General features: G+C 43.7%; 3 protein-coding genes and 1 long non-coding RNA gene across 8 annotated transcripts in view; 2 read left to right on the top strand and 2 right to left on the bottom strand.

The window, feature by feature from the left end:
- The first annotated feature begins 17,017 nt into the window (after window positions 1-17,017).
- LOC142055835 (uncharacterized) lies at window positions 17,018-52,445 on the top strand. The gene is given in 21 exon segments (XM_075089897.1): window positions 17,018-17,693; window positions 19,971-20,117; window positions 20,568-20,813; window positions 22,665-22,760; window positions 23,786-23,927; window positions 25,630-25,738; window positions 26,721-28,143; window positions 29,291-29,432; window positions 33,716-33,881; window positions 36,126-36,341; window positions 38,065-38,226; window positions 44,626-44,784; window positions 45,559-45,670; window positions 46,106-46,212; window positions 46,476-46,485; window positions 46,488-46,630; window positions 47,425-47,523; window positions 50,023-50,163; window positions 50,856-50,940; window positions 51,296-51,416; window positions 52,182-52,445. Coding segments are annotated over 21 exon segments (4,467 nt in total). The 5' UTR covers window positions 17,018-17,242; the 3' UTR covers window positions 52,372-52,445.
- A 3,468-nt stretch (window positions 52,446-55,913) lies between these two features.
- TTLL2 (tubulin tyrosine ligase like 2) lies at window positions 55,914-62,513 on the bottom strand. 5 transcript variants are annotated; one of them, XM_075089627.1, is made up of 3 exons: window positions 62,431-62,513; window positions 61,262-61,482; window positions 55,914-57,841 (listed from the first exon to the last, which is right to left on the bottom strand). In XM_075089627.1, the coding sequence occupies exons 2-3, from the start codon at window positions 61,455-61,457 to the stop codon at window positions 56,169-56,171; spliced, it is 1,869 nt and encodes a 622-aa protein (XP_074945728.1). In that variant the 5' UTR covers window positions 61,458-61,482; window positions 62,431-62,513; the 3' UTR covers window positions 55,914-56,168. The 5 variants fall into 5 exon arrangements, with proteins under 5 accessions (XP_074945728.1, XP_074945727.1, XP_074945729.1 ...); XM_075089626.1 differs by lacking the exon at window positions 62,431-62,513 and adding an exon at window positions 61,874-62,030; XM_075089628.1 differs by lacking the exon at window positions 62,431-62,513 and adding an exon at window positions 61,874-62,029 and having other exon boundaries at window positions 61,258-61,482.
- Window positions 62,164-70,754, top strand: part of LOC142055550 (uncharacterized) — a 98,898-nt gene continuing 90,307 nt past the window's right edge. The window contains exons 1-3 of the long non-coding RNA XR_012659978.1: window positions 62,164-62,356; window positions 63,288-63,366; window positions 69,497-69,617. This is a non-coding gene — a long non-coding RNA (uncharacterized LOC142055550). The remainder of the gene's footprint in view (window positions 62,357-63,287; window positions 63,367-69,496; window positions 69,618-70,754) is intronic.
- UNC93A (unc-93 homolog A) overlaps window positions 64,046-70,754 on the bottom strand; it is a 22,620-nt gene continuing 15,911 nt past the window's right edge. The window contains exon 10 of the mRNA XM_075089631.1: window positions 64,046-64,781. Coding sequence (XP_074945732.1) covers window positions 64,498-64,781 — 284 coding nt within the window. The 3' untranslated portion in view covers window positions 64,046-64,497. The remainder of the gene's footprint in view (window positions 64,782-70,754) is intronic.

The raw sequence follows: 70,754 nt of genomic DNA, 5'->3' as shown, positions 1-70,754 counted from the left end.
GGGAGGGAGGTCCATGGCTGAAGCCCCCTGAGCACTATGGTGGCTCCTGGGCAGAGCCCCGCAAAGCTCGGAAGCACACCCCCAGCCTCCCGCCGGCCCTGCTGCCATGCCTGCCTTGGCCTTCAGCCGCTGAACAACCCAAATGGTGCCCCAGCGGCCGCCTGGGTGGGCCTGGGGGGGTGAGGTGGCAGCCAGGGGGCAGGGGCTGGCCCTGTCACCGTCACCGTCCCGGCTCACAGACCCTGGATGGAGAGGGACGACCTGGGGCAGGGCGAGCGTGCCATTGCGGGGTGGTTCCTGGCTGAAGGAGCATCCTCCCTCGGGGATGAGGCAGGAGGAGGAAGAGGGCAAAGCTCGGTGCCGTGGGCTGGGGCGTTCAGCAGGGAGAACCTGCCAGGCTGCCTTGGGGGTCCCTGGTGAGTTGGAAACGGTGGCGGTGGGACATCTGCCTCACACAGGAGGCAACACAGCCTCCTCCCCTGCTGTCTCGTGGGAGGGAAAAATGTTCGCTGGAAATGATGTTGAAAAGTAGAAAACGTACCCAGCTGTGCCCCGGTTCTCATGGATGAGAAGTGCTGCTAAGGGAAGGGGAACATGGTGCATGTGTGGGACTAAAACAGTGCTTGGGGTATGAATTGTGCTGACGTCGAGGCCTTGCTAAAAATCCCACTTAAGGTACAGCTGAAATCTTGATTGCCGTGAATGATCACCCTGTCTCGGAGAAGCAGGGGTGAGGGGTAGGATGGGCTCTCCAGGGGCTGCTGAGCAGCTCCGACCCATGGGGTGCTGGCTTTCTTACTCAAATTTTGAGGGCAACCACAGAAAGAAGTATGGGTAGTTAAAAATTTAATTTACATGCAATGCCTTCGTACCTTTTTTTTTTTTTTTTTTGGCAAAATCTACTGTAAGGCAAAAGGGCAAGACCAGTTCAGAGTGAAAGCAGAGGAGGAGGAGGAGAACCCCGCGGCTCAACGTCCAGCGGCAGGCGGCCGTGGTGGCAGGTTGGCCAGCGGATGGTGCTCACAGGCCCTCAGAAATTCTGCCTTTCCTTCAGTGGCCGTGTCAGCAGAACTGACAAGTGAGCTGGGGTTGGCGTTGAGTTTGGGGCATGAAAAGAGCGCAGATTTACAGGACTTTTCAGAGCTTGCTATGGATGCTGCTTTTTATTATTATTGCCACGTTGTGCAGTGCACTACATAGCAAATGCAGGGCGAGATTGTGGGTTTTGTTGCATGTATTCCATCTGCTATTTTGGAAGAAAAAAGACTTGTTTCTATATAAGCCCTCATTTCCTATCATATGTCGTACATCGTTCCTATCATGTCGTACACACAGAAGATGCGGCTGATTAGCTCCGAGAAGACAATTCATATCTTCCTGCAGCTGGGGGCTATGGCTGGGTTGTGGTATTGGCTGCACATACAAGGTCTCTGCTTGTTAGTGGGTTTCATTCTGCTTTTGGTGGCTCCATGGCAGCCCTTCTCCACACTTCCCATTCAAGCAGTGCAGCGGAAGGCAGGTCATCAGTGCACAGTGCTAAGTACAGGCATAATATCTCAGTGCCGGCAGCCTACTGCTGAATCCATTTTCTGACACTTATCATCTTGAAAATGGACCTAATTTTTTAACGGGCTGCCCACAAAAAGTGGCAACTTTCTTGCCATGGTATTTATATTTCATGTGCTATCTTTTCTCTTCATATATTAATTTTCTTAGCTGGGGAACCTGCAAGAGCATCACAGTGGACAGAGGAGGTCAATGTCATTTGGGCCTTGCTACTAGCAAGGAAAGGCAGTGGAAAAAGAATGAAAATTATGTGCAGAGATACATAACAGTCGGAGATGATGAGTGGAAACAAGAGAAACAGGAAAAAATAGTCTAAAGAGGAACATTTTTGTGATGGAAGGTTATTAATAAAGATTAGGTACACAACAGGTATAACTGATTTTATAATTTAGACCAAACTGCTTTAGATCTTTGTAGGGCAACCTTGTTGACTAGAATTGTGAAAATTTTGGGGTTTTTTTTTTGCTACAAAAGTAGCACGAAGATTGTACTTGAGGCTTTCAGAATTTGGACTGAATTGGAAAAAATAGTTCTAGATTAAGTGAAAATGATAACGTTTTCAAAATGTCAAAACAGTTTGTCTCATGAAACATCTAAAATGTTTTGACATTTCCGGTTAGTTTTCAGATACTATAAAAAAAGCCAAGGAAATGATTTCACAAAACCACTGAGAGAGGCACAAAATCTGGTTTTTTATGCTGCTGCCAAGCAGTCGGTATTCCCTTCTACCACCTCCTGTAGTAGGAGGTACCACCTCCTGCCACCACCTGTGGGTTAGGGAATCATACTCCCTTTGGAGCGGCCTATGCAAAGTACAGCTCCAAAAAAATTATTAAAAAAAGGAGGATGTTTCACCCTTAAATCGTACTCCACCGATAGCTCGTAATCCTCCTCTGGGCACGTTGTGGTTTAACCCCAGCCAGCAACTAAGCAGCACACAGACGCTTGCTCCCTGCCCCCGCAGTGTGTGGGGGGAGGAGAATCGGAAGAGTAAAAGTGAGAAGGCTTGTGGGTTGAGAGAAAAGCAGTTTAATAATTGAAATAAAATAAAGTAAAGTAGCAGTAGTAGTAGTAGTAATAATAATATTAATGATAAGTATAATAATAATTATATTATTAATAATATTATGACAGAAAGCAAGTGACACATGACACAATGGCTCATCACCTGCCAGCCAATGCCCATCCCATCCCCGAACCGCAGTCACTGCCCCCCAGACAACCCCCCCCCGGCTTATATACTGAGCATGACGCCATGTGGTCTGGAACGTCCCTTTGGGCAGTTGGGGTCAGCTCCCCCAGCTGTGCCCCCTCCCGGCTCCCTGTGCACCCGGCAGAGCGCGGGGAGCTGAAAACTCCCTGACAAGTACAAGCATCCCCTAGCAACAACTAAACCATCAGCGTGTTGTTAGCATTCTTCTCATACGAAATCCAAAACCCAGCACTGCACCAGCTACTAGGAGTAAAATTAACTCCATCCCAGCTGCAACCAGGACAGGGCAGCGTAGCTGCAGGTCCTTCAGGCTGAAGAGGGAATTAAATGGCATCTCCTCTGCTGTGGGTGAATGACAGGAGAGCTGCTGGTAACGACCTGACCACTAAGCAAGGAGTTGTTCTCTGGCAGCTTTGGGCGTAGTTAAGTTCCTCTTATGTCAAGTTCCTTAAAACAAATTCTCCATTTTTGGTTGAATGAACTCCATTATCTAACCTGAGTTGAAAAGCATCTGGGTTTTATTTAGTCAAGAAAACAAAGCCTATTCTTTAAAAAGTGGGGTTTTTTTCACGGTGAAAGTTCTTATCTACCCAGTCAGGATCCCTTTCCCTACCCACTGAAAAACCCATTGCTTGTACAGTTTTCTAGCTGATATCCATAGCCGGTTTTCTTTGGATTGATGGCATTATGTAATCCAACTCTATACCCTGATGCACCGCTCATATTTTTAATGAAATCATCATCATTCATTTCTTTTCACTGCCTTTTTATTAGAAATACATACTGAATTACTGCATTATCAATTTGATTGGTATATATAAAGCTGAGCTAAACCAGGCAAATTAGTATTCTTCTATCAAAGCTTTTTAAAGCCCGTATTTAGTTTTATAATAGCTTTGTCATTCCTAGACATTTATTTTAGTTAATACAAATCAAGGTAATAATGCATATTTAATCTGTAGTAACTGGAATTTATTTATAAACCTGTGATTCACTGGGTATTAGGGGAAGTAGAGAACACTCAGCTCCTTCCGTAAGAAAAACTGGCTGAACACTGAAGTAAGAACTTTTCTTCAAAATGGAAAATATCCGTGATCTTGATTTACCTCAACCATAGTCAGCCCTGATGCTTCAGTGCAAAACACAGTAGTTCTATTTGTGATGAATTTGTGCTAAGTCCTACCTAGTGGTTAGGAATTATAAAGGAACAAAGCTCTCTAATTGCCAGAAAATTGGTGATTTTTTATTTTTATTATTTCTTAGCCTGGGTTGGAGCATCCAGCTACGGTTTTGTAGTGATTTCTGGTCCCATTTCTGAAAAACTGTTACGGGGATATGGAGCCATTAAAGTAGTTACAACTGGAACTCTGCTTGCTATCCTTGATCTTCTTTGTTCAACTTTTGTTAGTATTCAGGTTTTAACCTATGAATTTCTGGTAGGTATCAGATGAAGCTTTGCTTCTAGTCCATGTAATTTGCTGTTATTTTTTGCTAGCATCGAGTATGTTTTTATAAAAACAATTTCTAGGTTCTGTATTCCATTACAAAAATACAGAATGGAAGAGAAAAAGGAATACTAAGAAACAGAAAATGTACTCTCTGTCAGAATGCATGAATTATGTGTATTTAGGGTAGGCAGTTTGATTTCGAAGAGAGACCCATTTACAAAAGTTAAAATAGTCTTATTAATGTATCCGGGGTGAATTATAATGTGTTGTAATCATCGCTCTCAAAAAAATTAATAAAACAATGTAAATACCTTTGTATTTATTTTTCTGATTCAGATTCAAAACAGATTTATCTCATAACAACAGTGGTAAAAATACGACTGTTTTTGGAGGCTTTTTCCATTTTATGGTATTTTCAGACCAGTGGATTTATATGTTGGCTTTACACTTCAGAAGCAACTGCTGGTAGTAAAGGACAGTATCAGCAGGGATGCAAATAGTCAAACAGAGGTTAAAGGTCCTGGTGTACCTTTTAAATTGTAGTTAATTTGGCATGAACACAGTGTTTGTTAATGGAAGTATTATGTACTCTGGGATTTTCATAAAACCAGGGGTTTTTTTAACAGACTTATCAATGTAGGAAACACTTTCTAATTTGTTTTCATTAACCTCTCTTGTTCTTCCCTTAGGCTGCATCTAGCTGGATTCATTACACAATATTTCTAATTGCTGTTGCTCTCAATGGTTTTCTTCACCCTCAGGTTTTCTATAAATACTTGGTTTTTTTGTAATTTAACTTTGAAATACGTTATTGAAGAAAGCCGTACCAATAATGGTTTTGAGATGGCTTTCTTGCTCTTACTAGAGGACAAAATCCCTTCTCACTTTTTCTGTTCTTTGTATTTATTTCCAGAAGGGTACAAATTACTGTTTTGTGGTAATGGTACAACACTGCAGAAACATGTTAAGCTGCATAAACTTGTCACTAACGTTGCAAAATATTAGACATAGAAACTCAGTGATAGCTAATTCCACGGACTTGATTTTTGTGTGAAATACTACCTAAAATGCCTGCTTATTTGAACCTGAACCACATTTAAAATATTCATGCTCAGCGTACCCTAAACTCACTCTCTCTTAAATCTCCATAGGCCTGAAGGCCCCAAGACATGCTTTTAATCACTTCGTTCAGTCTCATAATATATGTTTCTGTGTTCTAACCCTATAGTGACTCATGCACGTGCATTGTAAGCTCGGCCTTGTTGCTCTCCTCAAACCTAAGGTTCGTGGCTGTGCACCACTGCTGCCTGTTGTCTCCACCAGAACACCCCTTCCTAGCGGGTTGTCGCTGCTTCTTGTCAGTGAAGGAGGAAGAAAGTGAAGAACCTGAATTTCTCTGAAAACAGAGTAGTTCTCCTCCTTTCAACCTTTAATAGGTTCGATAACGGTAAGCTTTTACTTTACCAGGAAACATTCACTGGCACCTGGGATTGCAATGTCTGGAGGGGCACCAGCTGCTTTTGTGTAGCACCCAGTGCAGCTCGGCCTCACTGAGCTCAGTAATTATGAAGGGCAAGGCTGTGCGCTTGTTGTGCAATCCCAGCAACAAGTATTTCTGCTGGTTTTGCTTACAAAACACTCAAAAATACGTTGCTCTTCTGGATATTTTTAAAATATGGGATTTCATTTTATCACTTCTGTTTTTCTTTTTTCCATTACAAAGGCATTGAGTTATTTATCCGTTGCCACATTCTCTAAGGGCATTGATGGACAAATATTTCCTGGCAAAACAACTGTGTAAGAAACTTCTTGCCCTGAGTCTTTTTAAAAGTCTCCCATTCTCAGGTAAGGCTTTGTACCTGCCTCTGAGTTCTGCTAACACCTTTTAGCAGTGTTTTATTGATGTGCATGAACAGGGCTTCCAGGTTATTGAAAGTATTGTGACTCAGCTGAGGTGCACCGGTGACCTCCCAAAGGGAGGTAACTTTATAAACTTTAGCAAATATCAAGCTATGCCCCAAAATAATCCCAGAAGGTAGAGCAAAATGTAGGGAAAGAAGAATGTAAACAGCTGGAATAACCCCTGAAGTTTCTTCTCAGTTCTGCACCCCATCTTTACGTTCTGTAGAAAGCTAGTTGAACCTTTTTTGTTGGATTTTCAGCTCGGTGGCAGCACTGCATTATTGCTTTGCAGCAATATGTGCTGGTTGGTTATGATCGCAGTAAGAAAGGCCCTCAGACTCTGTACGGTATCATTTTAAATGCTATTCTATTAGAGCTAACACAATAAGGAGAGAAGAACGACAGAAATAAAATAAGAAATCCCCAGCTGCACACAGAAACAGATCTTTGAAAAATAGCACTGTATTATTAATTATAAAGGTCTCTACTTGGTACGTTTACAGATGAAAACCACGTGTGACTTAGACATTTCAATAGATAGGGCAACATACATTAAGGCACACATTTACCCTTCTCTGAGGAGGAGGATGGACTAGGCAACCTCCAGAGGTCTCAATGATCAACCTTAACCATCTGTTCTATGGCTCTACTGACGAAACAAGCAGGTTGCTTAGCTATAGCCTATGTGGAAAACTACGTAATACAGAGAACACCAGCTGTCTTTACATTAACTGGGCACCAGATTTTTCTTAGTATGTTGGCTCCTTTTTAAGATACTTTCTATTTCTAATGGCTGGTGTTGTTTTAACGTCTGAATGTTGGTTTTACTGTGTGTAACTACACATTTAGATGACTCTTCTCTGCATTATACTAGTTTTATACTGTTACAGTTCTGAAAATCTGTATCAACAGGTTGTCATAGGTACTGATTCACACTTTGTCACTGTCTCGCTTAGAAGCTGACTGAAATCAAAGGGGCTTTTGTCCACTAAATTCAGTCCCTGCTCAGTCTATAGAAGTTAATTTCTGGTCTATATCTGTACATTTTCAATTCGCAAAGCTACATGATTTAATGATACGGGATGGTTTCACAAGGAGGCAAAATAAGCTTGTATAGTGTCACACAAACTCCATTCCTCTTGTCTGAAACTTCTCTCTCTGGCTTCCCGGTTGACTGCATTATAGGCGACTACTGAAGGACAACTTCCTACGCGTTTCAGAGTCTGGCAGCCAGAGCAGGTTGTAACATTCATTAAGAGTGAAAACGCTCAAGAGATTTAAGTGAAGACCAAGTTTTGATACAGCACAGGTAGAATGAAATTATTGGCAGAAAATATTAAAAAGTTCTGTATTTTGCTGTTCTATTATATAGGGTGTGATCTCTGATAAGGTAATGGTTTTTTGGTGGGGAATGCAGTGAATTAAGGTGGGGTTTATTTCTATTTGTTTGGCCTTTAAAAATATATTTTTGTGTAAAAAGTATTCCCAGAAACTGCTTCATTGCAGAAATGTTCACAGCAGTTTTATGTAAATTTTATGCACTCATAACAAAAGCTAAAGTAACTGGTTTTGAAGAAAAAGGTGAAATAAAGGCAGACAAAGGGCCCAATCTGGACTGAAGTATGAAGACCAAGTTACAGACTTTCTTAGAGCTTTGTAAAGGCCCTCACAACAAACCGTAAACCCAACAGCTCTTTGAAGGAATCTGTCTGGACGCTGTGGTTGTAAAGAGCCTATGAACTTTCTGTCACTGCTTTTGATCATCTGACAAAAAGTAGCATTTATTGTTAGGGCTATAAAACCAGGGTTTTAGGAAGCCATCTTGGCTCCAGTTTCTCTGCTGACTTCTACCCCTCAAGAGAACATTCAGGAATGCTGTTATCAGAAACGAATATTCCTCAAAATCTGCTTCCTCCTACAAAGGCAGCTAGCACGCCTACGACATGGGCAAACTGTGGGATACTCCAGCATGCCTGATAACCTCTTGAGTATCTCCAGCAGACAACTGGGGCATACAGGAATCTTGTTAGACATGGACTAGTTCACATCCTTCTTGCCTCAGATAGGAGGCAAAGCATCCAAGCGGCCTGAAAGGATACACGAAAGCTACCACATGACGGTGCAGGTTATGGGATCTGACAGCTACTAACACACTGGGTTATGTTTTTAGCATATGTTTGTGTATGACTTCACATGGACCTTAATACCCTCAAGAACCAGGCATCAGAAAAACCTCCTGGGGAAAAAGCTAAAAGGAAACATCAGCTGTTATAAGATCTGACATCATCTGAGACACACTCATATTTACAGGGTTCTGGTTGCAGGGAGGTTTATGCTCCCAGACGCCCAGATATTGACTGCCACTATCAGCCGCATCTTGTTTGGGTGGGGAAACTTATCCAGAAGACTTGTGGATGAAAGGAACTTAAAACATCTTCACTTAATTAAGAGCCAAAGGCCCAGCTGTCAAAATAAGACTGCTCATGGATATCTGTCTTGCAAAGGAAGTACGGGTTAGTGATAACTGGTAGAAAGTCAGTTTTGTTGGTGTAAGCTGTATCCCCATTATTACTCTTAGAGTCTGTTATAGCCAGCGCAGCTCCACTGGCAAAGTGCCCTTCTTGCGGACTTTGCTTCAGGTGGGCTGGTAATTCCAGCTGGGAAAGTGGATGTCACGGTGTAAACAGACCGAGTCAATTATGTGGTGTCACCTGGTTCAGAACTAGAGCAGTGCTCCAATTTAAACAGTGTCTGCAAATCATTGTTACTGTCTTCTTGACACGAGTGCGGAGGCTTGGGTGTATTTGGAAACTGGGCTTTTCATCAGTCTGAGCTTAGTAGCCAGTAGGGTATACAAAAATGCCACTGCTCATTAGTTATGAATTTTTGAAATATCACATTTAATATCATGACATGTTGTGAGACACTGATACTATCCTAAGAGTCCCTTAAGGTTACTTTAGAGGGCATGCGTTTCTTTTAGCTGTAAAATTATTTTCATTCTTGCATTTTTAAAAATCATCTGCATGCTTTGATTTGGTTTGGTCTGTTCGCTCATTCAGAATAGTGCAAGATTTCCCTCTAGTGGTTAAAACCTGTACCAATGGTCTGAAAGCATAATGCAGTATCTGTACTACCTAGTTTTCTGTAATTTCACACCGCAAAGGATGCGCAGGAATGTCAGACCTTAAATAGATGTTATTACTTTGTAGCTGTAATCAAAGCTTCTCTGCAGCCTGAAGGAACAGGGACATGTTACAGAGCACAATGCAGTCATGCAGTTTGTTGTTTTGTTTTTGTTTTTGTTTTTGTTTTTTCCCAAATCCAGGTCTTTTCTCACGGTTGTGGGCTTGAGTTGTCTTACTGTAATGGAGAATATGTACCCATTTATATCAGTACACTTTACCAATTACTTGAGCTTTCTCTCTCGCATAGGGGGGCATTCTTCAGTTAATAGAAATCTTTTTCTGCTTCATAGCAGATACCAGTGTCTGCAGGGAATTAAACTCTGGCCCTTTTTTACTCTACCTGCAAACTTCCCTTCTTCTAAGACACAGCAACAGATGACACAAGGGGCAAAGCATCACATACCCATTTCAGAATTTCAGGCTCACTTGCTAGGAGATATTTGGTGAATTCCTCTCTGTCTAGGGACTAATTTATAGAACAGAACAACCAGAGAGGAAGTTTGAAATCCATTCTCAAGCTGCTTTTAATTGCAGCTTTAATTTAATCTAATTTAATTTTTAATTTTAGGGTTAAATTATAGTGAGCTGCCTATGCCTACTTGTTTTGTCTTAGGGAGATGCTGGTTTTGCTGCACTTGCCAATAGGTAAATTGATCCTAGTCCCACCCAGAAAATTCCACATATCCTTTATGGCCAGGGACTGAGCAGAACTATTGAAAAGGATTGCGCTGGCCTTGTGGCAGGCCTTTCCAGAGGCAAATGTCTTCATATGTAGAGCTTTCTCTCCAGGTTTAGTTGTACATGGTTCTGATAGCTTCCTCATAAACTCTATGTAACCAAGAAGTATATTTATGTATATATTTGTATACATGTGCTTATATATTATTTATATTTATATATTACGTATATATTTATACACTTATGTAGGGCTTCCTGGTTTGTGAACTTTCAGGTCTCACCTTCATCCAGCTTTTACCTTCTTACAAATGCTCGTCAGAGGTCTTTGTGTCCTAAGTTCTCCTGCTGCTTTGTATTTGCCTACTTCGCAAGTCTTTGCGATCCCTTCCTCTGCTAGACAGCCCGCGACTAACTGTACAGCAGGGCAGACTTCAGGTGGTTTTGGACTGACTTTTGCTCCCCTTATCTTTTCTTCTCGAATAGGAATGTTTCTGGATACAAGAGGGCTGCCAACATCTCACCATGTAAGTCCCATGGATGCTGAGGATGTGGCAGCTCAGTCACAGCTCCACTGTGAGACAGAGTGGTGGTGTTGGAGGCTTGGATAAGAAATGGGCAGTGAGAAACGTGTTACATGAGACCGTAAGAAAAACTGTAGGATACTTTTGCATTTCCAGAGAAACCTTTATTAGGACATACTGACCGCTCTTGTTTAGCTTCATGTAATTTGTGACCTCCTTCCACATTTGGTTTCAATTCCAGCCTAGCCTTTTTGTTGGGGCAGGCGAAAGACACTAAGTGCAGCTGCCTTTCACATCATTGATAGGGAGAAGCTATAGGCAATAGGATTTCTCTTTGGTTCAGCTTCTGCTGCCTATAGCTGTAGTTTTTCAAGTGCTCTTTTCAGTGTGACTGAGGACAAGTCAACAGGAAAGGCAATAAACTGTAGAGTGTGGATCTGTGTGAGGAGGCAGGGGAAGAGGTGACTACACAGAAGGAAACCCAGTAAAAACGACTGAAGTCGAACAATCTAATTTCCATATTGGAAAGACAATTCTTTCTGGAACTATGTTGATTTATTTTTTTACAGATAGGATTCTAGCTTTAGTTGCATGAAACAGGAAAGACAACCTCATCCCTTCCTCCAAACCTCTTATTTGCCAAAATGTAAGGGAGAGAACTGGGTCTAAGTAATATTTGTTCCCCTGTCACCGGTCTCTTCTCTGACATTTTGCCTTTTTTTTCTTTTTTTTCTTTTTTTATCCTTTCCATTCTCTTGCTGTTTGTTTCTTGTTTTGCATCTCTATAGAGCTACCTGAGTTAGCACTTCCTACCTGAGGAGAAACCTAGGAATCTGTAATATAAAGGGAGCTGACCACTCACCGGGTGTCCTTTCTTCAGCAACTTTTACTCCAGCAGCATAGAGCAAGTCAAACAAGATGGCTGTTTCAGTGCTTCTTTCTTTCCTCATCTGATTTATCTCCCACTCCCTCTTCTTGCCCTGAACTCTCTGGGAGGAGCAGTGAGCAGGAAAGCAGGGGTTGCCACTTTGTCTTGGCTGGAAGAGCTGCCCGCCCCATGGCACTGGTGGGCCTTTCTAGTCTGTTCAGGGGCCTTGCAGAGCTTCTGCTGTGTAATTCCCGTCTGTTTAATATCCCAGGGTATCTAAAGAAAAAAGAGGGATAGAAGAATTATGAAGATGCCTTTGAGTTGCATTTTCAGGATGTTGATCATATTTAACAGGTAGCTTAAACCATCCTACATTTACCAGAGGTCTTTTTCTATATGGCATGTGTACAAACAAGAAAGAAAACAAACCCTAAACGAAACTGATTCGGAAGTTTTCAACTGTGACAATAATTCTGCCGTAGTGAAACTTGAATGAGCAATATGCAAGGCAGCAGAAATCTCTCCTGGGGAGTCTTTACAGAGGCCGAGATAAATTACTTGCAATTCAAGCACCCTGGAGTATCCTAAATGGTAGATAATAAATCAGCTGTGCTTAAACGAGAGTAACTTATGTCAACTAGATTATTACACTGAATCGTGGATACTGTAACTAAGTTGCTAGGGATGTACTCTCAAAACCAGTAAACAAATCACACTAACAAGTTCAGGAAGAGCAATCCCTCATGTTAAGCTGTTGCAGCAAGGTTCTGGGAGAAGTCACGAGCTTGGTCTGAAATGCCTATCCAAAAAACTAGGAGTGAATACCAAAAAACTGAACTGGGAGGTTGCACTGCTGCTACATGCTTCCACGCTGCAGCACAGGCTGTTTGGGACAGGCGGCTGCCCACGCTGCCAGCACCTGAGTGAAAAGAAGAGATTTAAACAAATAAAAAGAGAAAAATTAGTCTATGCTCTATATTTTGACTGCTTTTAAAGACTCCAGCTTGCTAGTGAGGCAGCTGGCAGTCTTGGCAGGAGGAGACCTGGCATCTACTTGGAGAAAGAAGGGAAAATGCTAGAAATGATGATGTTAAGGTATGCAGACCATGCAGAAAAATCCTGCTGTGGCAGAGGCAGCAGGCCAGGGTTCAGCTGAGCTGCTGGCAGCAAGAAGCAGTGTCGCTCACTGCACAGGAAGGGCTGCAGTGCTGCTCCTCTTGACTTCAGTGACATGAACAATTGAGACAACATGTGCGGAACTGGCCATAGATTAGAAATAATTTGCCACTGTTTGATGTTAGTGATCGCTGTAATGAGTTTTATCAGTCATCAAATAGTAGCTCTCAAATGCACCAGCCGTTGTGGTCACATGGAACAAGTAACAACTTAATACAAATAAATGGCTATGTTCCTCACCTTAAATGTATGATTTCCTGTTACATCATCAAACAATTGCATACTGCATAAGAAGAATAAATCTCAAAGTATAATGAAAAATAAACAAATATAAACATATCACATACCCATTAACAACTTAAAATACCATGATGACCCAATACACTTTCTAAATGTATTTGTCAGCACATCTCTTAAAACAAAAGATTTGAATATTATAATCAAATCCTAAATATCACTAGGAACTATCTGGAAACTCCATGTTTCTTCCCTTGATACCAGTCTTGCCTTTCTCTTGAATCACTCTTAAGGTGTGAGGAGTTAGTTAGATATTGCTCTGGTATTACGGATAGCTGTTTTCCCCTATAAAATTCATTGGCTAGCTAAGTATCTTTGGAAATTACTCAGTACTTTTAAAGGAAAAAATTTAATGGATTTTTTGTGTTGATATTTTTCATTGTATCAGTTTAGACATGTCCCAAAACATTCAGAAGTAAAAGGCAATTAATGGACAAACTTCATCCTTTTTATGCTATTATTGTTTTTTATATTGTGTGTTCATGTTTACAGAACCCAAAAACAACCCATGAAGCAGCCGCATACTTGCATAAGCAGATTATAAAATAAATTGTCATTTTGTTATGGGCTTGTACCATTCCCAGCAGAGAAGGATCACGATCTGTGGCTGGGATTGTTAGGTACCAGAGCAGTGCAGATATAGAATAATAAAAAATTCATCAGATTTTGAGGAATGCAGTGAGTGCAGGATAAGTCCAGCACTTAGGTGCTTGTTGAATACTTTATATTCTGTGCTGCTTAAAAGAGATTTATCACCACTGATTTATGTCTCCTGTTTACCTATATGCATCGAGTTTATGGCAGTTGCTCCACTCTTAATACTACGATTTAAAAAAGCAAAAGGAAAATTTACAAAGAGTAGCTTCTGATTGCTATCTCCAGTAGGGAGACACTTGGGGAACGGCTCCAGGCTTTAGGAAAATTCTTCTCCCAAAAGTCTTTCAGCCGGTGCTACAGGGAGTGGGCTGACAGCTCTCACAGGGCTGCGGGCCTGCCTCTGAGGCTTCGCCCGAGGCCTGCAGGCCCGAGCGCCTGTGGGTAACTTCCGAAGGCTGCTTTGGGGCACCTTATTAAAACTGTCAGGGCTTTCACTTAGAGTTCTGCTTATTTCAGGGGAATTTGTGAGGATTTAGCAGTGTTGAAGATCAGGTCATGTATGCATAGGCACACTGACTTTATGCAAGTAGTTAGCAGAGCGCTTTAAAATTACATGGGTTGAAGGCTCTGTGAAAGTGCAAAGTATTTTACTTGTTTATTTCGCCTAATATTTATTAGGAGACTACCGGAGATAAAACATCAGTCTTTATAATAGTTTTTAAATGAAAAAAAATCTGCTACAACAGAGAATCCCCGCAAACACTTCCCAGGACAATCGTCGGCCTGCACCGCCCTTCCTTGTTTGCTCCCGCCGGCTGCCAAGGAGCTCCATGCAAAGGTGTTTTTACCTCACAGGGAGTGGTTTTGACTGCTTTGGCCATATTTACTGAGGAACTGCTGTGTTGCCCGGAGAGAGGGAGGCTTCGTGTGGCTTTGACTGCGTGGTGCAGTCCAGGCAGCGCCACAGGGATCAGGGCTGTGGGTGAGAGCTTCTGTTCACTAATTCCATGGCAATCCACAATGGTGAGAAAGCAAACATTGGAAAGGTTCATGACAGAGCAAGTTTTAGTGTTCAGTTCCTTATCCAAACTGAAGTCACCTATCAGCCTAGGCAGTGTTAGTTTTTGTAAACAAATTCTTTCTTACCTATGAAACTTCATACGTTAAGAACATCTCCCCCCCTCCATTTCTGAGATCACAATATATTAAACTGATGATGAAGATCAACTACGAGGGACAGTTATTGGAACTTCTTTTTATTTTTAATGGGATAAAAGCTGACACTGGCAAGTTAGTCCCTCAGAGACATCCTTATCAGTGTCAAGGTTGGAACATCTTTTCCTTTCTGGTGACGTCAGGGAGTTTTTCTCACAAACTTCGGTTCTTCCTAATTGCTTACCTGCTGTGTGGTGGCCATGGTACCTAAAGCAAAGTATGTGTTTGGAGAGACTCTTGGCAAATGCCACCTGTTTCCAGATCCCAGCATTCTTAGTCATCAGATTATGCTTCCTTCATTTGTATTTTTGAGAAAGCATGACCAGGACATGGAGTCTCTGTGCACCTGGTGCAAAAGGTGATGGCTGTGGGACAGGGCACTGACAGCCTTTGTATTGCCCCTTACTGCTGAGAGGAACCTTCATGCTGGCAGCTGATAACTGCTCAGCATTTGAACTTTGTACCCTATGAATAACTGAGTGATTTTTGTGGGTATGTGTTGTTTCCCAGGTTTTAAAAAAAAAAAAGTCAAACAAAAAAAGAAACCCCAACCTACTTCCATATAGCATGACACTCAGAAAAATCACTGGCAGGCTGCTGGAACTTTCAGCTCCACTTGAGTTCAACCTGAAGTGGGGATCTGTAGGAGAAGCAAATTATCACATACTGTACAATACCAAGATACAACCAATACTGCCGTTGACAGCAGAGGAGCAGGGAGACTCATTGGGTGTTCCCTCTTAGGCTTTGGAGGGTATTGCAATATAGGGCTATGCGCTCTACTCTTTTCTTTAAATCATAGAATCTTAGAATCAGTAAGGTTGGAAAAAAACCTCCAGGATCATCAAGTCCAACTGTCACTCAACACCACCATGGCTCCTAAACCATGCCCTAAAGTGCCGCATCTACATTTCTTTTAAATACCCCACAGGGATGGTGACTCCCCCACCTCTCTGGGCAGCCTGTGCCAATGCCTGACCACTCTTTCAGTGCAGACATTTTCCCTAATCTCCAGTCTAAACCTCCCTTGACGCAGCCTGAGGCCGCTCCCTCTCGTCCCGTCACTGGTGACTTGGGAGCAGAGACCAACCCCCTCCTCACTCCAGCCCCTCTCAGGCAGCTGCAGAGAGCGAGAAGGGCTCCCCTCAGCCCCCTCTTCTCCAGGCTAAACCCCCCCAGCCCCCTCAGCCGCTCCCCAGCACACTTGTGCTCCAGACCCTGCCCCAGCCCCGCTGCCCTTCTCTGGACACACTCCAGCCCCTCCAGGTCCTTCTTGTCCCGAGGGGCCCAAACCTGAGCCCAGCATTCGAGGTGTGGCCTTGGATATTCAATGTGATTTCTGATCTGTCCTTGTCCAGTCCTCTGCCTTCACTACACCTGCTTCCTTTTGTTTCTACCCCTATTGAAGATCCATTCTGCAGGGTTCTTATTTCAGTGTACAAGCACCTGCCCAGACAGCCTGGACTTCTGTATTAGATTTGTAGAGTTCCAAAATGTTTCCAGTAGAACTGTAGATTACTCCAGAGGGCGTTTAAGCCTGCAGACAACATAATGTTTCCTAGCTACACATGAGGGACCTGTCAAAGCAGGTATCCAACCTGGCAGGGTGTGTATGTATCTTACGCAAACCGCTTACATTAAAGTAGGAAGAAAGCATTAAATCATTTTCTTGCAAGCAAATGAAGTTCTTGGAGACTCTGCATTTCTCAAAGAGTGCAAATAAACTACCAGAGCAGACAAGATGGGGGACCTCACTAGCTTCAGCTGCTGAAATATAGCCCCCCATCCCAATTTTTTAAGGTAAGTAGCAAATGTCTGGCCCCTGCCTGGGAAGGACCGGAGCCAAGTGCCTAAAGAGGGGAAGCAGAATGTTTGTGTTGTGCAGCTGTGTCAGCCATACCATTCTCAGGGAGACAGGACACAAGCTGTAGCAGTGTTATTCTATCTTTTTGAAATAAACATTCTTCTGAGCTACTTAAACATCAGGTGGTTTTCCAATGATTTGTTTGTTTGTTTTTTTCACATGCAATTTGTTTTCTCCTGTTTCCTCCTGCCACCTCCATTCCCTGCTTTCTGCAGTCATCTTTGGACATTAAGCACTTTCTCTGAATTTAAAGGTTGAAGATTTAGCTGAAAGACAAGGTCAGGACACTTGGCAAATGCTTCTAGTGGTGAATGGGTTTTGGTTTTTATTGTAATAGAGTCTTACATCTGTTCCTGTTTGTCTGAGAATTTAGGATTTAATAGTGAGAAAGGAGGCAGTGCATCTAAGCCATTTCAGCTGGCAGAAATATTGTGATTTTATAGGTTTCCTGTATTGCATGTATTTTAAAAGTATTTTTATATATACTTATATAGATATGAAAATATATAATATATATATTTATAAATCTAAAACTGTAAAACTGTATGCTTTACAGTTTCTGAAGTTAGAAGATACTCTACGTTCAGCTTGGGCTACAAAAAAATAATCTCTTGAATGAAAAGAAAAAAAAAAAAAAGACGACAAACCACAGGATTTACTACCAGTGTGACACACTTGTTCATGGTAGTTTTTACTGCACATCCCTAACATGGATTTCGGAAAGCAGGGTATGGAAGCAGATGCTTTTAAGCAGGAAGACGGTATGTCACAGCAGACTGCCAGCGATCTGGCAAGCATGGTACTAGCTTCCAATATAATAACTGAGAAGGTCGTGCCTTCTTTATCCCCGAGTTGGGTTGACAATATGAGTGAGCCCTCCAGCAAGCAGTGTCCACTTCTATCCAGCTCAGAAGCCAGCGGTATGATGGGCAACAGTAATGTCTCAACAGATAACTCGGGCCACAACCAAGCTTTTCAGCATGCAAGGCAATTATATTATTTGGCCAGCTCTGGTTTTTTTCATCAAAAATTGGCTTCCAGTGTAATCCAGGCTGGAATTCATGATGCAGGTGACACCTTGGAAACATTCTTTCCTCCTTTCCTCCCTGCCTCAGAGCCCGGGATGAACCATTGTGCTCCCACCTACAAAAACATGGAACAGGTTAGTTTGCTTTAAATAGTCACTGAATTTATAACTGCATATGGTATATTTCTGATAGTTACACAGCCTCTTCAGGAAGAAAGGGCTGGTGAGTTTTGTGTCTGTCTATAGGTAGGAAGCTTTACTGGCAGCACTGGGAAGTGCATCATAACCCTGTGTCTGATGCTGTTTCTCTAACGCATCCATGTGATAAAGCACTTTTCCCAAGGCAAAGTTAATAATTTTTCTCATGTTCCTCTTGTTTCATAGTTATCGCTGTTTCTCTCCCTCTGGCAAAAAAGATTGCATGTTCTGGCTCCACGTTCTCATGTGTGTAATGCTTGCAGGGCGTGTTTCCATATGTCTTACTATCAGTCCTCTTCTCATGCTCCACCTCCTTTTTTTATTATTTTCCCATTTCTGACTTTTTCCTCTTTTTCTTAGCTTTGACAAAGTAATGGACAGGAGTAACTCCACAGTATCTCTTCCACTGAGTGCTCTATATGCTTCTTACAAGATAGTAAACAATACGGTGCCTTAGTTGCATATTTTAAAGAAACTCTAATGTTCCAATACAATTGAATTTATTCTTTAGGATGTGTCTATGCTGGCAGGTCTCAACACTTTCTTCACTGGAAGTCTGTTATCATGTTAACATTTTTGATGCTGTCAAAACCAAAAGTACATGTGCTAACAAAGCTGCGTTGTCTGCCTCTTGCCCTGAGCCCACCTCACCTCGGGCCTTCTTTTCTTGAACCTGTTGGTACCACCTCTGCACAATGGAGAGGAGCTGGGAAAACTGTTGTTCTTCAGTCATATGTCAGGAGGTTGGCAGCTGGGCTGCGCCAGTGCTGTGGCTCCTTGACCATCTAGATTTCCTGTGGCTGAGGACTGCCACAGGTGGGGTGTTGCAGCTGCCCTGGGATCCAGCTCTCCACTGCCTTTCTCAAGGGGATACTTAAGAGCCAGTCAGGAGTTCTCACCACCTTGAGCTCTCAGCCTAATGAAGATTTTAGTACTTTAATAGAGAGGCAGGAAACTTGTTATTCCTTGGTTGTTGGAAAAACATTAATGTATGTAAGGCTGCAGCTGAAGATAACTTCCTATGAGTCCCCGGAGTTGTCTACTTCTTTTCTTGGATGACATAAACCAGGTCATTAAGTTTAATGACCAGAATGTATCCTGTGATATGCTAAACTGTCAACAGCTGGTCATAAAATCGGATACTGGGCATTTTGTGTTCCTTGGTGGCTTCTGGCATTTGACTATGTGTATCACTTGAAATGTTCTCAAAGATTCTGGAAAAGAAAAAGTGAACTTGGAGTTTGCTTTTCTACATGGTGCTTCTCAAGCGATACCAGGCAGAGAGGCAGTAGAGTGTAAATAATGCTTCCAGGCAGATTGCTTGGAAACTCCACACACAGCAACAACAGGAGGGTGTCTTTATGCTGTAAGTTTTAGTTCTGGAACAGATCTGGTACTTCACAATAAATAAATAAAAAAGTAAGATTAAAAAAGACCCATCTCTTGCACTGCTGATCTCTGGTAGTTCTTCCCAGTGGACAGGACAGAGAAACAGAGGAGTGGCAGGAGGCAAATGAAGTTAAACTGTGAAACTCAGAAGGCCGAGGCAAGTTGGACAGGTGTGTACCTGCAGGGAGGCAAGGGGGAGTGGCTGGCCTGCAGAAGGCCTGAGGAACCAGTGGAAGCAATTTAGTCAGAGACAGAGCCAGTCCCTTCTCGTGTTAGTGAAGATTTCTGTGGAGGCAAAGACTGGACTTATTTTTCTATCCTTTTGTCCCTAATTTCAGACCATGCTCATATTTCCTCCTAATGGCATCTGTGCTCTGTGGATATTGGCTTTTGAAAGCTGCTTTTCACCAATGGTACTGGTAATTTCCATTTATCAAATGGTTCAACAAACAATGAAAAGCTGGACCCTGGCATATTTTGAAGTTTTACAGTGAAGTCTGACCAGAGCGTATCTGCTCTGATGCTTTTCTAACACCTTCTTGGTGTGAAACATGGATGGACACTTCTCTCTCTTTTGTGTATCAGCTTCTGTGGGAAGGAAACCCAGCACATAGACCAGAAGATGATGCTGGCTGATGTGAAGCTAAGTAGCAAAACCTGGCAAGGCACAAACTGCCGGCACAGCGTCAGCATACCCTTTGAGTTGTAAAATGGCAAAAGAGTTTTAAACACAAATGTCAACATTCCTTATTAAAAGTAATACACACTTTAAGAAATATCTACCCACAAAATCCAGATATACTGATTCTTTCTTTCTGATTAAAAAAACACCCGGAAACATAGTTTGACACTACATCTCCATGATATTTTCAGACTCTAGGGCAACAGGACCAGGTGATGAGGCAGCAGATGGAGCAGCTGCAAAGGCTGGTGACTGAACAGCAGAAAATCGTTGCACTTTACAACCCAGGTACTCAGGGAATCCCTCCTGATGCTGCGCACCCTCACCTGCTGATGCTTACACTCCAGCAGTGAAATGTGGCAATTCCTTAAAGAGAAGGTTAGATAGTTTTTTTCTGGGGGCAATACTTAACTTTTACCTGCTCAGGGACTTCAGGAGTCCTAGGAGAAATGTGTGTTTTATGTGCTCAGGCGTACTTTGTAAAGTCTCTTTAACTCAGCATCCCTGTAGCGTACGATGAGTTTGTTACAACCGATGGTTGCAGCAAGCACGTTTTACAATTTAAATAAAATAACAAAAGCAGAACTTGATAATTTCACTCTGAACATGCAAACCAGAAGGGAACGTGAAAGCAACATTGTTTTTGTGCAATACCAGTTTAGCAAGAGATTTTCTAGTGTGGTGCAAAATATTTGTCTTTAGCTTCTCTAATTTTTCTTCTCTGGTAATTATTTTTAGGCTTTTCTGTTTCTCCTGGGATACCTTCCCACCTAGTAGTCACAATGCCACCCCTCCCGTGCTTTCCAGCTACTTTCATTCCTGTCCAGTTCCCACCAGAAAATTCTTCCCAAGCTGAGACCCCGGAGTGCTCACAGGCCTCTCCCTTGGCCATGCGCTCTGCTTGGCAAAGCAGATCCCCACCGCTCATGCCAAACGAAAGCAGTTCAGAAATCTCAGCAGAGCACATGCGGCTTTCAGATTCAGGTGGGTAAAAAGCACCAGAAATCTAAAGCTAAGGCTATTGTGCAAATCCTGTGATTTCCTAGTGATTGCTACTGACTTTATTGCAGGTCAGGGGAAGGTGCTTTGTTTTTCTGGTGGCTTGTTATAAAAGCTTTTGAAGCATTTTAAACCTGATTTTTTAAAATTTTTGAATCACAGTCGTCCTGCCTCTTGTACCAACAGAGAAATTGGGCGTTGTAGGTATAAATGGAGCAGAAAGTCATTAAATTGGAAAAGCTAAGTTATATGAAGTAGGGAGTATATTATGTTTAGGGGGAGAAGCATAAAAAGTAGGAAGTGGATATAGCCTCCGAAGGTGAGAGAACATGTTTCTTTAGCTAAGAAGGCCTGCTCTTTGTCAGCAATCTTGGTGTTTCTCATATTGATATGGAATCACATTGTTTGGAGGAAAAACAACGTAAGCTGTTACTCAGCATCTTCTCTTTGCTACACTTTGCCAGCCTTGTCTTCTGTGGGAAGATACCAAAGGGCGAGAAAGAAGAAAGAGCGATTTAGAAGAAATCAAAAGTTGATTTCAAAACTGTGGGAGAAGAAACAAAAAGAAGTGGGAATGAAACCACTTAAAGGGGAAGAGGATGTAAATCAGATCTGCATCTGGATTCCTTTGAACTTTTATAGCAAGACCAGACTGTGATGCTGTGAGACAGCCCAACAGTGCAACTGAAACTTTAATTTCATATTCTTCAAGTTAGATCAGAACCAGTACTGAAAAAGTCCTGTTTCCTTCTTGTACCTGGCACTATTATTTTCTTGCTGGCTTAAGATCAACCTGGGTCAGTTGCCCAGTGAAGTTTATCAGAGAGCTTCAGAAATACTTCTGTCAGCACAAATGGGGGTAGGGGGTGGATGTGGACAGCAGGAACCTGAGAGCAAGAACACATTAGGACAGGGGGAGGTATGACATGAGCATGAGCCAGAAGCGTGCCCAGGTGGCCAAGGAGGCCACCAGCCCCTGAGCTTGTGTTAGCACTGGTGTGGCCAGCAGGGGCCGGGCAGGGATGGGGCCCCTGTGCTCGGCCCTGGGGAGGCCCCACCTCGAATGCTGGGCTCAGGTTTGGGCCCCTCGGGACAAGAAGGGCCTTGAGGGGCCGGAGCGTGTCCAGAGACGGGCAGCGGGGCTGGGGCAGGGTCTGGAGCACAAGTGTGCTGGGGGGCGGCTGAGGGGGCTGGGGGGGTTTAGCCTGGAGAAGAGGGGGCTGAGGGGAGCCCTTCTCGCTCTCTGCAGCTGCCTGAGAGGGGCTGGAGTGAGGGGGGGGCTGGTCTCTGCTCCCAAGTCACCAGTGACAGGACGAGAGGGAACGGCCTCAGGCTGCATCAGGGGAGGTTTAGACTGGAGATTAGGGAAAATGTCTGCACTGAAAGAGTGGTCAGGCGCTGGCACAGGCTGCCCAGAGAGGTGGGGGAGTCACCATCCCTGTGGGGTATTTAAAAGAAATGTAGATGCGGCACTTCAGGGCATGGTTTAGGAGCCATGGTGGTGTTGGGTGACAGTTGGACTTGATGATCCTGGAGGTCTTTTCCAACCTTTATGATTCTATGACTGCTTTTTGACAGCAGCGCTGACTTAGACCTGCTTTGTGTGTATAAAACTAAGGCTTGAAGGTGCAGAGGCCTTACTACATCAGGTTAACTCCTGACTGGAAGCTGATCACTGCAGATGCCTTTGAAATATGCTTCAGCTGAATGTGTGCTTGAGGACTACGCTGAATTGAGGCCTTCCTTACTGTTGTGACGAGGGTGGGTTTCTACTGCTGGAAACATAAACATGAGTGTACCAACAGCTTGTATAACACTTCACATTCTTATTTAAAGGGATAAGCACCGAGCCACTGCTTCAGTGTACTGAGCGCCCCACAAAAAAACTCTCCAGACAAGATGCTCAAGAAGAGAACAGACAACAAAACAAAGGTGAATTGGACAGCTGCTTGCACATGGTATTCTTGCCTTGCACTGGGAAGCACTAGTTGAAAATTACAGTGCTGGGGCACCTCTCCTATTAGAGGATTTGGGAGACAGCACAGCCCCACACATGAGACTGTGGGGAGGGACACATGGGTTCTGCAGCCCTTGTGCCTGCCAACCTGCTGTGTCACCTCTGCTCCCACAGATGTATTCTTGTGCAAGGCAGGTGAGAAGGTTGCAGAAACAGCTCTGCTTGTCTGCCATCAGACGAGAGTTTTGGTGTGCAGCTGGGAAAGGCTGAGGGAAGGATGCAAAACTTTTGTATTCCTGCTGTTGGACCAGAAGTCCTTTCAGTATGTTGCACAGGGCTTCAGTAGCTCTGGGTGTATGAATGTGACCAAGTGAGCTATACAGTTCCTGGCTACAGCAACAGCGTGTAGTATGAATGAGTCAGTGAAGGCCTTTTGCTCCAGCTGACAGGCGTAACTTGAGCTAAATGAGCAAGTCTCTAAGCTGACACTTAGAAAAAAGATTAATTGAAGCGGGAGCCTTCTTGTTGTGGTGAACATAGACAGGAAGCTCCAATAGGAAGATGTACAAATCTGCACTTTTGTGAAATAGAATAGAAAATCCCCAGTTAGAAAGTCTCACGTGTACAAATACTGTTCAACGAACTGGCTTGCAGGTCTCAAAATTACAGACACATGAGTATTTCAGCACTGTCTAGCAAAGTGCCTCCACTGCAGTGTTCTGCTGTTAACCAAGCATTACAAATCTCTACAGGCAAGAAGCATAAATCATGCCATTAGCCCTTTCCTTATTTCCAGCAACTAGACTTGATGATCAGGAGCCTCTTTTTTTTCATGGGTTGCATCCTTCCACCTACTTAATTCAAATCTATTCTATGAAGTATTTTCAAAAATCAAAATCTGGCAAAATTTGTTTTAAATATAAAAATTTCTAATTTATGCTATGATTCTATATCATTCTATAAAGGCTTTGTTTTCATTGACCTTATTCCTACTGCTTAGATAACAGTCAATTAAAAGAAAGGAGTTTCCCTGAAACTTTTTCTGCTGTCAAAGAAGAACAAAGAGAACAAGTAAAGGAGGAGATTCCTTCATCTCCTTTTGGCATGGAGGGGAAGATGAAGACTGGAAACATAGAAGACAGGTGAGTAAAGATCTTAGTCCATCAGTCAACCTAGAGAAGCTTGTTTTCCTTGATTGTACACGTACTGTATGTGTTATATTTGCAACACAACAGGTCCTTCCTTCGCTTGAGAGTGGCAGGTATGCATGGGCAGAGATTGGACAGGCCTAGGGACCACCAGTTGATCTACTTCTGTATAATAGGATGCTGGTGTAGCCTGTTAAAATGAACCGGTTTTGCAACTATGATCTTCAAAGGATAGAATTAAGGCAAAAGTTGGCAGGGAGAGATATAATTTATTACGCCATCATTTCTTCTGCAGTGGCCATCAGTTCGTGATAGCAGTATCAGTCTGAGTAGCTTATTCATTCTGGGCCTTGCTCTGCCTCTTCAGCCTTGCAAGACCAATTTTTATGTGCCTATGTAGTGAACAGGTCAGCAAAGTAATCCTTCTTAAAATTATCTGGAGAGAGGAGAAATGTAACTTTTACCTTAGATCAGTTCTCTGAACTGGTTCATCACTGCATTGCAAAAGTAGTTGTACCAGCACACCGAGGGGATGCTCGTGGCTGGGCAGGAATGGTTAGGTTGGCATTAGCAATGGAAGAAATCCTCGTAGAGTTGTTACCTTTCCTCAGCTGATGCTGAGAGAAGCAGCAGCTTTTTGGCGCACCGAGTCTTCCATCACATATAAAAGAGAAGCAGCAAACTTCTAGGCAAGTACAGACTGAGAGTAATTGCCATGAGTGTGTTTTAGTGCCTTAACCATGTGGGAGTTGGGCAGAGAAGGAAGACGGGGACCTCCAGAGCAGAAGACTGGGAAGAGGTGTCAGGACCATAAGCACCTCTGGGCAAGTGGGCCTGTCCACATATGCTTTTTGGATCAGCAGTGAGCTTCTGAAGTCTGTCTCCCAGTCACCCCCACTTGCTGTGCTTTGGTTCACATTGTGGTCTTAGCATGACCTGGATGAAATTGAAGCATGGAACGTACTCCAGACCTTTGTGACATTTTCACTATGGGACCACGTGGTAGTTGGTTTGAAGTAAACTTCCCTGAAATGTGTATTGTCTAATGCTGAGTCCTCAGCAACAACGGTTTTGCTCTACAAATCTTATCCTATTAGGCCATGCTGCGTGCTAATAGACAGAGCCAGACTGGCAAACGAAAAGATTATCCATGGAACAGTGGTGTTAGCTGGAGGTGGGGTATAGAAAGACCAGTAATGTGCTGTGTAACCAGCACATCCATTAACGCCAGGATTTAAGCAGATATGTTAAGGTATGCTGTATTATGCTTCACTTTGAGTAAGCGTTCAATTTGTCCTTCCATACCATTATACACATTTTTTTTCTCCTCTATCATTCTTCACCAGCTAATTCAAACCATTCTGTCAGAGAGATAAGGGAGTTCTTTATGACTGTAACCAGCTCTAGTCTGGAGAAATGTTTTTCCTTTTGACTATTTTCTATTTTTAAGGAGAGACCAATCCCAGCAAAAAAATGTTACTTGCTAAAAGCATAATTAATGTTCAGCCTAGACATGATGTTTTAAAGTGAGACTTAGGTGTCACACAATAGTGGGCTTTTCACTAACATGCTTCACATTTTTAAAAAACTGGAGGGAATGGTTCAGTTCTAAACTCGACATCAGCTCCATGAGAATTACCGAAAGAAAATTAGGGGGAGAAGCTTACAAATAAGTTTCTTCCTGTTCCTTGCCTAGGCCAATCACACCAGCAATTAGGATTAGACAGAAGCCTTCTGAAGAATTTGTTGAAGGACAACTGGAAGTAGACAATCATCTCATAGCAAAACAGCAGAAGGAGCAGCAGGTACCGTGCCATTGGTGCATTCACTTTGCTTTGACAAGTTCTCACGGACTTGGGTACTGTGTGGGCTCTGTTTTGGTTCGTTGCATGGCAGAACATTTTTCCACTCTTCTTTTGTGTGATATTGGAAGATTTTTCCCGAAAGTAAAAAAACACATATTACTCAGTCACAGCCATATTCCCCAATGTTTCCCACTGGATTCTTCTCTTTCCGCATACTTCCTGGGTCATAGTTTGTGCCGGAGTCTCAATGTACTTAGCTAAATTAAACCTCAAGGTTGGTGCTGTTAGTTTATTTCATAATAAATGGTCTGTGCCATCTCATGTGCCTCTAAGGCGAGAATGGGGGCATTTCCGAATACAGTTCTTGTGCAAGGGCCAGGTATAGTAATACTGTTCTGCTTTTTGCCTTATGTGCAGTTTGAGATGAGTTTATATCTGACACCTCTAGGTGTCAGACTCAGCATTTTGTTAGGCTTGACTTGGAAGATGCACATTTCATCACTCAGGAATTTTCTCTATGTCTCTCCGGCAAAATAACATCTCAAACTGATGCATCTTGGCAGTGATAGGTTAGCGGTTGGACTCGATGATCTTAAGGGTCTTTTCCAACCTTAATGATTCTATAATTCTGTGATTCTATGATTTACATATTTGTGTCACATTGTACAAAAACACTCAAACTTCCTTTAAAAACAAAGAAAGACAGAACTTGTCTCATCTTCTATTATATAAACACTTAGCATTATCTTAAGCATCTGACTCTACTAATGAATTAATGGAGGTGTCACATAGTGACTGCTTCTAAAAGTTGTTGTACCTTCCCTGTAGTCTCGGGGCTGTTACTTACGAACTCAGTTATCCATAGCCTTAGTCCTGAAGACTTCTGGTGTTTCAGCATTTTCAATTTTCATAAATATCTTCCCTTCTGGAGAATGATTCCCAGACTGTGACTGTCACGATTTTTGATGTTTTTTTTTTTCAGAGCAAGGCAAAAGCAACACCTTGGAAGGCTTTTCTGAAACGAAAAGAAGGTATGGCAAGGCTCAAAAAAAAAAACCAGAAGCCTTTAAAAGAAGACAGCAAGCATTCCAGAGGAGCTGGTTTGGACTGCTGGGGTCATTCCTCCCAGCCTGGCCAAATGGATGCAGGCAAACTGCAGCCAGGGGAATGCTCTCAGCTAAACCTGCAGGTCAGTGGCTCCATGCAGATGGGTACACATGAAAAAAAGGCAGACTGTGCTTTAGCTGAGTGGGAGATAAAGGCTCAGACTGGCTGTGAAGCAAAAGTAGTTGAGCAAAGTACAGAAGAAAAAGAAGTGATTGGGAGAGATGAAGACGCAAAGGAAAATCCTACTGACTCACAAAAGAGAAGGTGGCCTGAAATCCTGCAACCATGTCCTGAAACAGAAACAGAAATGAACCTACGAATACGTGAGGAAAGGGAAACTTATCACATGGTCTCTCTAGGGCAAGCAGCTACAACTGATGGAACACCTGTGGAAGGTAACCTGCAGAAGGATCTAGGTAGGGTAGATCAGCCTCTGAAGGGTCATCTCACAGATGGAACAAAACCCGCCTTGGAAGCCCTGCAAAAGCATCCTCCGCTTCAGGATTTAGAAACAGATCGCATCAAGGAGGCAGAGTGGAGTGCAGGCGCTGCATGCACACAGGGTCAGAAGAGGGTTCAGGTATGCCCACAGGAACTTGTTTCAGGGAGCCAGAGCTCAGAAAGCAAAAGGCAAATCCATACTGGGTTTAAGACCGTCAATGATAAGATTGTAAAGATTACGCATAGCTCACCTGAGGCTGTGGAGAAGGGAAGCTCATCCTCAGCCTTGCAGCAGGAGTGGCAAAGGAAGGGGACAGTTGCCTCCACGTGGCATGTTGCATCTTTGTCCCATGAGTCAAGCTGCTTATCCTCCAACAGTGATGATGACGCCAAATCTCACCATGCCCAGTATCCCTCTCAGCATGGGCCCTGGGGAGCAGATCACGCTGACGGACATTTGGATCTCTCTGATGGTGATTATGCTAGTGATGAGCCCAGTGGAACTGAAAAAATGTCTGTTGAAAAGCACAGCAGATCACTCCCAAGGGAACAAGATATTCAGGTGATCTCAAGACAACAAGGCCTGTCCTGCAGCACAAGCAGCAGCGATTCCAGTACTGGGGCTGTCAGGCTGAAAGGGAGTAAGGCTCACTCTTCTCTTCAGCAGTCCCTATTTCAACTCACAGGATCGAAAAGGAAAGAGCATGAGTCTGAACCAAAGAATGAGAATAGGGCCTGGGATGTTAAAAGCCTGTGTCTACCATCCTCAGCAGTGGTGGGTGAGATTCCTGCTTTCAAGGTTAAAGAAACACCTGCAGTGGAGGAACGACAGAAAAAACTGTTTGCAGACACATTAGGTAAGAGCTATCCAAGTTTTGATTTACATTTACTTTCCACAGGGGACAAAAATTTCTCGTGGATTTATGACTCATTTTGTGTGTGCTCCCTACATATATGCCCACCTCTGTCAGTATTTCTCAGTACTAAACTGGAAAAAAAAGAGAAGAAGGGAGAGATGTACCTGCAAGCCCCTTGATACGCTTGGCTCTCCATCTTCACTAGCCATTCTTCCTATGTCTGTTGCTTGAGGTGCACTTTCAGGTACAGGTTTTTGAAGCCGTGAGACAGGCGAGAGGTTCAGCAAGTCTCTGGAGTCAGTGCTAGAGTTCCCTGTAGCTTAGGTCTGTTCCTCCCACTGACCCCTCGACAGTGAGATGTTCACATTTTCTATTTACCCTCCCCAGGGATAATGTGACTTTAAAAAAGGTGGGCAAAATAATTTCTTAAATTTGCATTTTTTTTTCCTAAGACACAGAGAGCCTCACGTCAGTGGAAAATGATGATTTCCTAAGAACATCTTCACTCAGTTTGTCCTGAATGCGGCCCTAGTCCTTCGGTCAATGAATCTTTCTAGCCTTTTCACCCACTGACCTTATTCTGGCAATGAAATAGTACCCTGCTTGAGGAGGATTTAGTCCTTTTTATTAAACTGGTTCTCGACCCTTCTTCTCTCTTCAGTGTAAGGACTTGCCTTACATTGACTCCTCATCCCGAACCCTTTGGCTGTCTCTTTATGTAGGACCAGTCAAAATCAGTTGTCCTATCTGCAGTATCTGCCGGGGCAGAAATACTAGCTTCTGATGGCTCTCAATTGCTCTGTCACAACTTGCTAAGCATACTCTACTCCATGTCAGGCTGCTCTTAATAAAGGGTTCCTGAAGCCTCTTTGAAAGTTCCATTCAAAATAGGTTGAACTCTTACATGGCATTCACATTCCTGAAAAGGAACGTAGCTACTGACACTGATATATCCCCAAATCCGTTTCACTTATCGTGATTTGTAGGGCTGGGATTGCCCTACTAAGAGCTATGCTGGGAATGGAATACTTGCATAATTAGGCAAAGATATGTTAGTTCTGTTTGATAGATTAAGCAATAAAGCTTACTGCACGTCTGCAGTCTGTGGTTCTAAATGCATAGAGAGGGATCATAAATATTCACAAAGTTCTGTGTACTAACATGGATGTCTTTACAGAAGAAACCCAGAACAGCCTCACCAGAGGATTAGAAACTGGTGTATATCATGGACGAACCCCTTCACTGACGAGGGTGAAAGAAGAACAAGAGAAAGCAAAGCATTTTCACAGGTAAATCTGTGCATACCCCGGAAAGTGATCTGCATGTGCACTAAGGCCGATATTTCCCTTATGATCCTTAAAATCAGGCTGCTAAATTCGTACTTATTAGCTAGCTTCTCTTCAACTGTGGCTATGTTGTTTCAGAACTGAAACGCTTGTTTAGCTGTCTAGATAAAAGGTAAAGTGCCTGGCTGAAGGGGGCCAACTCTTAAAACACTGGTGCATTTTGGATCTTCAAGCTGAGTAACACCAAATGCGCTTAACAGGTTGCTGAACATCTTCGCATTACACTGAAATCAGTAAGAACTCAGGGTAATTTATTTTATGAGATCAGGCTTCTGATGGAGTAAAGGATAAACTGCTCATATTACATTGACATCAGGGTAGCCCACATTTCCAAAGTTAACAGAAAGTGCATAGCGTAGGTCACTGCTGACAGCATTGTTATTTCAGAAATACCTTTCTTCAGACTAGACTGAGGATGTGTTTGGTACCATATAGATGAAGAACTTGAAAATTCAAGAGAGTTGCTCTTGTAATTTGTAATTATTAAATGCTGAAAATTATTTTGGCTTTGTTTTGTTTTACATCTTCATAGATGTGAAAGAATTCCTTACCACAAATGCCCTGCAAGAAATAAGTTTTGAAGCTATGGGGTTTGGAGTGGAAGTGCCATCACACTGTAACTAATTACAGGTTATACAAATACTTCTAATGAAAATATAGCATGCTTACAATCAAACCAAATGTATACTTTTTAATGCGATAAAATCTGTTAGAAATTACAAGGTACCATCTACTGTAAACACAGGAGAGATTCTTTTCCTTTTTATATTTCAAGCCTAGTTCTTAACTTGTGCCAAATAAGCATAATTTATTGGTTTGGATTTTCAATATATAATGCAAACCAAGACATTATTTTTCGCATCTGCTTGTCCATTCCTTTCGATTACAGAGGCCATGGGATTAGTGCCAAAGGCTATTTCTGAACTGCATTTATCAGTTTGTATGTTTCCTCCTATAGCTTGTCCTTTAGCAAAATACTTTCAATGTCCTCAGAATAAATGGTTTCATTAAAGATCCTTCTTGTTTGTGACCTTGCAAACATATTGGAAGATGATCATCAGTTGACCATGAGAGGTGTTCCAGATGTGAATATTTGCAGAATTTGCCAGTTAATAAAGCTACTAATGAAATTAGATGCTGCTTTTACTTTTACCAGTGTAAATTTTGGCTGTGGAGGGACATACTGGTGAAGAATTACTGCAGTGCACTCTCTGCCAGCACTGCAATCTCTGTCTGCTGGCAGTGCTGCCTCACAGATGACATAGCTTGCTTTCATATTAGTGAAGGTTTTTAGAAGAACTTTCTGTGGGTTTATTCATGGCGTTAGCCATAGCAGCCCTGAGCATCTCCACGCAGATATTTATCCAAAAATACCTTCCTAGTACAATCAGTTCTTTTCATTCACTTTTTGTAATTTATGAGCTAAAACTAATTGAGAAAGGCAGCTTGTCCTCCTTGACTGTCTTGGCCCTGTGCTGATTTATGCGATCTGAGAATCTGCTTCGTATTTTTAAAGCAGTAAGCCTATTAGGAACACAAGACAGCCACTACATCGACAGCATTTCACTTATGCCATGCTGACAACTTCTGCTCGCTGGAAGCAATGAAAATCCTTTTAAGAGCAGCACGGCATGCCTGGACGTGCCCAGCCTATCCATTCTATTGTTGCCAAGCACTTTGGTTTTAGACCTTTTCAGGCACAAACAATATAGGCAAGAGGGTGGAAACAGTTGGGATGTAGTGTGTTCTGTGTATCTGGTGCCTAACAGAGGCCGGGGGGTGCTCAAGGCAGCAGCCTGTGGCTCCACCCTTGCAGCGCTGAGGTAGTTGCTCTTGACATGAGTCAGAGGACTCAGTGACAGTCATTTCGTTGTTTCTTCAACATGGACAAATAATTTGCCATTTTAAAATCACAGTTTCCTTGTAGTATTGAATCTGCACTCCTTCTGCACCAACAGCAGTAGGGAGTGGGTTTGGTTTTTTCCCAGCTGCATGTTGTGGTTCAGCCCTGGGCAGCAACTAAACACCCTGCAGCCGCTCGCTCACTCCCCCCACTCCTGTGGGATGGGGGAGAGCATCGGAAGAGCAAAAGCAAGAAAACTCATGAGTTGAGATAAGAACAGTTTAATAATTAAAATAAAATAATAATGATAATAGTCATGATTATGATAATAACAATAATAATGTTCACATAATAATAAGGAAAAGAAAACCCCACAAACAATACAACCACTCACCACCCGCCAACCAACGCTGCCCGTCCCCGAGCTGTGATTGCGGCCTCCCTCCCCCAGCCAGCCCCTCCCAGTTAACATACTGGGCATGATGTTACATGGTATGGAATATCCCTTTGGCCAGTTTGAATCCGCTCTCGTGGCTGTGCCCCCTCCCCTCCCGGCTCCTTGTGCCCCCGGCAGAGCACGGGAGGCTGGAAAAGCCCCTGACTAGTACAAGCTCTGCCCAGCAACAACCAAACCATCGGTGTGTTATCAGCATTGTTTCCATACTAAGTCCAAAACACAGCGCTGCACCAGCTGCAGTGAAGAAAAGCAACTCTATCCCAGCTAAAACCATGCCACTGCATTTCACTAAAAGGCTTTTTCTTAGAAAAAGACCTTTGCTTCATGTACGTTTTTGCCTCACAGCCAGCCTGCTGCAATGTGCCTCGTGCGGAGGTATGCCTGGGACCCGTGCACGAATTGGAGTTACACAAAGTACTTAGCCTTTTTTTCTATATTTTGTATCTGTGATGTGCACCTAGCTCCTGTTTGCAACTTATAGCTAGGGGATGAACTGATTGCCTGAGACTCCAAATAAGTATTGTGTGTGCTCCTGGTGTCCTTGGTTATTACATTTCCTCGGGCCAGGGTCTGTTTCCTAGCCTCGAGGCAAAGAGGCACAGCATAACACCTCCATGTGACTGTCCTCTCTTACCCTGCAGACCAGGGCAGCTGCATCCAAGCTGTCTGCTGGGTGTGATGCCTGGCCTGCACTAACCTCCAAACCTTGCCCAACCTAGGGCAGTGCTGGATGGCTGATGCCAAGACCAGAGCTCATGCACGCAATATGGCACTCTGGGCAACAGCATGCTGGGCGTCATGCTCCAGCTCCGATTAGTTTCTTTGTACAGATGTAACTCTTGCGCAGTTCCGAAGAGGTTGATATCAGCTGAGGAGAGTTATTAATGTGAGGAGAATTAATACTTATGTTGACTATTGATGAGCCTTTTTTTAGCATGCCTTTAACCAGAATATTAGATAGGCTTATTTAGGATAGAAAACAACAACAATGAAAAAAAATTAGGTAATTAATTTTAAAGAGCAGCAGGATATGGGGAGCTTGTTTATCTCTCACTGTCTTTGAGAACTTTCATATTTTGTTGCTGAAGTGCTAAACTCCATTACGGAGAGGAAAACATGAGGTAATGGCTGCCTCCCGTAGCTTTTGTTGCTTTTTGAGTAATAGCAATGGCCAGATGGTTGCTGTAGGTCATGAAGTGAGCTGAAGCAGGAAGCTAACAAATAATTTAATATCATATTAAAAATGAACTAAGCAGCTGGATCATAGTCATACAAATATACTCTGTTTGAGGATATGTGAAGATTTATACTCTTCCCCTCTTGCTGAGTTTTTAAATGCACTTCCAGACCACTCACGCCTTGAGACATAGACTTCAAAGGCAAAATCTCTTTTGGGTGCTGAGCTCCCATATTTAACCCTTGGAGTACATTTACCTATGGAAAGTAAAGTACTTTATCCCTTTTCATTCAGGTCCATGGCTGTTCTCACCTCTAGAAATGACTGGGTTGCTGGAAATACAGCTCAGCCCCCAGCTTTGCATGATGAAGCACTTCATAGGTGCAATGCCAGGGAACAAACTGTGCCTTCTGCGGTCTGCCCTAATTTAGCTATCTCTCTGAACAGAAAATCTGTTTTAAAGCCTCTAAATTAATGGTCATTACATTGTCAGAAAATTTCAATGAGAATTGTTCCATCTGCTCAATAGAATAAATTATACAGCTGAACGCATGCATGACAGTGTTCCAGTGAGGAAGGCCCTCAATCTTCACAAGTGCTGATGACTTGCTGCCTCTCCCATCTGTATCAGCATATGTGGGACATGTCCAAGACCTCCAAAAATCATGCCCAATAAAGGCACATCTAAAGACAGTCCTTTGTTACAGTCTTGATGCCAATTTCATACTCTTTGTTTACCTTCTGAACAGAAGGCGAATGGACCAGCTCAAGACTGTCAGGAGCCAAGAGCTTTCTCACCCTTTGGACTACAATACAGACCAAATTCACCCACGGCAGAAAGGAAAAATTGCCCGTAGCAAGTTCAAAGGAGCAGCTAGCGTCACTGGAGAAAATGTGAACTCAGAAGAAATACAAGTAAGCTGTCTTCGGTAGAATAAATACACAGTTCCCAGCAGTTACTATCCTTCCATGCAGGCATCTTATGGTAGTACCCAAATCCTTCTGTTTGCCACAGACAGACAATTATTCATGCTACTTCTTGAGGACAGCTGTGTGTACAGTGAAGATTGTTCATGTCAATAGGACATTGCTTTAGTTTGTGTTTTAAATGTACAACCCACCTTCTTTATATATGAAAAAAATTGGTTGTGCCTTCTATTTTGTAAGGAAGGTTGGGAGGGTCCCATGTTCCTTGTACTTCCTTGTGCTGGTTTTCCCAGATCTGAGCTGGCTTTTGGAAGATTTCCAGGCCCTGCCATAGTGGGCTTTACATCTTTTTGATATAAAAAGCCATTGTGCCAGTTGGCCAGTTATTTGCCATCGATGATTCTCTATTCTCATCCCTAAGCTGGGAGTTTGTTGATTTTTTTCTTTAAACTGTTCTGACCTTTGGCTTTGATGTATTTTGATGATATCTAGCTGTGTATCTAACAACCTAACCAGCCTAATAACATCCCTGAGACATTTATGGTAGTTTCTTCTAAGTTCCTTTAGGGGACTCTATCTGTTTTAATCCCCCATTTCAGCCTCCTTAATGATAAAGTAATCTCTGAATATCTGTGGCTATTATCCCCATTAAAAATAGCTGGATTTAATATGACTAAGTAATTTTCTAGAAGAGTCACTGATAAAGAGAAGAAAAACATGGTGAGCCATGTGAGACAGTGATAAAGAGAGTGACAAAGAGATAAAGAGGGGGGCAGCTAAAAGCTATGTTTTTATAGGATAAAAGAGTAGGCAATGGTAATGCTCAGAAATGTTCTGCTGCAAAAGGAAGTCTAAACCAAACTGATAGGTTTGACAGCAAACTGACAATTTCAATGATTTTCTTGACCAGAAAAGTTTCAGAGCAAATGAAACCGGCAAGATAGTAAGTACTTTGTTCAAACTCCCTATTCTTGCTTTATTTTTCATTTGTACATTCTTGAAAACATGTTTTTGTACCATACACATAGTGAATGTTTTCTCTGCTCATGATTCATATTTCTCTAGAGGTAACATTTACAACAGGAAATTATTAACTGTTTCAGTGAGGTTATTTTAGTATTTTGAGTAAAAATATTTTAAATATCCCCTCTACAAAATATTTTTTAACATCTGCTTTATTTCCACCTGGAATTTAAAAAAAGAATTGTTAGAATTTCTGCCAGGAAATAGTTGTGTTTCCTGGCTAGGTCTAGCCATACAGATGAAGTTTTATACAATTGTTTTAATCTTTTGTTCCCACCTGATAACATAATAAGTGCAGGTTCAAAAAGTTAGTTTTCCACAAAACAATTAGAAAACACTTTTTGGGGCAGTTATCTGTGTGATTCCCAAGTTCAGAAGCCTGCTTCTTCTTGAAAATGGCCAATGGATGTGCCAAATTCTGACTAGGCAGCTCACAGCAAAGAAAGGATGGTGATAAGGACACGAGTGGGCAGATACACAAGTGAAGGGAAAGTAGGAAAGGGTTGCATGTGACGATGGATTGACTGCAGAGCAAACCGCACATTTCTAGCTTAAGTCCACCAACGCTGCATTTGCAGTACCCAGCATGAGCGCTCTGAGGGAAAAGGACTGAGCGTTGGCATCAGCACAGGTGAGGGAAGGAGGAGGAGTCAGGGAGAAATAATGGAGACGCACGTATATGGAAAAGTTCTCTCCAAAATGCACCAAATTTCTCTACTTTCATTTTCCTGAACTCTGTTGAAAACTGTCTTTGTGATCCCCTGATATTTGTAAGGACCGTTTAACTAATCACGTGCCCTTGCCGCTGTGTAAAGATCTGATGAACTGACATTTTTGCCATTAAAACACACCTTGTATCCTTGCCTTTTTTTTAAAAACATCCACATTTAATGTTTGTTTGCATGATTAGTTTGCATTTCCTGATTTTCCTTCACACAGCAAGGACTTCTCTCTGCTCACTTTGTAACAATTGCTTTGTTTTAAAAATAGCAGGTTTGCAGGATAGTGGGGTTTTTGTTTGGTCGGTTTGTTGTTTGTTTTTTTTTTTTAAATAATCCATGTCAAATGTGTTCTTTTTATATTGCAGACATTTATACTGTAGACCTTTAAGTAGAATAAAAGACTCCATGCTGCCTTCTGGGTGTATGAGGTGGGCATGCCTAGTCCAGAGCAGGCAATGTCACGGCACACTTCTTTTTCTACTGGTAGATATTAAAACAGCAGATTGCGGGACTGCAGAAGGAGTTCAAGAGAAATGAGTCCTGCTGGCATGTTGCCTACAGCAAGCTGAGAGACCAGGTTGAGATGCTGACCAGGCAGAACATGGAGCTTCGAGATGAGCTCAGAGTTTCAGAACATCAGAGATGGAAAGCAGAAAAAAACCCAGAAGCTGTGAATTTCATGGACGGAAAATCAGAGACCCCGGTACTGGAAGATATTATCTATTTAATAGTGTCTGAAAAAATCAGGTGTAGTTTGTCTTTGGAGTCGGCATGTGTGAATACTGTTCCTCCATCCTGCCATGCTTAGCCCGAAGGGGGGAATGTTAAAATATGCTCTTTGTGTGATTCTCTTCCACTTAGCCTTAGTTATCCATGAGGTGGGTACCTCTACAAGGTGATTCAGCTAACCTGTCTTAGACACTTATACCAGGGCAGATGCCTCCCTCCAACACCTAGGGAGGGTGTCTAGATAACTAGTTTACATTCAGTGCCTAAATTAGACAACTAAAGTCTCCTGAAATGAATTCTAGTATTTTCGTATATAATGCCATTTACCTCTTTAATAAAACAGCTCCTCAGCCAGATGCAGGCTGGTTTCTGGCAATAGATACAGTGGGACCTTTTATTAAATCTCATTTCAGTTCTTATTTTGTGCTGGAAACTTTCTGGGAAGAAAACACTATCAGTGGCCTGCCTTACAAAGGCACAAGTTGGACTCCTGAATGGCAGTTACACTGGGGTGGAGCAGGAAGGACAACCAGGGTAGGAAATACAGCTGTCTGGCGTAAATGTTTCTGGTGATCTCCTGAAGTCAAAGAGTTTTAACCATAGGTTAAAAGATTCTATTGCCCGTTCTCATTCAGTATCCCATTTGTTTAATAAACTTGTAGGGTTACTTGCTACCTTACTGTTTAACCGAGTAACTTCATTTAAGGGAGTTAAAGGAAGGGAGAAAAATGCTGTTACCCACTTCTTACACAGGAGATGGTAAGTCTTGGTGAAATTAAATTGTTCAGACTAGAATTCAAAAGACTGAAATCTGGTTTGAGTGGGTCATTTCATCTCCCTGTGTATTCAGGGGAGAAAAATATGTGCCTTTAAAGGGGATCAATTCCATCCTACGTGCATCAAGGCAACTAGAACAGACGATTATCTTCTAGATGGTGTGGTCGGGTGAGATGAATCCTACCCTTCCACAGAGTGGCTGAACCTACGAGAAAATAAAATCGAGCCATTTACTCCAAAGTATTTAGCTAATTTGCAAGTCTAATTTCTAGTAATGTGTCTTTAAAAGGTGTTAGAACCACCAATTAACCTGTCCTTTGCTTTATGGAGTGAAGAAGTTTTGGTCTCTCTTTTTATTCGATTTTAATGTACTCGTTAATGAGGTTTTTCACCTAACAGTATTAAGCTCCATTGAAAATGTCATTTCAAGTTACATTTCACTTTATTTTTAATTTTCCCAAACCTACCTGTTCATGCGACTCATCCTTTATAGATTGTAAAGGTCAGAAAAAAAGATTAGAATCACATGCACAGAATGAAAAGATATAAAAATTCCAGTAAAAGCAAGGATAAGAAAGAGCTAATTGACTTCTGTTGTACGCCAGATTTCTGTGTTATTCCTACTGCATTGGGACATTTGGTGATGTAGAGCTACTGCTCAAGCCACTGAAGACTTTTGTTGTGTGAGAGTGATATTAGGATGCTGTATATGAAGATGCTAGGATGCCATTACAAAGATTTTTGTGTCTGATACCGGGGAGTTTCAGCCCCTACCAGGACACGATGTGGAATTCCATTCATTGCATTTAAATATCATCATTTTTATTACAACAGAAAACCAGATGGCTTTGCAGGTTGTTTGATTCTACTAGCTGTGACTTGAACTTAAAAAGATATATTTATAACAAATTCTCCATTAGGTTGCAGAAGCTATTCTGCGAGAGACAACATCTTCATCCAAACCAGAAGAAAGATCACGGCGAGATAATCACAAGACCCACAGCATCTCTCATGTGGGGTCAAAGCCATCTTTGCAGAACCACTTCTTCAGCGATCACAGAACCACAGATGTGAAGAGCAAAGTATGCATTCCTATTCCCAGTAGACACTTTTCCACAGTTTCAAATATTTATGTAAGAGAATGTTCTTTGGAATCAAACTCTGTGCAAATGAAAGTCTCTGTATAAGCACGGTCATGTTTTCTTGCAGTGGGCTTGTGCTGTGATTCAGCGTAACTTTGCTCGTAGTTCGTCTTCAGGTTTTGCAGTAGCAGGAGACAAAACATTTTTTCCTTTTCCAGACCTAACTGAATTGCCTGCTGTTCACAGATATGCTCCGAATTCGTTGTACCTGCTACTTCACAGAATGGTTTTACAGGGAAACTCTATACCTTGCTCCAGCAAACCATAAATCCAGCATTTTGCCATTTGAGTCCTTACTTGCCAATAAGCACTAGTGGCCTTCTGCCTGATAAAGTCAGAGGGAAAACCACTTAGCTTTTTACAAGCTGTGGCGAATTAACTCGGTATGTCAAGTAAGATGCTTTTTTCTGACTGGTATCTCTGTGACTGCTCCTCCACGGCCAGCTTAGCACGTTTCTTACACATCTCACTGTTTAGAATACACAGATATCTAAACACCTCGTTGTGCTATTCTCTCTCTTGGCTTTCTACTCCTTGCTTCTTATTATGAGCATCTTGATTATTACAAATCCCCTTCCTTCCTTTTCCTCGGATTTAGCTGAAAACTGCTTTGTTCAAGTGATGAGTCTCTCTGATACTCCTATCTACTGGAAACTAATCTCCTGACTCCACTGGCTAAAGCAAAACATAGCTCCCATCAGCCAACACATGCTCTCTCTGCCTCTTTAGAGACTGAAATACAATGTAAAACATGTCAGAAGAGAAAGGAGGCAACTATTCCACTCCAGTGATCATGGCAGTGTGTGGCTTGAAAGTCACTGGACAGTGGCTTTAGCGAATCCTGCATGGTCCCATATACGAAAAGAGATAATGATAAGTACGACTCTAAACTGTATATGCTTAAAGGAGCAGAATCACTCCTGTGTGAAATAGTAGCTTCAAAGAGGAGGCAGATATTATGTGCCTGCCTTCAAGACTGGCTATATTTCAAAGCAATATGTGATGTTTATAAGTCAGACGGTGGAGGGTTTAACTGCAGGAAATTTTTTAATTTATTCTATACTGATGTTGGATGTCCCCAGTCCCTTCCACAGCTGGGATCTCTCCATTCCTCTGTGCTGTGGTGGACAGAATTACAAGCCAGGCAAGTAATGTGGGATACACTATCTGGAGTTAATGTGGCCAGTAAAGTCAAAAAGCTATTTTGGTAGCTTAGCCTGGAAATTTTCAAGGTATGAAATAACTTGTTTCATCTGAACAGCTCGAGCACTCTTGCAAAATGAGGAAAAAACAGAAACATTTATTCTACATAGATAATCCCTGACACCCATTGAGTTCATTTTCTTCCTGTGGCATGCAGCCATGCGCAAAAAAAATCGTGGCTTCAGCCAACAGTTCTGAGAAGGGGGAAGCTGAGGACAGCAGACTTTTGGGCTCACCATTATCTGAGCTTTCACCATCCAGCCAGCATTGGATCCAATCCAACCGGAATCCAGTATGAGCGTGAGTTAGACTGGTGGGCCTTGTGCCCAGATGTCCTGCGTGAACTCTGAAATCCTTGACAGAGACACATATTCTGTACCTGATCTGATGGCAGAAGAAGGCCTTGCAGTGAACAGAGTGGCTGCCAATTATCTGAATCTAGAATTGAAGGCTCAGGTAAATGGAATGTTAAACAGAAGCCCCAAACCTGTGCTGTAGCAATAGATCTGAAAATGGTGACTCGCTTGTGTTTCCTTTGTATTTGAGCCCTCTTGCTAGCAGGTGAATGCTTTCCCTAAAAGATTCTGTGAATCTGGACAATTCTAAATTTTGGATATAGATAAAGCAAGCTTTCATGCTGTTTCTGTCCAGAATTGAGAATCTGTGCATGGGAAGACATCAAAGGGAATAGGGTAACCTCGAGTAACCAAAGCAGAGGTGCACGCTGCAGGGACATGCGTGCACCTGTATAAGCTATTTAAATTAAAGTTAGCTAGGACTGGTGAGTTTCGCCAGCTGTGATCAAGAAGGCAAAACAACACTTAGCATCTGACAAAGCTATTAGGTTTTGAGGATATGTACAAAAACAATTGCGGAGCAAGTCTGAATAATGATCAGTACAGGTTAAAACCACAGAGTTTTGGAAGATGTGATTTTATGAAAAAAACCCACGTTCGAGAGATGTTCTGCATCTCTGGAAAAGACATATTCTGGTTGCCTACGCTTCCACTAATGATGATTTCTGTTTGTACTGTAACACGACCCAGTTGGTGAGGAAGTTGCTACTTCAAGCTGTGCTTTAGTGAGACAAGATAAATGTCCATATTAACTGCATATCGTTAGTGATTCTTTGAGAATATGCCTGAAAGATGTACAGATTGGCCAAAATGGTTAATACTTACTAATTACTGATATTCATTGATATGAATTCTCTCCAAACGAGCTGATTTCTGAACGCAACACCTTACACATTTGGCAGGAACGAGTTGCCAGTTTCCTGCCAGACGTACAACTGTGGATAGATGTTAGTGATTTCTACAAGAAAAAGACACATTCGTTTGCAGGGGGGGGAGTGTTCTGCCGAAAGGTATACTGATAACGTTTCGTCATGGCTTTGTTGGAAAAGTTTCAACCAAGGTCAAATGTGTTTACTTCCAATCTTGTTAGATGGATCCTGCTGTCTTAATCTTGCAAGGGATTTTGACGACCTTGAAGCATGTTATTTCCTCGTCTATGAATGTTCTTCCTGACCATTTACTAACGCTGAAGCAGGAAAGTATGAGTTCTGGGAACATGTAGGCAGACTTCTGTAGCATTTGAATTTTCACTGCTTTATCCATGAGTATTTGTTGCTTTTTCTCAGCTTTTTGAACTTTTAGTAGGAATGCAAATTATACGTGACACAAACTGTGGTATTTGGAGGTTATAAGGGGTACTTATTTATGGGAATTGACAAATGACCAATTTCCAGAACAATTTGATTTGTATCAGAATGATGAAGAACAGTAGGCGTTAACATCTGGGAGGAAAAACTCATTAGAACATTTAAAGGATTACTGTTGAGCATGAGGATCAAGGAGAACATCATATTTTTAAAGTTTCTCTGGTCTGTGTGGGCCCTGAGTGACAACACCTCCTCCTGCTATCCACTGCCTGCCTGACAGCAAAGATCTGTAGGACTGGAGGAACCTTGAGAGGTCACCTGGTTCCTCCTTTTGCCAAGAGCAGGTCAGCGTCACTGACAGTTATTCAATCTCTGCCTTGCTGGCTCCCATGAGAAAGATCCAAAATGAGCTGGCATCTTCTGCTGCTTATCTATTCTTTTAGTTATGAAGCCCTACTTCATAACTAAACTCCATCTCTCTTGTTGTCACCAGTTAATCAGCTGATTAATTTTTGTTCTGTTTTCAGTAAAGATGGGAAACGATCTACCTTAATTTGATGACTCTGTATATGAAAGTGATGGAATTGAGAGAATCTTTATCAAGAACCCCATCATGTGTAATTAACCCAAATCTGAGTACTTGGGTCTCTAAAAAAGTGTAGAGCTAAATTGCAGTGGTTGCCTGGGATACAGTGATTGCTATGATTTGTGAAACAATCTCTTAGAATAACATCCGTATCTGTACGAAAACAGAGACCACAAGTAATTCACTAGGCTTGTCTTGATTCCTCTGACATTATTGCCTTAAAATTAGGTATGCTAGTGTATAATTGTAAAATGTATAATCTATGTGATGTATAAAAAAAATGAAATCAGCAGCTTTTACAATGGTATATGCTGCAAGCTGGAGTACCTTTACTAACACCGCTCCGCACGGAGGCTCCCTCAGCTGGATTGTTGTTCGTTAGATACATAGTGAACAAACCTCACCACATTCATGGAAACACCTCTTCTTTCTCTCTGGCTTCACCTTGCTCCTTCACTTTTGCAGTCCAATACATCCTACTTCATGACCTCATTAGTTCTTTAAGTTAAAAAGAATGAACGTGTGCCTCTTCTTATCCTAATTTAAGGCCTATACAGGCCTGTGTCCCTTGGTTAAGGCATCACCCATTGCATTGCATCAGTAAATGTTGACTTCTGGACATCCTTTCAAAGGCGGCTTTTAGGCAGGTCATGAGGCCTCCTTTTCTAAAACAGTCTTTCTAGGCAGCCCTGTGTTAAAACTTCTGCCATGAAGTATTTTCTATTTAGAAGTCCTATGTAGGCAGTCCTTTAAAAGCTTTAATTGCAATGCTCTTTCTATAATACATCACAGCGAAAAAAAAATGCTGCTATACGTTGGTGCCTGGCTGAAGCTGAGGAATATTTGAGCTGCTGTGGCCCTGGTGGCGCTTCCTGGTGATGGTGAGCTGGCTCAGAACTAACCTGGCAGGAAAAAAGCAGTTCATTTTTGCCTGATTCTACTCATTGATCCAGGTCAATCTCCCTCTGTGGTTGCTGGTGCCATGTAAAGGAGGGGCTGGAAACATGTGGCCGGGGACAGAGGAAGAGGAGCGGGACTCCAGCAATCTGGGCTGAGATTGGCTTGAGCTGCTGTGAAATTGCACCAATGGCTTTTCCAGTTCTCTTAAATCACTTGGTAGTTTCGGTCTTGAGATCTTTAGCAATAAAATGATGGCTTAGGAGCAATTTCTTCCTATCAGTCTGCAATTCCTGAGATAATATCTCTTGATCAAAAATAGTTTTAAAGGTCTTCAGTATTATACCACTTGTCTCAAGCTGAAGTCCCAGGCATATTTTCACAGGTTGCCTACTCACTTCTATTTGAAATCATGATTATATTTGGAGAGCTCAGGCATATTCACAGAATCTGCCTGCAGAAAACATCTCCAAATTTAAAATAGAAATGACATTCCTTCAACAATGAATTCTATTAGTTTCTGTACCTTTTAGTGTCCTTGTCTGCAAGAGCAGATCCATTGCCTACCTCCTGCTCAGAACTATTTTATGATTGGAGGAAAAGATTTAGCCTTTTAAAATGCTACAACTTTCTGGTGTTGCAATAGGGTTTCTTTCTTGGCTCCTTCCTTGTAAGCACATCCATTAATTTGTAATGTCATTTACTAATATAAATAAGATATTACTGTCCACAACAACAACAGATCCCCCAAGTTTCATTGATCAAATGGAGGCAATTTTACAGCTGTCAAAACATAGCCATAGTGACTGTTGTCAGAGAAGGAATTGTGCAGCCTTCCCATGTTTGTGCTTTGCTAGTCCCACGTCCCTTGAGCAACAGCTCATGGACTTGGCCAAATGAGCTGACCGCAAATATATTCTTTGCGTGGACTGCTTACACCCACCTTCCCAAGCAGCCACCCTCCAGTGTGCGAGACGTTTTGAAATCAGAGTGCCTGGTACCATTGGACATGAGGGACATTTTTCACAGTGAGGACAGTCACCACTGGAATAATCTCCCCAGGGAAGGGGTTGGCTCGGCCACGTTGGGCACCTTCAAGAGTCGGCTGGACAGGGTGCTGGGTTGTCTTGTCTGGACTGTGCTCTTCCTAGAAAGGTTGGCCTAGATGATCCCTGAGGTCCCTTCCAGCCTGGGATTCTGTGATCTCTACATTAGGTTCAGTACCTTCAAAGTTTTGGCTAGGCAAGAGTGCAACCTCAGTCTTCCTGCCATACCCCCGCAATGTTTCCTTGCAGCTGCCAACCCCTGGGAGTCATTGTGTAAATCCCGCAAATCCCATGTATCTCATGGTGGTCATGCAGGAATATTGTATGTTGCTTCTGTGCTTTGATCTAAGGTCTCCAAGAAAAATTGTGGAAGTCTTTTTGTGCAACTGTGATCTTTCCAGTCAAAATAGCTGCTATAGTTTGTTTGAAACTACTCACATCTCATTTCCCTTCTGTGGCTTACATCTGTCTTAGGGTCCTACAAGGCATGTGTCAGCCTCGACGGACGGAGAGGTATGAGGGTGAAATGTAAAAAGGGTGGACATCTGGCAAGTAAAAATGAACTGTCACACAATCTATTTTACTGGGGTCAGCCCAGCTGTGGTATCCCAGGGAGGGATATCTTTCCTGTTGCTGGCAGGGTGGTTGGCCTGAGGGATAAGAGCCTGAGACCAGCTGTTGGCCTCGCATTGTGTGCCTACGAATGCCCTTGACTTGCATCGTTGTCCACGTAGAGAGAAATGTGGCAAGCAAAATAAGACCCCAAGCAGAGAATTATGTATAAAATATGTGTGTGTGTTTGCATGTGTGTGTATGCCCACCTACAAAAATAAATATTTTCTTTAAAGTTTTAAACACTAATGACGCACCTGTTATAGAAGGATTTTTAATGCTATTTGAAGATGTTTATATCAACTTAATACGAATGTATTAAAACCTTTTAGGCAGCAAAAAGCTCTGTGCAAAGGGCTGATCCATTGAGGTCAGTGTCAAAGGAACATGAAGAAAAGAAACCACCCAACTGCTCCCTTGGCAGAAGCACAACACCGACTGACAGGAGAACACCTCACCAGGGAAGACTGACACCTTTTGCACCAGAAAAAGTAAGCCAGTAACAAGGTCTATTTAGACTGCCTTTATTTTCTTTTTGCAGTGTTGTTCAGAAGTTGGATCGGGATCATGATCCCCACATAGCTGCTGCTTGGTCTTCTTTCCCTGGTACGGCAGGGTTTTTGCCAGAAATTATCTTAGAGACCATTCGTACATGGAGCCATTTGGGCATCTGCAGGCCAGACATGGGAGAACGATTTGAAACTTGCCCCCCCACCCTCAGAAGAAGTTCAGAGGTGATCATATGCACCAAGAATCCCACAGGCTAGTGGCTTCCTGGGGTCCAGGGGCTGGGAGCACTGGGGGCTCCCCAGGGGGCCCAGCAGGAGAGAAGGGCAGGCTGGGGATAGGAGTCATGGTCAGGCTGCAATCCCAATCACCGAAGCCCATAGTGATGGGTCTGGGGTTACACCGGGATTCAGTCCGTGGGTCAGGGCTGGGGTTTGGATCAACGAGGTGCAAGGCCAGGCACAGGCACGGCTGCGATGCAACCCAACAAGGACCAGGCGAGAGCCACAGCTGAAATGCAGCTCCCAAGAAAACGAGGCAGGGGGGACTGTCTCAGGCTTCTTCCAGTTCTTTCACCCACATGTCTCTTCACAACAGTCTGAACCATGATTAGGCACCTGCACCATATCAGTGAGTTGGGCGTGCGCAGAGGCAGCTAAACGCCTAGGAAGGGGAAGAGCATTCCAGCCACGCCGCTGATAGCTCCCATGTTATAGTAAAGCATGTCTGTATGTCAGGGCCTCTCCATTTTGCTTCAGGTTGTACATCAATCCTCTCCTACTGGGAGGAGAACAGATGATAGGAAATCACCTGGAGCTGTCTTGCACCTGAGTGGTTTTAAGGAGCCTAAGTCATCTTCTTATGTAAAAGGTAAGTTTTGTGGGAACTTTCTGCCTGCTTAGGGTGGTCTGCAATGACTTGGAAACACTGGTCCCCAGCTCTTGGCTCACAGGCAATGTGTTGTCACTAAAACTCTCCTATGATTCTTAGAAGAATTATAAAATTTATCATTTACAAGAGAGGGAGAACAGACTGTGCTATTGCCTGCAATTTACCCATTGAGTTTGCTGTCCTGGAAGCCCAGAAGGTGGAGAACGGATGTGGTCTGCACTTTTCTCTGGTCCAGGACAAAGCACCTTAGGGAGGATGGGCAAGCTGTTAGCAAACATCATCAGTATAAGAAGCAAGGTACAAGAATCTCAGAGCTAGCATCTTTAAAAACCTTCTGAGAGAGGTACAGAAACGTGTGATTCAGCAATTTTCATATGCTTTCAATGACCCCTTTTACTTTGCTTTTTCTCACAGGCAGGTCTTTGCCCATTTCGGATAGCTCAGAAGACATGCCCCTCTCACATAACCACAGCAACAACACTTGCAGCTTCGCACTCTGCAGCAGCAATGAAGAATCAGAGGTATTTCACCATGTAACTCTATAAAATAATTCACTCTATCTGTGATCTTCGTTTTCACATACAGCATGCTAACTCCCAGTTAGCTGGGATCAGTACTCTCCTGGCTTTCTATTCCTGCCTCTACTCATGGTAAATACACCCTTTAAAACAATATTGCAATGGCTTACAAAGAGCACAGTAGATTTCTTTATCAAGATATTCCTGCACAGCAGTTGGACATTACTAGATTTGTGTTGCTACTTAACATTTTAATTTTGGCTCAGGAAGAAGAGACTCTAATCTTAAAAAGACAGAAAAATCACTAAAACCTCAGAATAAAGTAGCTTTTGTGACCACACACAGGAGAAGTAGCATAACTACATACGACAACAAAGTACCCACAGACAGTTCTCCTGCTTTTCTGGATGCTGAAGCAAATGTTTGAGCAATTTCTGGCTCTTATATGATCAGCAACTGTCTCCTTTCCATTTGTGAAGTGAAATAAAACACACCAAGGAAAAGAAAATCTCCCATTTCCTACACTATGCAGCAGACACAGAGCTTTACCGGTGGATCTATCAACCTCAAACACTGTGTTTACAGCTTTTTACTGGAGCATGTCATTGCCCTGAGGGGAGCAGTACTCTGTTCCTTTGGATCCCACTATTCAAAATACATCACATCTTCAAACTGTAATTAACTTTAGTTAGCAACTGTTTTGGATGCTACGCGCCAGATGTCAATTAACTTAAGGCTCCTTTACGCTGCCAGACGGTGCAGGGAGCACTCACTGTAACGGTAAATCGGATGTGTAACACCCTGAGTAGCCCTTAGTTACAGAGTTAGCGTTACCTACAGCTGAGAGCCATGTAGTTTGTTCTGGAAGAGTGGATCTGGCTAATACAGGTACCTTTCTTTGCAAATCAGTAACCCAATATTTGGACATAGTTCTGTTCTTTGTTCCCCTGCTTATCCTCACCATTCCCATTTTTGGGCTTTCTCAATGCCACCTTTTGCTTTGCAAACTGAAGTTAATTGGAGTTAATGTGCAACATTTTGAGTTATGACTAAAAGATCAACATTCATTACAAATGCAAGGCAATACCAGAAAGAAGGGCAGCTTTCCTCTGCATGTGTAAAAGTAAATACTTTTTTGCACAGTTGATTAAAATTAATGAAAAAGTAAGAAAACCATTTCTGTTTATATAACTCTGTGATGTTTTCATAATATAGCCTCCAAAATCAATATTATCTAGAAGATCCGTGTTACATCAAGAAAGAAGAAAAAGTGAGGAAGAGGTACAGAAAAAAATAGAGTATCGTGATGGAAAGGTGAGATAAAATAGGATGCAAACATACTTGAAGAGATCACCAATAGGACTGCAGTGTAGATGGGAATCACTGCTTCAAGCAGCCAGAGACAATTATGTCTCCAATTAAGTGTCTGTTCCTTAAAGGAGAACTGAAATGCAAAGCTCCCACCACGAATGGTAGGAAATGCCTATAGCTGATGGGCTGCAAATCAAGCAACCGATTTATTTCCTTGCCTCCTACATGGATTTGCTCTATGACTTTCACCAGGTCCTTTTTGTTTCAGCTACCTCACCTGTGGGCTGGGAGGAATGATATGCTTACCGTTAGAAACGAAAACGTGCTAGTGGGGTAGTGGCGGTGTTTTGTAGTGCGAGATTAAAGGCTATGTTTTCCTTTCCTTGGAAGTGAATCTGATGGCAGGGAGCTGTGCCAGCTGGACACCACCTGTGGGAGAAGTCGTCTGTTACACCTAGCTGGCCACACTTGGAGCAGCATCAGCAGAGTTGTGCTCGCTGCAGCCGCTCCAGTTTGCTCAGGCCACCTGTCAAAACCCCCAGCGATCCCCCAGTTGCATCCCGAGATCGCTTCCAGCTTCCCCCTTGTCCTGAGGCCCAGGCAGCTGGTTTTGCCCCTTTTCCAGAAATCACTGTCTTCCAGGAGGGGATGAGCGGGCAATTCTTGCTCGCTTCCTGTGGTGTGCCTGCACTCCTTGCCACCAAACTGGATAATTCATTCCTGAGGGGCCACGTCGCCTTTCCTGCACAGCGCCTCAGGAATGACCTTGAAAGGCTGATTCTGTAAATGAGTCTATGCATCGGAAATTTGGTGCACTGCTGCCGGGAGAGGTTGCCAGCAGGGTGACCTGGTGAGCTGGAGCTAGTTTCACTGCTAATAGACAAGCACTCTTTCCAGCGCTGTCGCTGCTCATCTGGGCCAGCTCTGGACTCAGTCCCAGATGTCTCTTCAATTACACTACTCCGAGCAGGCTCATCCTGTTAAAACACTCCCTTGGTATTGACTGAGAGTAATCTATGCCCAATTACAGCTGTCAGTTCTGGGTAAGGTTTTGCCTAGATAAAGTTAAGAGAGTAATTCAGTTTCTGTGTCTGTTCAGTTCTGGGCTTCTCTTCTCATGCTGCCAATGCAGGCGTTGATTAATGATACCTTCCAGCGAGCAGTCACGGAAATGGCTTTTGCAATATAACAGTTGTTCAGGGAGTACTGGTTTGAGATGCCAATTCTTCTATAGCTAATGCTGAGATGGCTTTGTGAAAGCTTCTACCACTTCTTGTAGAAGTAGAAAATACAATATCTGTTGTTTTGATCCTCAGAAGAAAAATAATTGCATAAAAAGTTCACTCTGACATTTCTACCAGTGGATTTTATTCATAAAATTGAGTGATGGGCTGGGCTTTCTTGTACAACTAGAGAGAGGTCAAAATGGGAAGTGATGCCTTTAGAAAATATTAACTCTCATTTAAACTATGTGGAGCTTCTTGTAGCAATGTCTTTTGTCATAAGTAGGTGTAAGAACATCTTTCCGTTACTAACTAGTAATTTTTAAATAAAATCTTTTTCTAAAAACCTAAAATCTTGCCCTCAGTAATCATTACAATGCCTGTTTGGGAAATACAACATTTCTCTTCCCCCAAGTGTTTGTGTGTATATATATATACACACCTCTCTATTTATTTATTTATTTATTTATTTGTTGGGAAGTATTCCCTTTTTGTGCAGAGTCTGATAAAACTGGAACCATATGGCAAAGCTATAGTGCACCTTCTGGTTGCCTCCTTCCTTGGACTTCATCAAATTCATTATATTATGGGATTTGATGTATACTGAACAGAACTAGCTGCCGTAGTAATTCCAGGAAAAGTGATTAACCAGAGGGTATGCTAGGTATGAAGTCTTCTTTGACCACTGCATTGCCTGCAGAAGAACACACCGATTACGGTATTGCCCCCTGTTAAGGAGTCTTCAGCAATTTTGCAGATCTCTGCATGCAGCCACATTCAATTCTGTAGTGCTGACCGTCCGTACGGGCTGACATTACTTGGAATAAGATGACAGCAGTCTGTGTTAATACATCAAGTTCAACTATTTTGGTTTACATGATCCAGAACTGGGGTCTCTTGAGTGACTTGTGTGGGATATGTACCAGCATATACGAAACTAGTACAGACAGTGACCCACTGAATTTGGTCGAGGAAAAACCCGAATGGCTTCCCAAATGCCGCAGGGCTGTGTGCCTTACCTCCCCTAAGAGAAAAGCAAGTTGGTGGGGTGGGAACGTGCGCTGAGTGCCAGAAATGAGTGCCATTTTGTCAAAAGAAAATGACTTTTGGTCTCTTTTACAAACAAATGAGGCAAAAATAATGTACCTGTGGCGCAGAGAGATTTTTTGAAATACAAAGGCCTAGCGTGACTTACTTCAAGCTCCAGTTTAACTGCAAGGCAGTGCAATGTTATTCATTTCCTTCATTCACTTACGTTGGGTGATCTGTGCGTTTGAAGGTAGAAGAGGTGCTTACTGATGGACGTCGAATCATCACTTTCCGCAACGGTACTAAAAAAGAGATCAGTGCTGATAAAAGGACGACTACGATTACCTTTTTCAATGGAGATGTAAAGAAGATCACGCCAGATCAGAGAGTGGTGTGTAATTTTTTTTTTTTTTTTTTTTAAGGAAAATTAAATGATTAAGTGATTTTCCAACAAGGTCCCATAATTTGTCTTGGTCTATCAATACTGGGAGAAATTGTTGAGGAAGGGGGTGGGTTTAACAACCCTGAGTGGTCAGACTGCTTCATCTACAAGGACAAAAGGGGAAAGCGATGAAGGTTACAGTCAAAGGAACAAATGGGTGGTTGGCCAAGCAGACTGAAGAAGGCTAAAAGAAGGCAAAGGGCTGGGGCAGCTGTCTGAAGCACGGGTAGGTAGCACAGGGGGTTCTTCCCTCTTGGCATTATGTAAATATAAATAGTTAATAGTAATGTGAGCTAGAGTGGAAATAAATGAGGCCTCGGCAGAAGTGGGACTATTTTAAATTAATAGTGCATGGGTGGGATCCAAAGCAAAGAGACGGGAAGATGACTTTCATGTGTGCACTGTTGTCTTGTATGCTACAGAGGCAAAGGTAGCAACATCCAGACACAGCCATGAGAAGGGGGGAGAATGAGAGGAAGGAACAGAAATGCAAACATAGCTATTTTTATGGATGGCAGATACAGAAAATGACCTTGAAATGACTTTTTTTAGGATGGTTTATTTTAAATCGTAATTGTTATGGTTGAATCTGCTTATGTAAATATTATGAACGTGCTGCAGACACTCCACTGTCCTTCCAGATTTATTATTATGCAGATGCCCAGACAACCCACACTACTTATCCCGATGGCCTGGAGCTGCTGCAGTTCCCTAATAATCAGATAGGTATGCAAGAGCTCATAAATATGAACTACATGTGCAGGAAGGTTTCTATTATGAAAGTGTCATCTAGTTTTGACTCTAACAGACTAGGCTTTTTCTTCTTAATTTGCATTGTCTTTGCATTTGACTTCCAGTATGTTCCATCACTTTACTGCTCAGTTTCCTCTTACAAAGCAAAAATAATAAGTGCATCTCTTCTAATTTTGATTATCTGATTATTTGATTCTTTAATTTCTTTAGCAGTAAGCTGGATATCGTTTCCATCTTCACTACAATGTCTGAAAAAAATCGGATCTAGCTCTGTGTAAAGCAACATGGAAGGATACTACACAGACTTTTAACATCTTCTTTTCCACAGAAAAACATTATCCTGACGGCACACAAGAAATTGTGTTCCCAGATCACACAGTGAAACGCTTCTACAGTGACGGATTCAAGGAAACTTTTTTCCCAGATGGTACAGTGGTAAAAGTAGAAAAGTAAGTCTCATGTTAACGGCAGGAAGCGGGCATTGAGCGCAGGTGCAGTGATATTGCCATCTGAAACTGTGGCTGGCTTCTGCACGGCTGGGAAAATTCCAGATGAAAGCTGAAAAGATGTGTAAGATAACGAGGGTTTTGCTGCAATGAGGCACTGAAAATTGTTCACTTCCACCTTGGATGATGGACGACCATTTATCAGTGGCAAAGTGGCTGTGGAATATCCCTCATTTAGTTCCACGTAACTTTACACCGGCCAGAGTTGCTGGGAAAGCACCCACAATGTGGGTGCTAAAGAACTCAGGGTGAGGACTCCTGAGCTCTATTGCTAGCTTTTTGGCTCCCTTTCTGATCTTGGGCAAGGCATTTCATGTATCATGTCTCCATTCCTCCCTGTAACATGAGGAACAATAACAACAGGATTTTCTTACATATGCTGCTTCTGGGTTTAAGGAGGATGCTGTCGTAAAACAGATTTCCTGCTTGCAAAGCGTCTTGAGACCCCTGAATGAAGTCACGTACAATGCAGATCCCACCATCCATTAGGTATTATACTATGTACTGAAGTACCTTTGTGTTGAAATCTTACCGTGAGATCAGCTCTCTAAAGCTGTCCCGTGTAAATTCCGAGGTGAATTATAACCTGAGGAAGTTGTCGTTTGACATTAGTTTCCACTTCCATTGTGCCACATTAGACAGCTCCGTGAGACAGGTTAATAACAGATAGTGCCTTCTCATCACCCCATTTATTGCTATGTCTTCCAGGAATGGAGATAAAATAGTGGTATTCAGCAATGGCCAGAAGGAGGTTCACACTGCGCAGTTCAAGAGGCGGGAGTACCCAGATGGCACTGTAAAAACTGTGTACTGCAACGGCAGACAGGAAACCAAGTACTCCACTGGGCAAGTTCTAATCAAAGATGTGGAGGGTAACATCATCCTAGACAAGAAGTGATTCCTACCCTCAAAGGGCTGCACTGTACGTAAGTAGCTCAACCCATTCTCTTGGCGCGTCAGAACTGTTGGGAAGGTTTAAGCCTTGTGAAAATAAATCTGTAGGGCTGAAATTTGGTTTGGTGACAGGTGCTCAGTTTGGAATAACCTGAGCTGAATGAAATGTCTCGGATGAGGCCTGAAGGAAACGCAGGCATGCCCCCTTTTTGTATGCAAACTTAAAATAAATGCCCATAGGACTTCTCATCAAAGTGTTTGTTTCATGATAGTGATCACACTTTCCCTTGTTCTTCTGCTAGTTACTTCCAAAAGTGACTACAATTAAGCAGCACGGCATAAGAACCTCAAATCTACAAAGCTTTTTGAGTTTCAGTTCAGTGCTGCCTTATGCTGACCGAAACACATCTACTGTTTGTTTCGGGTTGTTTTGTTTAATTTTTTTTCTCAGTTAACCATCACAAAGATGTGGAAATGATTAACGTTTTCAGTTTGGTTGGGTTCTTCAGAGCATGCATCAGGCCTTACTGTGAGCTGTGCTTCAGACCAAAACCTGAGCAGGAGTTCAGTGAACAGTCACACCTCTGCCTGTCTCTTCCAACGTAAATTATTCAATAATTATATGATCATCATCTAAGAACTCTGTCTCACACATTTGAAGACAAAATGTAATGCCTGTTCCACCCTGGTCATTATCCTGCATGAAACAGGCCTTTGTTTTCCCTCCAGCGGTCTTCCCTCAGACATCCTCTATGATGCTCTGGTTTTGAATTACCCTCTCCCACTTCTGCCTTTATTCTTCCAGTAGTGGAAAAATATTTCTGGCCAGTGAATCTCTCCAGCTTCAAGGCTCTTAGACTGCACTGCATACCTAGGGGGATTAATCACTTCTCAGATGCTGCTTTCATCTGCCTTTCCCATAGACTGCCTGTCCATCATCTGTCCTGAATTCTTCCACAGCACTGAAGCGTTTCCCCTGCAGAGCTCAGCTCATTACCTGCCCATTGACTGAGAAGGCCAATTGTCTCCTCACGCCCTTCAAATTCCCATAGCAACAAACACACTTTCATAGCAGGCTGCTTTAGCATTTTCTCACACCTAAGTACAAAATAATTGCAAGATTATGGAATTGCTCTTTCCTCTCTTCAGTTTCTAGTGGGCCAGACTGTCAACAAATCACCATTCAAATTCCAGAGCATCTTTGGAAGAAGTAGATTGGATAGATCAAGAATCCCAGAATCCCAGAATCCCAGAATCCCAGGCTGGAAGGGACCTCAGGGATCATCTAGCCCAACCTTTCTGGGAAGAGCCCAGTCTAGACAAGACGGCCCAGCACCCTGTCCAGCCGACTCTTGAAGGTGCCCAACGTGGCCGAGCCAACCCCTTCCCTGGGGAGATTATTCCAGTGGTGACTGTCCTCACTGTGAAAAATGTCCCTCCCAGAAGCATTCCTAGTGTTGATCATACACATGCTGCAGTTTATGAATTTAATTATGATGCCTGGAAGATCCACACAGTTTGATACTAGCCGGTGTGATAATAAAACTGCGTTGTCCTTCCTTTACTCCTGTATAACGAAGAACAGTTTATAAACCTGTGATTTTCACTACTGAAATATTTAATATATTTTATGTGCTTTGTAAATGAAATTCTAATTAAAAGAAATCCAAGAGGCCACTCTTTCCCACATGTTTCACGAAGAATTTCAGTTCAGTGTTGCCTTATGCTAAAACAAATCTATGGTTGTTTTTTTTCCTTAATTAAGCAGCACAAAAAAAGAATGTGATTAATGTTTTCAGTTTGGCTGGGAAACTGGATGTGATACTAATGTTTTGTAAACGACCACTGTTTTTATTCCCAGGCATTCCTTTTAACAAAAGGTCCCTGTTCTCCAGTTAATATGCTGACATTCTCTTTGTTTCTGTCGTAATCCAGAAAACAGGCTTTGTCTGCAGCTTGCAGCCTTAAATCACCGTTTGCCATTCAATAACCTGCGCATATAATCCCTTCTAGTTGTAAATTAAATAAGGAACGATTTTGTTTGTATGCTGCTTGCTCCTCGCTCCATTAAGCACCCTCTACTGTGCTTGCAGGAAGCATTCCGATTCTGGAATAATTAGGCCTGCGAAGCTGCGCAGGGGTAACACACACGGGGGGATACGTGCAAGACAGCCTTAACTGTGCGTGTGCAAACACCCTGCTGGTGTGCGCATTCACCTTGCCAGCTCCTGCGTCCAGGGAGGCTGTAATGCTACCTAAGCATGGGCCTGTTTCTGCTTCCTGGCAAATCGACGGCAAAACTTCCACCGTCGAAATTAACGGGCGAGGCTACTGAGGATTGCACAGTGCTTTTGTCTACCAGTGTGTGGCCACTGTTTCTACCAAGACATGTTTATCAGGTGGTATTTTATAGTGTAATAGCAAAGGGGTTATTGAAAAAAGGGCCACAGATTTGGTTTGAAAAGGAGGAAACAGAAAATCACCTATGTGAATGGCAAGCTCTGTCAGGTACGTGATACCTGGGAGTCCTTCACAGCCCACGTACGACACATGCCACATTAGCTTTCTCAGGCTGATTCTCACACCCTGTCTCCTCTACCTTCCCCTTCCATTAGCTAACCAGAAGCAGTAACGGCTCTACCAGCTACAGTTCATCACTGTAGGAACAGAAATAATCCAATTTAAGTGTGACTGCATAGGTATTTAAACTGTAGCAATACAGATATCGACTTTATTGTGTTTTTTGTCCTAGCGGGCTTATAGCGAACAAAATTTTATGAATCCTTCAGGGAAATGGAACACAGTTGGGGAATCCCACTTCTCATCTTTCCATGGGTTTTCTGGCATTAGCGGAAGCATGTTACAGCCAGTACTTGGCCTCAATTTTGATTCCTATTTAGAATATGCTGTGATTTCTGACTGGAGTTACTTCTACTCAAACAGCTTCCAACAAAGATATACGAGGGAAGATGATTTTGACCATCATCTCAAATGCTTCAGTTCAATGTGCATATTTTTCCATGCGCAGCTGATCACCAAAGTTTTACTGCAAGCCAAAGCAAGCCGCCTAAGCGCTGTACCCACCAGGTGGCTAATGCCGAGGCTGCGTGAGGGACCAGTCTTCTGAACGTGATATCTGCAGTTTATTTTCTGCCCTCTGTTACCTTGGGAAGCACCGCTATTTCTTTATTAAGAGTTTATCCGAAACAAAACACTGGAGCAGATTTTTTTTTTTTTAAATTGCAGATTTTTTAAAAACTACTTTCCATAAGAATTTCTACAGAATCCTTCTGGTCATAAAACGGAAGTTATCCCATACTGTTGTTTCATACAATGCAAAATTAACTTCTGGAAATGAGTGTTGGGAAGCTCACTGGGTTCTTCAGAAACATGGTAGTTTTGTGTCATTCACGTTACCTGCACCTTTGTAAACCGAGTGCATGTTGAACGCTCCCCCGTGCAAAGTGACCAGCTTTCCAAGTCATAAAGCCCCCTTAGGAAAAGAAGCAAAGATCGCTGAGAAAAATAATAAAACAAAGACTGTAATTTCTGAGGAAGTTTTGAGAAATGCAATTCTCCATTTTTATTCTGGGATTACTTTAATATTGCAAAAATTACTTAAAAGATTAGTCAGTACTTTAATTGTAAAAAAAAATCTCTCATGGAAATTGCCAAACTACAATTTTTAGATTGTGTATTGTTTGAGAGATCTCTCTTTCTAATACAATTTCAGTGTACATCTACCTCCTTCAACCTAAAGTTGTCATTTATGATATGTCTGTATAACCTAACACCATGAAGTTACACAGAAGTTAAATAGCCTCCCCTTTTCTTTGCGTTCTGCTGTTTTGACAGTAACTGTTTGCTCCCTAATTTGTTCATTTCCTTTATGATGCTTTTTACGTCTGTCCCATCCCTGGAAGCCTGAAGTGCAGCTTCATTGAAAGGAAAAATAAGGACAAAATCTCCTACCCGGGGGATAGGCCTCTGGTCTTTGTCGGAGAGGAAATAGGGGCGCGTGGTTAACTCGTAGGTGCAGAAGTCAGGTGTAGGTAACCAGTGGCTGAGTTGGGCAGACTTGTGTGGAGAACGGCCAGCTCCTGGGATTTGTTTATTTTTAGCTTCAGCTTTTACTTGGGAGGGTATTTTTGGCATGTTCATCCTTTCCCGCAGCTGGGAAGTCAGTGTTTTTCTCGGATATGCCCTGGCAGATTTCTCGGCCAGGGTAGCCACTCTACAAATTGATCCTTTTGCAGCCTGCAGGGCAGGTCGTACAGAAGAAGCAGACGCACAGTTAGCCGCTTTTCGGCAAGTGAGTAAGCCAGGAGCCTCCCCGGTGGCACTCTCGCCAGCTGTGCCCCAGGGAACCCGCCTTCTGCCAGCCTTCGTCCCGGGCACTTGGTTTCGCCTGAAGGTGTCAACCTGTTTGTAGTTCAGCAGTTCAACAATATCGTGAAGAAGTTTTCTTTTCACGGTGTCATCAATGGAACAGTCTACACACAAGGCTGGATTGCAGTTGACTTCTAAAAGCCATGGCTTGAGTTTGTCATCAATCAGGATGTCAAAGCCAAAGAGCTCAAAGCAATTGGAAGCCACTGGCAAGGGGGTTACCGCAAGCAGGGTGAGAATCACTATGTTATTGATCTTCTGCCAGAGGAGCACGTCATCAACCCCAAAGATTCGAAGGTAAGAACGAAATTTGCTGAATGTCCATTTGCAGCCACAGCCAATCCCTTCTTTGTATTTGTCATATGAAGCTCCATATTTGTTGATGCTGGTGTTTGTTAGGTGGGCATAGATGTTGTCCAGAGAACCAAGGTCAAACTTTTCAGTGGCAAACCTCACCAGTCCTTCTTCATAAGTGTAAATGGTGAGGGGGGAAAAACTGGTGACACACACATAGAGGCGCAGATCCTGTTTATACCCCGAAATGAGCAAGGGGTTGCTAATGTACCTCTGCACAATGACTGTACAGTCGTATACTAAGTCTTTTATGTCTTGAAAAATGAGTATGCCCCTTCCACGGGAAAGATCCACAGGCTTGCAAATCCAGTAGCTGTGTCTTCTGCCTACTGACTGTCTCTCCTTGCTATATTCTGCTACAAATTTGACGTAGTCATTGGGCATGATGTATGCCACTGGACTGAATTCATACAGAGCTGATCCATACGCCCCTTTCATACGTTTCAGATGCCTTGCCAAATAGTCTTTTCTGGTGATACGGACAGCTTCTGGGTAGTGGTTGAGCCTCTGCCATGGTTTAATGCTGTGGTGGTCTGTCATACGGAAAGGTGAGTTCCGCCAGTACAGGTTCCAGTCTGCATCATCTTGCTCCTTTTTGTCAAATTCAGTCCAGCCGCGTTCCAGTAAAACCTCACGGACTATTGCAGGGACGTTCTCATGGAGACGGAACACTAAAGGCCTCAAGATATCTCTTGTATCGTAGTCATCTGCCATCATTTCCGTCTTACTAACTGAAAAAAAACAGAATTGCCAGGAAGGAAACAATGAAATTAATGCTGCAGATTGTGCTAGCTGTCATCACCCTCACTGTATTCTTAATGCCTGCCACGCTCAAAGTATTCGCAAAGCATGACGCCCCTGTGTGTTTCTATGGCCCATGACTGTGAAGCTGAAGGCTATGCTTAAGCTGAAAGATCTGTAAAAGGGCATCAATTCCAGGTAGTTGTGAAGGCGGCACAAAGCAGTGACTGCTGCAAAGTTATGTCCCCACACTTCGTTTGCTTTTTCTTTGAGGTAGCTGACTACAGCGCTAGTTGTCTCAAAGCTTTTGTAATTCTTGGGTATTTAAAATTTTCTTTTTGCTTTTTGACATTCCCTTCAGCCTAGGGGCTGTACTTTGCCCGGTAACACTTGCTGTGCACTGCTGCACTGCTGAGACATTCTGCTAACGTATCGCGTTACCCTGCTCTGAGCAAACCCTCTTGGTTAAGACTCTATAAAGTCTGATGCAAAACTGATGGTAGACAGTAGGAAAATGCACATTGATTCCAGTGCTCTTTTCCTCCTTTGGCATAAGCTGATTTAATTCACTGATAATCTTCTGCTACTCCTCCCACGAGCTCCTCCCCAGTTCCTGAAAAGCAGAGCACATTCTTCTCTCACTGCTTTCCCCTCAAGAAAATAATGTTCCATAGAAGTGTATGTAGATTCTGAATGAAATACCATTTCCCATTATCTACAGCGGAAGTAGATGATGGTCCCCGTCTACTTTTATGGGTAAGAAACACATTCTGAGTTATTTAATGCATAGCAATTCTCATATAAACAGTTCACTAAGTGTGCTCTTCCCTCCCCGGCTAGTTCAAAATATACAAGACTCAAACTAAAACACCTGTCCTACTGGCTGGTGGCACAGGGGACGAGAAGTGCTATGAACCTGTAGATTTGAGAGTTGCTGCTTCTCTCAGTTTTAATTTCCTGAAACCCTACGGAGCTGCTGTGCTCTCAGGATTAGACCCAGTGTTGGGAACAGAGTGTCTCGGACAAAAGAAGAGCGTTTGTGCTTTGGACCATTCTGACACAGCATTAACATAGAGACCTCTACCTCCCCTCAGAAAGAGGCAAGCAAAAGAAATACAAAGTGGGTGGGACAGACGCTAGACAAGGCGCCTTCACATCCTATTACCAGAATGAAATCCTTGCTCTTTTCAGGTTGAGTTTTAGACTCCAGAATGAGTAGCCTCTGCCTTCCGAACAACTACGGAAACCAATGGGACATGTCACACCTGGAAGCACTCAATGCAATGTGCAGCTGAGTTGGCCAGGGGTGCTTTCTCTGTGGAAAAATTATAATTTGTTGAGATGGAAAGCTTTTTACCAGAGAACAAAAGCAATCTTTTGCCACCTTTTTTATTACATTTGAATTTTCTTGTTTTGAAATTGTCAGAATATCTTGTTTTCACCTTTTAAAAGATAATCGTTCAGAAAGACTTTTTTTTTAAAATGCTAATTTAGTTTTAAAACTAAAAGCCCAAATGTGAAATGAAATGCTTTCCCATTATCAAAACGTAAATTAATGTAATTCAAAAGTGCTGCCGGTCACAAACCGGTTTAAGATTCTCATTTTATTTGAATGTGAAAACTAATTCAAAAAGTTCTTGCAGGAAGAAAAAACACATTTTCTCTCCCCTCTGACATTTGGTGACTCTCATATAATGTACAGTCTTGGCTGTCCAGTGCATTCTGCTGCTGCTGGCAGGCTCTGAGGGGTAACCACAAAGCAGTCACAGAGCCCTCCTACAAGCAGCCTTGTGGAGTCTGTAACAATGCAGAGAGCAAAGCCAGGAGAGTCTCAACGGGGACGAGATGGGAGAAGGGTTTCAGAGAAGGGTCCAGGAGGTATTTCAGTGAGGCTGGGAAGCAGGTAGTGGTTAGAAGTATGTGGCTACTATACCATGGGACTGTAATGTGTAGGTTAAAAGTAGCCCTGGATCATCTTATATCTTGTAGTGAGGGAATCATTGCCTAAAAATGAAGGGTTCTGAAGCAAACTTTGGTCTAGGATGTGAGGAATGAGGCTCCTATTGGAAGCGGACCTTAGGCCTCATTAATGGGCTGAGACTGTGGCCAAAATTTTAATTTCTGTATATGATGACTTTTTATATTCCAAAGTAATATGTAATTCTATATTCCAATAATATGTATATTAATACATACAGTGATGTTTTACAGTCAGACCTGCAGTACCCTTCCATCTCAGGTTTAAGCTAGTGTTGGAAGGGGGTAAGATCTAAACCGCACTGGGATCATTTCTCTGAATCCCTTTGAGATCAGATTCCCTCCCTGTACAGACTGCAGCTGAATTCTCCTTAGTGAGAGCTCTCCTTGGGTGAGCCTTTATAGGCAGCAGGAGAGAAACATGATAAGTAGGTACTGAAGTGCGGTCATGATGTAATAGGACTTACATAAAATACCATGAAGGGGTAAGTGTGTCTCTTGCAGTCAGTGCTTCTTTTCAGACCCCAGGAAGCTGGGGGCTTGCTGCTGAGCTTGCACACAAACCCAGCGCAGTGCTCCCAAGAAATATTTGTTACCTTTGCTTCAACCTTCTTTCCTGGGAGTTCTCTTTCCTGTCTGCTTGTTAAAGAGCACTATGTCACATGACAAAATGAAAAAAAAATATAGAAAACTAAAAAAGTTTTATAGTAGCTGGTTAAAATCCTTGGGCAAAGATTAATGAAGAAAAAAATGATGTAATTGAAAGTAGCCATGCTAAACATTTGGATGAGTCAACTTACAGACTGCAGTCAGCTTTCTTTTCGGCACTGCTCAACATTGCTGCTAGCAGCGTTTCCATGAAAGGCACTGCTGTACATGATTCGAGTGTGTGGTAAACTGTGTCATCACGGTCTCTGCTAGGTAATCATAAATTAAGCTGTTAGTAATGCCTGAACAATGAAGCCTTCTTTGGTCGTTTGTTTTCAGCTTGTATTAATGGAACATCTTTCACTCCTCAGATGTTCAGGAAGTAGTTTACAGGAAACTGGCTCACCAAGCCTTGATGTAATGAATGTCGGCTTCAAATTCCCTGGTAACTGAGTGTAAAGAAAACAAAACCTTTTAACTAACAAAGTACACCCACCTGCTTTTAAGGAAGTCGTATCACATAAGCAGAAGGTCTTGAAGGGCCATTATGAAACAGTAACTCTAGGAAAAGGCATTGGTCTAAATGAATGAACAAAAATTTCACTCACTTTACTCTGTATAAGGGTGTGCCCATCTCTTCATTAGCCCGCACTCCCAGAGGGCTCTGTGTTCAGCCCATTCCTTAGTAACTTGGGAACCCACTCGCACGTTTGCAGACGTTCTTCCACAATGCAGAAAAATGCTATGGCTGTCTCTGAGCACCCTCAGGTACAACACCTACCTACCGCTGCTGCCAGCCGGCACCCGAAGCGCAGACCTTCCCCCCGAGGAGAGCAGGATGCCGTCGCCTGTGTCCTCGCGGCTCCGGGGCCGCGCAGTTGCCGATGCAGCAGATCCCGCGCTGGCGCTGGCGAAGGAGACCCCCGGGGAGCGCTCGCGTGAGCTCGGAGTTCGTGCCAGCCACGGCTGCTTCCAGTTCATGCCTTCCAGTTGCTCGGTTCTACACCTATGGGAGGAAATACAATCCTCAATGGTTAGGTACTAAAGGCGGTTGTTTGCCGAGTTAATGCGGAATGCCCCTGTGTAGTTAAACTCAGCAGACTGGCGGGCTTTCCTATTGAGTCTTTAATGGGTGACAGATCATAACATGGGTCTGGAAGCTGCCTGCCTTGGGATTTAATTTCAGAAATAACCATTTTAATTATTTTTTGAGGTGGCGGTTTCTGTCTGGGACACCATCCGGGCTGACCCCGTCAGTCCCAGGCTCCGCAGCTTCCTCCCGCAACTCCTGCAGCGGCACCAAAGGCCCCTGAAGGCCCGGGAGAGGGGCCGAACCGCTGCGCGCCGCGCTCCTGTTAGCGAAACCCTTAGTACTTAAAGCCGCGGTCGCCGCTTACGCTGGGGTAGGGGGGGCCTGGCTGAGCGCTCCCGGCCGCACGCCCGACCTGGGCCCGCCGCCGCGGGCCTCCCCTGCTCTCCGCCCGGACCGCCTTCTCCGCCCGGCGGTGGGCCGGGAGCGGCGGCGGGGCCCCCCCGGCGGGGCCGAGGGAAGCGGCGGCCGGCGGCCGCGGGCCGTTGCTTGGCGATGGGGAAGGGCGGGGGCGGGCCCCGGCGCTCCCTGCGGCCCGGGCCGGCCGCGCCGGCCTGCCCGTGCTTTCCTGCCGCCGAGAGCCGGGGCACAGCCGCTTTGCCCCGCCACCTGCGCGCGGTGGGCCGCTATCCCCGCAGGCCCCACGGGGGGAGCCTGCGCCACAGGGCCACGCACAGGCCGAGGCGCGGGTGCCCTGCGAGCTGCAGGTGCTCGCTGGGCCCCTGCGTGTCTCCTGCCTCGTGTGCGTGCAGCTGAGACCCGCCAGCTGCTCGGACCTTTGGCTCATGCGGTAAGACACCATGACATTATGTTCCTCATGAAAGCAATAACTTAATGTGTCAGTAGTAATTACCAGAACCTCACTGGCTTATGTTGGAGGTGAATACTATAATCCATGGGCTCCCTGGCACCTACGTCCTCAACAGAGCTCAGTGTGTGACCCAGCGGTGGTCCCTGAAGCCTCTGAGGGAAATGGCTCCGCCGCCCTTTCTCAGGGCCTCTCCTCCCGTCTGGCATAGGCGGCCGCTCTGTTGGTGCCCTCATTACCTGTGCTGTCCCATGGTTCTCTTTCACAGAGGCCTGGCTCTCCTTCTACCCCTCTAGGGAACACACTTGGGGACCGAGGATGCCAGGGAACACAGGGCATTCAGTAGATGAGCATTAGGAGGCCATTGCCAGGCTTAGAGCTCTTGAAGGTTTCAGGCATGTGACTGGGGAGGGATTCATCCATCTGCAACTTCGAACCCCAAAGCTAGTGTCCACTGAGATGGCTACAGCTGCTCTCAACCTCACAGAGTCAGACCGGTAAAAGCTATTGTTTCGTTGCAGGATGAACGCTATTGTTGCTGTGGGTGAGATGAGAGCCTGTGTGGTAGTGAAACATGGGGTGAGGAAGGGTGAGTCCACCTGCACCCTGCTGCTGGTTGAGGCCTCAGCGCAGACAGACCTGTGCCGCTCGCTGCCTGCTAGACTGAAGCACGGCTTGTAGAGGCTTCCTCGGCCGTGAAAGGGCAGAGGCCTCACACCGCAGCAACCTCAAACATCATTATGTTTCTTGCATTTCAGTGAAGAGGTGTCCCTAGCTGAACTTCTGCCTGAAGTTTTTTTGATTCACTATGCAGCAAAATCCCTATTGCCTATATAGTGAACAAAGCCACATGAATTTTATGACTGCGTACTGTCCGTGCATAATGATATCCTAAATGGCAATTTCTGTTTAGATCATCTTCAAGGCAGATGGGCACCTGTATCCTCATGTTCACCGCATCACCATGTGTAGCTGGGGCTTTCATTACCAAGGTAAGGGTGGTTTTCCTCATGGCACCTGTGGGATGAAAGAGTTGTTTTTCCCCTTATTTTACAATTGGGTAAAATACTACAGTAAAGTTCTGTGACAAAAACCAAGACTGGGAAAAAGCTCCCCAAACCACAGGCCACAATGTCCTGTCTCCCATGCTGACTCTGTGACAGTGACACTGAGGTTCTCTCCAAGGTCAGAGCACCTTTTTCTTGCTCCTTGGTAGCTGCTCACACGTTCAGCTGGAATCTGTGGAGTGAGGAGCTGTTTCCTGGGATGCCTCCTTTTCTCCGTCTCACTCTGTAACTTGCACTGTTACCTGCATCCTCTGTGTGGGTGGGTTCCCCAAGTAACATGCCCTGGCTGCTTATCTTGAAAACAGCTCTGTCTGTGGATGGGAAAGGGGGGAAAGTTCATCATGACTAGAAGGATTTGGTCATGCAGAAGACATCTGTTTTAGGAGAAAGCTGCTCTAAGTGGTAAGGGAAAAGCTGGAAACAGGAAAACCAGAAGGGAAACAGTGCTGGGACAGAGAGATGGCATGGGCGGAAACACAGTTGCCTGCTGGCCTGAGATGGGTCGGCGGACTCAGCAGTTAGCAAATTGTGTGGCGTTCAGGTACGAACTGTAGGTATAGCCAGTTTATAACTTTATATTATTTACAGTAACTGTTAAACAATGCAGGATGAGAACAATATAATTCCTTATAAATAGTGGTTCCATGTAATGATGCATGTTGTCTGCAGTTAGTTGAGCAACCCCAGTTGCTGTCATCTCCTGATGTTGCATGTAGGCGTTTCAGGTTTGATTGTAAAGCTGTGTTACTCAGTCTGATCCACAGATACGAAAATAGGAACACTTTAAAAATCTTGTTTACATTTATTAAGACCTTATTAATTAAAAAAAGATGAAACAGTTCATCATCCGTATGAAAGGGTGCAGTCAGATAATCTTCACTTATAAAGCGCAGATGTCAAGAGATATTTTTACTCCTAAGACATTTGCATTATACTAGCCTTGAAATCTGTTCTGTTACCCCCTTTCTGGAGATGGCACATGTTGGAACACCCTTGGAGACATACATGTAGGAGCCAGCCAGTTTGCTTTGCCTCCATCACCATGGCCCTGTTGGATTACATGTGTGTTTCCTGGATGAGAGTTTCTACATTGTCCTTTGCTTCTACATTTTCCTGCTTTGTAGCAGTTGGGGCCCCAGAGGAGCTCTTAGCTTCGAGGTATTCAACCACTCCATATGTCACCATAGACAATGCAAGCACAGACAATAAAATGTACAGTTTGATGTAGACTTGCAATTTGGTGCTATAACCAAAGGCAATGACAAATCCTAACGATTCCCAGAGACGGTAATTGGCAAAGGCAGCCTCCTTGTGTTTCTCAAATAAAATGCCATAGAGTCCTAGAAGGAAGGAGAGACACGGCTTGTGAAGATTAAGTCTGAAACCATGTATTTTCTGCAAAGGGAATAAATAGACCACGATGGGGAAGAGAGACCCTCCTTCATAAGTGTCAGAGAAAGGAAAATACAGGCTTCGTCCTAAAATATTTTTGCACTCCCATGGACTGTTATAAGTGAAATAACAGAGCAAAAATGACAAAATAGAGGATATCAGAGAAAAAGAGAAAAAAAAAAAAGAGGAAGGAAGGAAGGATGGGTTCTATTGAACTGAGGTGGCAGGAAGTTTATTTTTCAAATTATCAGCCACAAAAGGCAAGGTTCTCACACTGACAAGTAAGGAAGAAGAGGACATGGCCAGGAATGGCCCTTGACACTGTAGAGTCTCCACGTATAACTATTGATAAGGCTATACCAAGTCCTTACAGGCTTTCAAAGAACAGGCAGTTTTGTCTACGGACATGGTCCTTAAGAGCCAAATTTCTCTTTCAGTGTGGGGTAGAAAGGATCAAAGAACCTGTGCTTGTCTTGGCTGGGATAGAGTTAATTTTCTTCATCACAGCCAGTACGGGGCTACGGTTTGGATTTGTGCTGGAAGCAGTGTTGATAACCCAGGGATGTTTTCGTTCCTGCTGAGCAGGGCTTGCACAGAGCCAAGGCCTTTCCTGCCCCTCAGCCCACCCCACCAGCGAGGGGCTGGGGGGGCACAAGGGGCTGGGGGGGACACGGCCGGGACAGTGACCCCAACTGACCCCAGGGATGTCCCACACCACATGGCGTCGTGCTCAGCACATAGAGCTGGGGGAAAAAGAGGGAAAGGGGGGAGCATTTCGAATGGTGACGTTTCCCTTCCCAAGTCACCATGACCCGTGATGGAGCCCTGCTCTCCTGGGGGTGGCTGAGCCCCGCCTGCCTGTGGGAAGGAGGGAATGAATTCCTTGGCTTGCTTCGCTTGTGAGCACAGCTTTTGCTTTACCTATTGAACTGTCTTAATCTCAACCCATGAGTTTTCTCCCTTTTACTCTTCTGATCCTCTCCCCCATCCCACCAGGGAGGAAAGTGAGTGAGCAGCTGTGTGGGGTTTGGTTGCTGGCTGGGTAAACCACAACAGAATCATAAGGACCTCCCTGCTGCCATCCTTCACCACTCTTGTGGGGAACCTGCATGGACCCTACATGCACTGGCTACCTGGTCTTCAAACCATTTCTTTCACCCACCTAAGAACATGCAGAGACTTGTCACGTAAAATGCATTTCCCTTGTTTTCACAAGAACGTGGCCTTAGGGAACCCCCAGGTGGGGCTTGCACAGTGTTGCCAGCGGTAGGAATGTGTGCTATTCATACTTGCCAAGTTAAGAGAAACAAACTGACCCAAAACACTTAAATCAGAAGGTGGAGGAGAGCACTACAACTGGGCTCAGATTTAATATGCAAAAGAGATTTCCCTCTCTGAGATAACTTGGTTTTCAAATTCTCAGTTCCTGGATGGGTTATCAGAAAGAGTATCCTGGATGCATACAGAACCTCTGGGCAGCCACTGGAGAACTTGCTTGACATGGAGACTTAATTAAACTGATCATCCTAATGCAGTCGTGTCCACTGGGAAGCTCCCTCTGAGTTTAGTCAGCTGCACACCCACACCCAGGAGTTAGGGAGGGTTTCCCAGCCTCTAGGTCTGACTGGTTGGGTACACAGGGAAGGGGAGAGAGCTTGCTTTCCTCTGGGTGCTGAGCTAGGACCAGTGGTGATAAAGAAGCGGCATGTCCACTCACTCAGCTGTGGTGTGCAGGGAGGGAAGGGGAGGAATTTCATGATCCTTGACTCTTCTCATCCACTTCTCTATCTAACAACACATCTCTTTGAAATACGCACATTCAGCCAAAAGGCACAGAGGAGCACAAAGTTCTCTAGAAGTCTGGGTAGGCTCAACTAACCCTTCAGTTTTATTAAGAAGGGGGAGACATCATCTGCATGTAAAAATTTACTCCTTCCTGACGACTGTAAGAGGACGTTTACTGAATGAATCAGTTTGGGCATGGTGGAAAACGTTGATAAGTGCATCACAAGATGTACTTAGTTCATTAAACTGCGTGAGTGTAGTGTAGTGTGAATTATTTGATAATCCTTCATAGTTTTGCCTAATAAATGAACAAGTACAAGTTGTTCATATAACCTTGCTGATATGCCCTGTGTTATCTTCTGAAAAGGGATTAGTGAGGAGAGTTTAATATAGGAAGGTTTTTGATATGTAAATATTCTGGCTTTCAGCTGGTACCTGTTTTCTCGTGCTATTTTGAAGCCTTCTTTTTTGATCAAAACAATGGGAGAATTAAGGGGGGATCTAGTCTAAGGTTCAGCTATAGGAAGGGCTGACTTGGCAGGAAAGTTGTCATTTCTGGAATGCACATATGGTATTAGTTAGCAGTTACATAGGAGCAGAGTGGTGTTTTTGCCTCAAACCTAAACATTTGTCCTTACAACAAACACCGTCGAGTGCAAGGTGGTGCAACTTGCCTGGCAGAAGGTTTAGCAGTACCTGCCATGCTGGCTGAGCGGAGAGGCTGCTAGCTCTGCATTCTTGCCGCTCACTTCATGGAAATTATCCTCCCTGTTTGCCACTGCCCCTTTTCCCGCTCCTTCCCCGGTACCAGTAGGTATGGGTATGTAACAGGACTGCTGGAAATCATTTCAGTCCAGGTTTATAAGCTTTCCAGACTGATTCGTATCCTTCCTATAGACACACGTCAGCTTTGAAAGAACTTTATTTTACTGTAGTCTACCTGATAGCTCTGTGCTACACAACTGTTATGCCCCAAGTGCAGCTATTGCCAGGGCATAATAATAGCATCTGGTTAGATAGGAGAGGGCATTACACGCACTGAAATTAAGCAGCTTGCACTGGAAATAAATGAGAGTGTCCACACACATACACAAACAAGTTAGGAAATCTTTATAAGCTGAAGTGACTCATCTACTGTGAGCCTATTTGTCCTCTAGGGGGAACTCCAGTATTAACTATCCACAGTAGGCCAAAGTAAGCCATCTTTGAGTACCATAAAATGTCTTAAGTATGCGGCAGAATGCCGTTGTATTTATTCAGTGGTTAATCTACTGAGGCCCAAGCAGCAGTTATGGGAGCTTGCCAAAGGAAGGACCACAGACCTCGGTCCCTAATGCTGTTTTACAGTTCTTATCTCACCTCATAGCCTTTGGAGCTGGGAATTTCTCATGTGATACATATCTGTATAAAACTGATGAAGGGGAGAGATTTAGTCCTAAAAGGGCATGTCAAGCTGAAGATTCTGTCCTGGGATCCAGCATTATGGAGTAATGTCACTGCAGCTCTCTGTTAAGGTTTTATGTCATCACCTGATCTCTTTCTATGACAAGGTGACCTGCTTAGTAGATAAGGGAAAGCCCATGGACGTTGTCTACCTAGACTTTAGTAAAACTTTTGACACCATTTCCCACAGCATTCTCCTGGAAAAACTGGCTGTTCATGGCTTGGACAGGCGTACTCTTTGTTGGGTTAAAAACTGGCTGGATGGCTGGGCCCAAAGAGTTGTGGTGAAGGTTGTTAAACCCAGCTGGCGGCCGGTCACAACTGCCGTTCCCCAGGGCTCGGTGTTGGGGCCAGTTCTGTTTAATACCTTTATCAATGATCTGGACGAGGGGATCGAGTGCACCCTAAGTGAGTTTGCAGGTGACACCAAGTTGGGCAGGTGTGTTGATCTGCTCAAGGGCAGGAAGGCTCTGCAGAGGGACCTGGACAGGCTGCATCGATGGGCTGAGGCCAGTTGTGTGAGGTTTAACAAGGCCAAGTGCCAGGTCCTGCCCTTGGGTCACACCAACCCCAGGCAGCGCCCCAGGCCTGGGGCAGAGGGGCTGGGAAGTGCCCGGCGGAGAAGGCCCTGGGGGTGCTGGCTGACAGCCGGCTGGGCATGAGCCAGCAGTGCCCAGGTGGCCAAGGAGGCCACCAGCCCCCGGGCTTGTGTCAGCACTGGTGTGGCCAGCAGGAGCCAGGGAGGGATGGGGCCCCTGTGCTCGGCCCTGGGGAGGCCCCACCTCGAATGCTGGGCTCAGGTTTGGGCCCCTCGGGACAAGAAGGGCCTTGAGGGGCTGGAGCGTGTCCAGAGAAGGGCAGCGGGGCTGGGGCAGGGTCTGGAGCACAAGTGTGCTGGGGGGCGGCTGGGGGAGCTGGGGGGGTTTAGCCTGGAGAAGAGGGGGCTGAGGGGAGCCCTTCTCGCTCTCTGCAGCTGCCTGAGAGGGGCTGGAGTGAGGGGGGGGCTGGTCTTTGCTCCCAAGTCACCAGTGATGGGATTGAGAGTAAATGGCCTCAAGCTGCGCCAGGGGAGGTTTAGATTGGATATTAGGGAAAATTTCTTCACCAAAAGAGTTGTCTAGCACTGGCACAGGCTGCCCAGGGAAGTGGTTGAGTCGCCATCCCTGGGGGTATTTAAAAGGCATTTGGTTGTGGTGCTTAGGGACATGGTTTAGTGGTGGATTTGGCAGTGTTAGGTTCATGGTTGGACTTGATGATACTAACGGCCTTTTCCAACCTGAACAATTCTATGATTCTATGTATTCAGTGTGACAATGTGGCAAAGCAATCTCAGAATAATTTCGTAACTGGGAACTATGGATCAGCTGATAGAAGGTACAAACAAAAAAAGACACTGTGCAAGCCTAAGGAACATTCTTTCTTTTTTTTTTCCCAGCTGACACAAATGTGGAATTTTCACAAGCCTCCTGCAGGAATCTGGGAATAGATATGACCTGTTACATTGCTGTAATGGAGGTCAGTCTTGCTACAGCACTACAGAGCTCACTCAGCATCAAGTAAGCACAAAACTTTGACCACCGTCTATGTCGCATCCAGGGGTTGGGAACTGAGCCACTTCCCAGCCTCCTTCTGTGACACTCGGGTCCTCTGTACTTATCCCTTTTCCTAACAAGGGCACCAGGTGCCTCTTCATCAGGCATACAGGGACCTTACTGTGGAGATGTCTTTCTCAAGAGACATCTCAAATATATACAAATGCCTGAAAAGGATGGAGCCAGGGTCTTTTCAGTGGTGTCCGATGACAGGACGAGGGGAGAGTGGCACAAACTGAAACATGGAAGGTTCCCTCTGAACATCAGGAAATGCTTTTTTTTACTGTGAGGGTGACCGAACAGTGGCACAGGTTGCCCAGGGAGGGTGTGGAGTCTCCCTCCCTGGAGATATTAAAAAGCTGACTGGACATGGTCCTGAGAAACTGGCTTTGGGTGGCCCTGCTTGAGCAGGGGGGTTGGACTAGGTGACCTCCAGAGGTCCCTTCCAACCTCAACCCTTCTGTGATTTCGAAAGAAGCCAAGTGTCTGAGGGCAAGGCTTTCTGGAAAAGAGAGAAGCTGGATAAAGGGCAGGTCCTTTATCCCGATGGGAGACTAAAATACGGCTGTCAATGTTGTTGGGAAAGAGCCTGATGAACTGTCAGGAAGGCTGTAGCTAAAGGAGGAGGAAATGAATGAACAGCTTTACTTCAGAGAGAGCAAATCCTCACTGATGTTGTCCTTCCATGAACCTGAATAATGAGAGCACTGATTTAAAATCTTACCAAAGGCACAAAGCTGTGGGTTGGGATGAGAGAAGATGAGAGGTTGTCACATGACATATGTACTAGCATTCCTCTAAGGGATATGAGCTGGAGCTGCTGGAGGGGCAGGGAAGTCTGGCTGGTCACTTCCTTGTGTGCAGAGGGGGGCCTCTACACGTGCTGGAAAGGAGATTGCTGTCAGTGCCAGGCAGAGGACTGTGGTGTGTTCCCTTTGGCTCTCTAGGAGGAACGTGATAATTTACCTGGTGTGTGAAATCATCTAAGCTACTGAAGCAACCAGAGGGACCGGAGAGAGGGTGGCCAAGACACATAACCTGATACAGGCCCAGATGAGCTAGTTCTGTCACATGCATATTCCTGTGGCATCTCCCAAAAAT

This window comes from Phalacrocorax aristotelis, chromosome 3 (genome assembly GCF_949628215.1).
Source record: "Phalacrocorax aristotelis chromosome 3, bGulAri2.1, whole genome shotgun sequence".
Classification (NCBI taxonomy): Eukaryota; Metazoa; Chordata; class Aves; order Suliformes; family Phalacrocoracidae; genus Phalacrocorax; species Phalacrocorax aristotelis.
This window is presented reverse-complemented; position numbering and strand designations above follow the sequence as displayed.

Coding starts and splice junctions, on each gene's coding strand:
- TTLL2 (XM_075089627.1), bottom strand. CDS start 61,457: ATGAACTGGAAGCAGCCGTGGCTGGCACGAACTCCGAGCTCACGCGAG. Junction 57,842..61,261: donor GGTGCCGGCTGGCAGCAGCG/GTAGGTAGGTGT, acceptor GTTTTTTTTCAG/TTAGTAAGACGGAAATGATG.